Source organism: Suncus etruscus, chromosome 16 (assembly GCF_024139225.1).
Source record: "Suncus etruscus isolate mSunEtr1 chromosome 16, mSunEtr1.pri.cur, whole genome shotgun sequence".
Taxonomy (NCBI): Eukaryota; Metazoa; Chordata; class Mammalia; order Eulipotyphla; family Soricidae; genus Suncus; species Suncus etruscus.
Window position 1 is genome coordinate 69,921,607 of NC_064863.1, and position 72,089 is coordinate 69,993,695.

The window sequence follows — 72,089 nt, forward strand, 5'->3', positions numbered from 1 at the left end:
AATAAGAATCTTCCTTGGGGCCAGAGCAATAGAACAGCGGGTAGGGCACTATCTGAGTTCGGTCACCGTCATCCCAAATGGCCCCCTAAGCATGCCAGGAAGGCATCCTGAACAAAGCTAGGAATAGCCCCTGAGCATCACCAGGTGTGGTTAAAAAAGACAAAAAAAAAAAAAAAAAAAAAGAATCTTCCTAATCTGGAAAGGATTAGCATTTTTATTTGGTTGTGTGTCATATTGAGGTAATTTTCACTAGAATGTTTTAAGCCAAGAAAACACTGCATGGGACACAATATATTCTTTGAGTGCATTCCTTGTCTACTCCCCAAATCAAAAATGCATAGTCCATGGAGAACAGAATTGGACTTTTAGTAATGAAGCTAATGTGGTATATGTAGATGTTAGTTTGTAATCTTGGATACCTGAAACATATATCATGATTATTACTTTCATAAAATATCATTGTATACATAAACTAACTATATACAAATATTTTCACAAATATCTTTTGTTTGTTTGTTTGTTTTTGTTTTTGGGTCACACCCGGCAGTGCTCAGGGGTTAGTCCTGGCTCTACACTCAGAAATTGCTCCTGGCAGGCTCCAGGGACCACCTGGGATGCCGGGATTCGAACCACCGTCCTTCTGCATGCAAGGCAAACACCTTACCTCCATGCTATCTCTTTGGCCCCACAAATATCTTCTTAATTAATCTATAGCCTTTAAAATGTGTAGTTTTGTTGCATTAAATAATTAGGTGGATGATGACAAAAATAGAAAAGCAGTAGCACTATGTTCAACTTAAGTAAAGCTGATCTGTTGGTTTCCATTTGATTTTAATTACTGTCCAACTAAATCATACTTCATTCACCAAGCACTATCCAGAAACCACTGCTCTGTTTACTGCTCAGCAATAGTTACCAGGATTGACAACATAGATACCTGAAATATTTACATAGTGTTTATGCAATCTCTCTTCATTGCCCAGTAAACGAACTGGTTTTCAAGGTTTGACTCCTTGCCAGAGTTATCTAGACCTAAATTTTATAAGGCAAGAATTTACCCCAGAGTTCAAAAATTGAAAAACAGGGTGGAGGAGTTAGTGGTGATCATTTGTAGTCAAAGAAAGCTGTTTGCCTTTCTGTGGGCACATATCCAGGGGAAATTTAAAATTACTTCCTTTGGGCCAAAGAGATAGTATTGCAGGTAAGTAAACCTTACCACAACCAGCCCAAGCTCAATTGCCCATAGGACATATAATCCTCTGAGCACCACCAGGCATGTGACCCCTGTTCACAAGAGTCAGGTATAAGCCATGATCATGACTGGATGTGACCCCAAAATCAAAATACATGAACAAGTAAATAAAATAAAGATAAAATTACTCCCTCGGGGGGAAAAACAGCAACAGAAAAACCCTAGAATTCATGAAACAAATATAAAAAAATAAAATTAGCTTCCAGTGGTGTTACAGTTTCTACATCTTTGCCTGATCATTATTTTTAAGAATCATCAACATACAGAAGTAATTTTAATTTACCCTCTTAAAATTTTATGTGGCACATCTGAGCAGTTACCCTGAAAATATGTAGGGTGAAAGGCAAATGCTTGCAATCTTGCTAATGACCAGATCTTGGGTTGTTGAGGTAACAAATAAAATAACTTCTTTCCATTGAGTACATTTTAGCTTCAGATAGTGGAAGCTCCAGATATTCAGTGACCTCTTCAATCCACAGTCCCATTGCCAATTAGCTCCCCAATTGCATTTAGGGATAGGTTTTGGTATGAAAGAGAGGCAAAATCAAGCAGAAGTTTGAAAGGGGAAAAATGTAGAAAGGAATAGGAACTTAAGAGCTGAGCAGCAGGGCCGGATAGGTAACACAGAGGTAGGGTATTTGCCTTGCATGCAGCCAAACCAGGACACATGGGGGTTCAAATTCCAAGATTCCATCTGGTCCCCCAAGCCTTCTAGGAGTGACTTCCGAGCACAGAGCCAGCAGTCACCCCTGAGCTGAGCGCCGCAGGGTGTAACCCTAGAACAAAACAAAACAAACAAAATAGTTGAGCAGTGAAAGAATAGGAGGGAACCACATATTCTATAACATTTCAACTAACCCTTACTGATTAGAACTCGATGGTAAAACTTCTGGGAAAATAAAGGCAGATATTAGTGAAAATTTAAATTGAGGAACCAGAACAATACTAGAGCATGCTGCCTGCCTTCCCTGTATGCAGCCAATTCATGTTATTATATCTTGAATACCCCCCAAATGGTCCCAGAGTCAGGAATGATCTCACAGCCCAGAGCTCAAAGTCAAGAAAGGAAGGAGCCTTGAGCACTGTTATGAGTGATTCAAAAAACAAAAAAAATCATTAAAGTGGGGCAGAAGCGGTGGCACAGCATTAGGGCATTTGCCTTGCACGTGCCTGAACTAGCACAGACCATGTTCCATTCCCCAGGGTCCCAAATGGCTCCCCAAGCCAGGAGCAATCATTTCTGACCGCATAGCCAGAAATAACCCCTGAGCGTCACTGGGTGTGGCCCCAACACAAACAAACAAACAAAAAATTCATTAAACTTATGATACAACAGCTAGAACAAGAATAAATTTTACTACTTAGTGTTAAAGCTTAGAAACACAAGAAACGGGGCCGGGCGGTGGCGCTGGAGGTAAGGTGCCTGCCTTACCTGCGCTAGCCTAGGAGACGGACGGCGGTTCGATCCCCCGGCGTCCCATATGGTCCCCCAAGCCAGGAGCGACTTCTGAGCGCATAGCCAGGAGTAACCCCTGAGCGTTACCGGGTGTGGCCCAAAAACCAAAAAAAAAAAAAAAAAAAAAAAAAAGAAACACAAGAAACAATTACCTGTGGATTTTATTTTTAAAGACAAGAATCAGACAATAGGTTTCTGTGTACAAAAATGACTAATTTTTAGAATGAGATAAATCTGATGATAACAAGAAATTATCTTGGGGTCTGAAATGCATTATTAGCATGCAAGAGCCCCATATTTAATCCTGACTCATTATGGAATTCCAAGCATTGCCCTGGAGTGACCCAGTAGAAATATGCCAGGTTTAGCCACTGAGCAATACTGGGTGCAACAATAAATGAATAAATAAATAAATATAGACGCAATGATTAAGGAAGCATATTGCCTGAACTGCCTTCAAAAGGAAACCTAGTAGGACAGTGGGTAGATATTAGAGGCATGCAAGGATGCTACAGAAAACATTCTAGTCACAGGAGCAACAGCATCCAAGGAGACATTTCCATAATTCAAATCACTAGGATTCAATTACTTGTCAGTGGCCAAAAGTTTTTGCATGTTATAATTCAAGCATAGCACAAGACAATCTACCAGAATTAAAAGCATTGTTAACAGTCTGTGTGGTAGGCATGGTAGGAATAGTAAATTCTCACAACACAATAAAAAGTAGATAGTTTTGTTTTGTTCGGTTTTAATTTGTTCTAGTTTTTATTTTAACACCATGATTTACCAAATTGTTCACAATGCAGTCATTTTAGGAATTACGCTAGTGTAGCTATACCTTCCACTAGATACAATTTTTTTGCAGACACAAAAATCTTTACTTCATATTGCTCATTACAACACAAAAGAAAATGGTCCTATAAAATCTTAAATCAACATAGATCAATTTGAAATGATTGTCATATATCTCCATAGTATTATAAAAGTAAGTGTCTGGAGATTTAGAGGATTGTAGTTTGATATTAGCTGAGTCTTTTGAACTACCTTAGGAGACAGAGACAGAGACAGGGAGATTACTATGTAACTTTCCCATAAGATTTTCTGTGATACTCCTGGGCTTACACAACAGAATATGAAGGTGGCTATGTAGCTTGGAAGTTTGATAAGGCCAAGATATGGAGTTAGGCCCTTTCTGTCAGAAGGTGTCAGAAAACATGCCCTTCCATTTTGAGAAGGCCACAGTGGTCAGTCTGGACTGAAAAACCTGTGAAATATAGGCAGACATTATTCTCTTTTGAAACATGGTGGCCTACCTGGGCCATTTTTTCTGTCAGGAAGGCAAGGGATGCTGGGGTTTTCAATAGCGCAGTGAGTACATGAGGGCTCACTATATTTCATTTTAGAAGGAAACACCCAGATATTTCACTCACATAGTTTGATCTCACCTGAGAAGATTAAGCAGAGTAGAAAGTTCTAGTATAGTGGAGTATATTTGTAAAAATGGCAAAACTAATGTCACTTAGTTACATAATTTTTGGTGTAAATATTTATTATAGAGCAGAATGTAAAAGAGCATTAAGAGCTATAATTATTTTATAACATGACATTTTATTTGTAAGTGAATAAGGTATGTCAAAAATCTATGTATTTATACGGATATAATTTAAAATATTTTATTTATTAGGCATAGAAAAAGAGAAAGGAAAATAATAATGTTGCTTTTACTTGAGCTCTCTGACTAAAAGTGATATGAAATGATATAAAATATTGTTTCCATCATAAAGGAATAAATATGATTATGTTTATTGAGTCTCCTTTTATTTTAATGCCATTAAATTGTGACCCTCGGATCAATGGGATAGACTTGAGTATTCAGAGAATATTCCCCAGATATACAATCAATTAATCTTTGATAAAGAGTCAAGTATTGAAAAATGGAGCAAGGAAAGCCTCTTCAACAAGTGGTGTTGGAAAAACAACAAACTCAAACCTCCGTCTAACACCATGCACAAAGGTCAAGCCCAAATGAATTAAAGGCCTTGATATCAGACCTGGAACCATAAGGTATATAGAAGAAAACATAGGTTAAAAAAAAAAGAAAGATAATAAAAGAAACTCTGTGGCATTGAGACTAAAGGCATATTCAAGGAAAAATACCACTGTCTAAACAAGTGGAGCAGAAATAAACAAATGTGACTACATTAAACTAAAAAACTTCTCCACCTCAAAAGAAATAGTGACTAGAACACAAAGGCTGCCATAGAAAGGGAGAAACTATTCACCCAATGTCCCTCAGATAAGGGGCTAACATCTAAGATATACAAGATGCAGACAGAACTTAACAATAAAAAAAAATACAAACATCTGGGGCCAGAGCGATAGCACAGAAGTGGAGTATTTGCCTTGCATGATGCTGACATGGGAAAGGCTCGAGTTCAATCTCTGGCATCACATATGATCCCTCATGCCTGCCAGATGCAACTTCTGAGAGCAGAGCCAGGAGTAACCCCTAAGCACCAGTTTGTGTGATCAAAACTCTCCAAAATCTAAACCCATCAAAAATGGGATGAAGAAATGAACATACACTTCCTCAAAGAAGAAATACAAATGGTAAAATGACACATAAAAGAATGCTCCATATCACTAATCATCAGGGAGATGTAAATCAAAACAACGAGGTAACATCTCATGTCACAGAGACTGGCAAACATTACAAAGAACAAGAACAATCAGTGCTGACTGGGATGTGGGGAGAAAGGAACTCTCATTCACTGCTGGTGGGAATGCCATTTAGTCCGCCTTTATGGAAAATACTATGGAGATTCCTCAAAAAACTGAAAATTGAGCTATGATCCAGCTATACCACTCCTAGGGATAAACCCTAGAAATCAAAAAATACAATACAAAAATGCCCTCTATTTTCCTATGTTCATTGCTCTATTTACAATAGTCAGAATCTGGAAAGAACCCATATGCTAGACAACAGATGAGTGGCTAAAGAAACTGTGGTACATAGACACAATGGAATATGATGAAGCCATCAGTAAAAATAAAGTCATGAAATTTTTTCTATATATGGATGGTTATGGAAACTATTATGCTGAGTAAAATAAGTCATGAGGAGAGAGATAGACAGAGAATAGTCTCACTCATCTGTGGAATTTAAGAAAAATAAAATACAGAATGGCAATAGTACCCAAAGACAATAGAGATGAGTGCTGGAATGACCGGCCTATGACATGAAGCTTACCACAAAGAGTGGTGAGTGCAGTTAGAGAAATTACTTCATTATCTACTATCATGACATTGGTGGTGAGTAAGAGAAAGAGAATGCCTGTCTTAAGGGCTGGCAAGGTGGCGCTAGAGGTAAGGTGTATGCCTTGCAAGCGCTAGCCAAGGAAGGATTTTGGTTTGACCCCCTGGCATCCCATGTGGTCCCCCCCCAAGCCAGGGGCAATTTCTGAGAGCTTAGCCAGGAGTGACCCCTGAGCATCAAACAGGTTTGGCCAGAAAAACAAACAAAAAAAAAAAGAATGCCTGTCTTGAAGACAGTCAGGAGGTGGGGGAGATGGGGGGCATTGGTGGCGGGAAGTTTGCACTGGTGAAGGGATTATTTATTTTATGACTGAAACTCAAGTACAAACATACTTTTAGCCATAGTGATTAAATAAATATATAATAAAAAGTGAAAATAAATTAAAAACAGAGGTAAATAGACAAACATCATCATTGCTAATAAATGTGGCAAGTCAGGTGGGATTGATTTTGTGTAAATAATCAGTAATATCTTCACTGAATGGGGCTGGTGCAAGAGAATAGTGGAAAAAACATTTGTTTTGCCTTTAGCCAACCTGTATTCAGTCCCTAGCATCCAATATGGTCCTCAAGCACTTTCAGGAGTAATTCAGGAGGAGAGTCAGGAGTAACCTTCGGCATTGTTCAAAATGCCCAAAGACACCAGTGTGGCCCAGAAACAACAAAAACAAATGTATGGTTTAAGGTACTTGTATTGATTATGGCCAATTACAATTCAAATTTTTGCATCATATATACTCTCCAGAGCACCAACAGAAGTGATCTTTGATGACAGAGCCAGGAGTAAGCGCTGAGCACCACTTTTTGTGTCACTCACAAAACAAACAAAAAACATGAGATAGAATAAGAAAATGTGAACTTCTTAAAACCAGAAGGAATATTAATCCCTATTTATTTCAGCAACTATGAATTATATATAATATAAATATTTTTTTAAAAAATTAGCTTTAAATATCTTCATTATATTTTCTTATATTTGAGACAACTAAAATTTCTACAAATTATGTTATAATTTATATATATATATATATTTACAAGAGAAAGAAACTTATTATTACTTATTGAAAATGTTCAGATTAGGGGCCAGAGAGATAGCATGGAGGTAAAGTGTTTGCCTTTCATGCAGAAGGTAGGTAGTTTGAATCCCGACATCCCATATTGTTCCCTGAGCCTGCCAGGAGCGATTTCTGATCATAGAGCAAGGAGTAACCCCTCAGCGCTGCTGGGTGTGACCCAAAAACATAAACAAAAAAAAAAAACAAACAAAAAAATTCAGATTATGTGGGGTAGTTGAGACTTTTAGAAAGCATTTACTTTTCAAAAATATTTTATCATTCCCTACTTCCCTCTTGATCTCTCAAAAAGGGTCCCACATAAACTTACTATGCCTATGGTCCATCTCTGTTCCAAGTTCTCAAGCATACAAACCATTTAAATTGGCTCTGTTTGAGCCCAGCAGATGCAGTCTTAGGAGTATGATAAGTATATAATCACTCCAAGACTTATCTCTTACTATTATTTTTCTCTAAATATTTGACTTACCTAAAATCCAGCTTTACACTCAAAGTTAAATGAAGCCCAGTTTACCATCTCCAGCAAATTTTCCATCTCTCACTTATTTCCTACTTTGAAATGACAGCAAATTTTGAGCACAGTCCACAAAATGTAACTAAATAATATAGTACTATTTCATTTTTTGTTCCTTATCCCATGTTTACTTCGTAGGTTTATGTACTAAAATGTAAGTTATTCAAAGCCAACAAGACATTTTTCTTATGTATTTTCCTTACAACTATAATGCAGTCTTATATAACTATACAATAATACTTGTTGGTGAGAAGTTTTAATTTTTTTCATTTTTTTGCTTGTTTGGGGGGTCACATCCAGCAATGCTCAGGTCTTACTCCTGGTTCCATGCTTAGGGATTATTCATTTCTAATAGTGTTTGGGGGCAATATGGAGGTACCAAGGAGGGAACTCCTTGGGTTAATTGCATAAAAGCAAGACCAGTCTCTGCTGTATTCTCTCCTGCCCCTGATGAGAACTTTTTCAGAAAATAAATGGAAATAGAAAATTTAATACTTTCAAAGACATGTGCATATACACCTACATATGATTTTATTGTCAAAAGGAGATGTCAACTTAATTATTTACTAACATTTAAATTTTATGTTTGCTCTTATTTATAATAGTAGGACTGTATTTACTTCACTTTGTAAAATTATAATGGTCAATGTTTAAAATCCCACATGCCACTCTTTGTCAGTGGCAATGACTGGCTGCCACAACTAATATTCAATGGCATTATAGGGGCTGGAGCAATAGCACAGCAGAAGGGCATTTGCTTTGCATGCAGCTACCCAAGACGACCTTGGTTTGTTCCCCAGCATCCCATATGATCCCCTGAGCCAGGAGATTTCTGAGCACATAGCCAGGAGTAACCCCTGAGCATCACTGGTTGTGGTCCACCCCCCCCAAAAGTCAATGGCATTATAAAAGGAAAAGCATATTGTTAAACAATCACTTAATAGACAAAGCAGATACAAGATACAGACATACTACCATCATCCTAAGTCTTGAAGTACCTTTCGTTAAATAATTACAAATCCTCTTTATATCAAGTAAGTCAGATGACCAATCAAAAATTTTAATACTATAGTTTATTCCTTCAGAGAGGAGGCATCTAAAGATAACATTTTGAAATAATTCTGAAATAATTAAACATTATTTAATAAAACATTTTGATATAATAAAAAGATAAAATTCTGAAATAATTCTGAAATAATAAAACATTCTTTAATAAAACATTCTGATATAATAAAAAGATAACATTCTGAAATAATTTAACATATTCAGATCTTGATACTGTAGCTTTCATCAAAAACAAAAACACAGTGCTATAAAATATTTGAGTAATATTGACTAATAATCATAAATGTTTATACCACCAAATGTCAATGTCCATCCAACATTGACTACAAGGCCATTTTTCCAATTCTGATAGCCCATCCCATCTCCAACTGGATAAACACAGGTTTGATGTCAGAGTCTGAGATTATATTTTCAATGGACAGTTTTCTTTCTTCCTTCCCTCCATTCTTCCTTCCTTCCTTCTTTTCTTCCTTCCTTCCTCCTTTCCTTCCTCCCTCTCTTTCTTCCTTCTATCCTCCCTACCTCTCTCCCTTCTGTTCTCTTTTTGCCTTCCTCCCTTCTTCCCTTTCTTCCTCTCTCCTTTCCTTCCTTCCTCCCTACCTTTCTCTTCCTTTCTCCCTCCTTCCCTCTCTTTTTTCATTCCTTCCTTTCTTCCACCCTCCCTCCCTTTCTTCTATCTTCTCTTCCATTCTCCCTCCTTTCCTTCCTTCCTCCCTCCCTTCCTTCCTTCCTTCCTTCCTTCTTTCCTTCCTTCCTTCCTTCCTTCCTTCCTTCCTTCCTTCCTTCCTTCCTTCCTTCCTTCCTTCCTTTCTTTTTTTTTTTTTTTTTTTTTTTTTGGTTTTTGAGTCACACCCTGTGACGCTCAGGGGTTACTCCTGGCTATGCGCTCAGAAGTTGCTCCTGGCTTCTTGGGGGACCATATGGGACGCCGGGGGATCGAACCGCGGTCCGTCCTAGGCTAGCGCAGGCAAGGCAGGCACCTTACCTCCAGCGCCACCGCCCGGCCCCTTTCCTTCCTTTCTTATCTTTCTCTTTCCTTACCACACATGAGAGAAATCATCTGGTATTTGTTTTCTCTTTGTGACTTGCTTCACTTGGTATGTCGTACATACCAAAGTCATACATGTTGTAACAATTGACTACATCTTCACCTTTCCTTGCCTCTAGTTTCTGCATCTTGGAGTTAGAAAGTTATTTTCTTTGTCATGTCAGATATGAAATCATAGTGTTGTTAGAATGAAGATTAAATTTATTATTCTTGTACATTATAAAAGCTAATTGCTTTTATAATGATGCTATTAATAATCTATGTAACTAATATTTCTAGTTTATTTGAAAGCTGAATTCAAAAATTTCAAGCATGATTGTCTATTTGGCATTAACTTCAAGAAGGAGCAGATAGTTCCAGCATTAAAATTATTTCTTTACTTCTCAAAAATGTTATTTTCTTATAACTATTATCCTACAACTAGAATCACATTGTGATTCTTTATCCCTCATCTGTCAACGGACACATGAGCTGTCTCCAGATCTTGACTACTGTATCCCTGAAATAAAAATAGGCTTATATATATTTTTAAATTGGTATGTTGGTGAAAAGGAATCTAGGATTGAAGTTTATAGATTACAAGGTATTGTTTGCCTAACAAGATACGTTTTAATTTTTGTTTTTGGTTATTTTTTTGGGGTTTTTTTGTTGTTGTTTTTTGTTTTTTGTTTTTTTGGCCATATGTAATGATGCTCAGAAATAAGTCCTGGATCTGCAATCAGGAATTACTCCTGGTGGTCCCAGAGGACCTAAGAGTGTCAGGGAACAAATCCAGGTTGGTCACATGCAGAGTACTGGCCTTCTCGGCTTTTTTTTCCCCAGGCAAGAGCGTGAACAAAGTCTCCCACTATCACAAATTATGCAGCGAGTTTCTCACATTTGGGGAAATCGAAGGGTCAGCACATCTGGAGTCCAATGGACAAGCCTCACCCTGGGGAAACCACCTTCATGGTATCTCCCCTGCCAGGTAAGTATGTCTTATCAGCTTTTTAACCATTTAAATAAACACCACGGTGCTTTCCATAAACAATAAACCAGTTTGAATTTGACAAACAGTAAATTCTGGTTCCCTTTTTTTCTATATCTCTACCAAAAGTATGGTCTTGAAAATATAAGAAGATGGCATTTCCAAGTCTTTTTTGAGAGTTCTATTACTTATAATTCAATTCATCCTCACAGGAAGATAATCAAATACGGTAACATAGGTGACTTTATCTTGTTATTTTAAAAAGAATGTTGTTGCTGGCATTATTATCTGTTTCCATCCTTTGCATCATTGTCCTAAATTTATGTCAATTGAGTTTTAGTCACTTTCAGTCCAGGATTTGTTTGCTACTAGTGTTTTTCTTTCTGGTTTCTACCCTTACTTTCTAATTTAGCTCTGAAATTAGAGCAGAGCCCTAACAAGAGATTAATCTACCAACTTAACATCTTATCCTTCTACTTGTTACTTTGCCATGGATGTAACAGTTGATCATTAAAATGTAAAGATGGATATGGGTTAATTTCTTTGGATAAAGACATGCATAATAATCGATTTACTCATAATTTCACTTCTTAAGTATTTTCTGTGTTCTCTTGGCATGGACTCTTCAATGTTCCTTTACAAACCTCCATGGTCATTTTATAAAAATGGGCATAGAAGTAATATATCTCAGCATAATAAAGGCCATACACTATAAACCCACAGCTAATATCATTTTTAGTGGTGAAAAACAAAATATTTGTATTTAAAATTAGGAACAAGAAAAAGCTGTCTTCTATCACATCTATTTATTTTAGAGTTATAGGTCTTAGTCAGAGAAAATAGACAAGAAGAACAGTAATTCAAACCAGTAAAGAGGTAAAATTAACATTATTTTGAAGGTTGTATGATCATATAGAAAGCTCTAAATACCATTAACATACTATTAGAAACAATTGATGAGTAAAAAGTCAGTTGGTTGCAAAATAAAAAAATATCAATTTGTGGCACTTCTAAATACAAATACTGAATAAGACAAAGAAGAAATGTAAAAAGCCATCCTATATACAACTGTATCAAATAATTAAGAATAAATTTCAGGGTCCTGACTGGTGGCCCAAGTTGTAGGGCATTTGCCTTGCTATGTGATAACCTAGAACAAACTGTAGTTTGAGCCAGGAGAAATTTCTGAGCACATATCCAGGAGTAATCCCTGAGCATCACTGGGTGTGGCCCAAAAACCAAAAAAAAAAGGATAAATTTCAAATGAAAGACCAGTATAATGAAATGAGTAAGATAAGATTGAATCTCATGAAAAAATATACTATGAAAAAATAATAAAACTTTAGGAACTATAAAGACATACATGGGTGAGAAGAATGAATGCATTCAAATGTATATTATACCAAAAACAATATGAATTTAATGCACTCTCAATGAAATTTCCAAGAACATTTTAAAAGAAACTAGGAAAAAATGCCAAGGTTCTATGGAAATTACATCAAATACTTACAAAAAATTGAAAAAAAAATTGAACTATCATGTTATCTGACCTCAAACTATATTGTTAAGGAACAGTAGTTGGAATTGTGTAGTACTAGACTAAAGTTAGAAATATGCATCAATGGTTAGAATTAAAATTAAGAAAAAAGGAAATTACATGATTTTATATTGAATTTATAACTAAATATCTAAAAGAAGAGACTTCAGGTAGTGTTGTGCTGTGAGAAAGGGAGATAGATTTATAAACTCCTGAATGAGGTCCCGCCTATCAGAGGTCAATGCCAGGAGTGGGGAGGAAAGGTAGGGGAGCCACCATTAAGATGTTAGATCAGGAGGCAAAGTTTTCAGCTGAGGAATTCAGAGATAAGAAGGAAGGAGAATACATAAAACTCAAAGATATGGGACAGCATACAGTGAGATTCACTTTAAAGTGAAAATGTCTACACATTTCAAGAAACACAAAGAATTTTATTGTCAAAGACAGGGTGTTCCAATGCATTGACTAAGGTTTCTTCTTGAAGATCAGAAAATTGCTAATAAACACACTCCAAAAGAAATGGGAATAGGGGCTGGTGAGGTGGCGCTAAAGGTAAGGTGTATGCCTTGCAAGCGCTAGCCAAGGAAAGATCGCGACCACGGGCTATTTCTGAGCGCTTAGCGAGGAGTAACCCCTGAGCATAAAATGGGCGTGGCCCCCCCCCAAAAAAAAAGAAATGGGAATGAAGGAAGGTGTGATTGAAGTTTATCGGGATCAAACAGGGTTCATATTCTAGGGTTCAGATATACAGTTTTGTTCTTTACCTTCAATTCTTTTCATTTTAAAAATAGTTCTATTGTATATAATGTTAGCATTATAGATGTTTTATTTGCATATTTTTATTGTAATCAAAATGGATTACAAATCTTTCACAGTAATATTTTAGGTACATAGTGATATTGAATCAGGGGCCTTCCCACCACCAATGTTGTCCTTCCTCCACTCCTGTTCCCAGCATTCATCCCATATCCCCCTCTTTTATCCTCTAGGCTGCTATTATAAGTGTTTGGGACTTAGACTCAAGAGCAAGGGAAATGAGAGTAAACAATTAGGACTACATCCATCAAATTGAAATAATTTTTACAACACAATAAAGACAAAATAAAAACTCAGTCTATTGATTGGGGTAAGTGCTCATCATGTTTTTAATAATATATATATTATAATATATATAAAAAGCATATATATGAAGACTATATAGAAGATATACAGTTCAGCAATAAAAAATAATGCACTCAATATAGAAGTTACACAATTCAACAATAAAATAAATAATGCATTCAACCAAATGAGCACAAGATTGTAATAAATATTTACAGTTGACTAGTAAAAAATATGAAAAATATTTTTCATCACTTTTAGTAGCAGGGAAATACAATGAAGACCAGAATGAGATACCATCTAACATCTATAAGAATAACACATCAGGGGCCGGAGAGATAGCACAGTGGCGTTTGCCTTGCAAGCAGCCAATCCAGGACCTAAGGTGGTTAATTCGAATCCTGGCATCCCATGTGGTCCCCGGTGCCTGCCAGGGGCTATTTCTGAGCAGATAGCCAGGAGTAACCTCTGAGTACTGCCAGGTGTGGCCCAAAAACCAAAAATAATAATAATAATAATAATAATAATAATAATAATAATAATAATAATAACACATCAGGGGCTGGCGAGGCAGTGCTAGAGCTAAGGTGTCTGCCTTGAAAGCACTAGCCAAGGAAGGACCGCAGTTGGATCCTCAGCATCCCATATGGTCCCCCCAAGGCAGGGGCAATTTCTGACCGCTTAGCTAGGAGTAAGGAGGTAAGACATTTGCCTTTCATGCAGAAGATTGGTGGTTCAAATCCCAGCATCTCATATGGTCCCCTGTGCCTGCCAGGGGTGATTCTGAGCATGGAGACAGGTTGACCACTGAGCCCTGCCAGGTATGATCCAAAAACAAAACAAAACAAAACAAACAAAAATAGAATGACACATCAAAAGCATCAACAAGTGTTTGAGTAGCTGTGAAGAAAAAGGAAACTCATGGAGACTACTAGTGGGAAAGGAAAATGCAGAATCATTCTGGAATATGCTAGTGAAGAGACTTCTATATGATCTAGTACTCCCCTTTGGGTTATCTGTAAAATAATGCAAAAGTATTAGCACAAAATTCTACATTCACCCAATGTTTATATTGGATTTAGAACAGTTAAAATGTAGAAACAATTCAGGTGTGTAAAACAAAATAAATACATTATATTTATACAATTTATTATTTGAGTACTTTAATAGACTTTTTTATATCTGCAACAAAATATACTGCACTCAAGGTGATTATATAAAGCAAAATAATTCATAAAAATGATAAATCTTGGATTATTACACCAGCATTTATTATTAAGGATAAACAGGTGAAACAAAATAAATTATACTGGATGTATACATAGATATAGATGCATATAGATATAGATGTATATACATAATATACAAATTATATTGGATGTATGTATAGATATATATATCCAATATAATTTATTTTATTATATATATTTATATATAGTGGATGTTGACAATAGAATAAAAAATATTTCCTCAAGAAAGTGATGGGTGGGGGTCAGAGAGAACACAGTGATCAGGATGCTTGCCTTGTATATAGTTGACCCAGTTACAATCCCCATAACCCAATGACGCTGGGGGTTTACTCCTGGCTGTTGCATTAAGCCCTTTGGATAGGCTTGGATGGTGGTGGTGATGATGGAGGCCTTTCTCCTTCAGCCCAGGGCCACGTGTTTCCAACCCTGGCAGGTCTGCAGTTTCAGGTAGTGGCAAGAAAATCATCCACTGACAGGTTCCAGAAACTAACATCTTTATTTGCCCTGGCCAACATGTGTGGCCTACCATAACCATTTATGCATGCTATCCATGCTATCCATCCTTAGCTTGCCCTGCATCTTACCTTCTTTCAGCCATCTCTCCTCCTGCAGCTCCTCCAACTCCATCTGTGCAAATCCCCCTTTTGCGCCTGAGGCCAAACCTTTTGTAACCTTCCCAAGACCCCTCCCAGAAATGGGAGGGTCTTTCTTGTAGGTAAGCTTACACAAAGAATGAGGGTTGTGGTTTCACTGGCTATGCACTCAGAAATTGGGACCATATGGGACGCCGGGGTGGGGATGGGGGGTTGAAATGCGGTCTGTCCTAAGCTAGTATGCTCAAGGCAGATGCCTTATGCTTATGCCACCCCTCCAGCCCCTAGAGTGCTTTTTTTTTAATGTGTGAGTCCTCGACTTTGACTTCTACCACCAAAAATATAAAGAAAAAATTTAAAATTTAAATAAAATAGGCAACTGCCAAATCATTTAAAAAATACTTTGCTTAATTTAGGCACCATGATCTGAAAAGCTATCAATGATGAAATTTTAGGTATGTAGTGTTCCAATTCCAGTCGCACTACTAATATTAGCTCCTATCCACCAATATTCTGAGGTTCAATCTTCCACTCTCCCATCCATGATCTCACTTCCTTAACTGACACATTTTTTTGTTTGTTCATTTGTTTGTTTGTTTTTGGACCACACCTGGTGATGTTCAGTGGTTACTCCTAGCTCTGTTATCAGGAGTCACTCCTGGGTGAGCTTGAGGCATCACATGAGATACCAGATATTGAACCCAGGTTGGCCACAATCAAGGCAATTGCCTTACCTACTGTACTATTTCTCCAGCCCAACAGGTGCATTTTTAGGTCTAAGTATTTTAGTTTCTGTCCAATGTGTATGGCTAAGTTGTCTCTAGTGGTTCAAATACATACAGATACCTCACAACTCCTGGAGATTGCCCTATAACATGAAATCGTTTCTTCTTCTCTGGCCTTTCATTTCTGTCTGTGATATTTTACTTCTCAACTTGGCATTTATTCATGACAAAGAATAAAGATTCTAGGAGTACTGTGACAGTCTTGGAAAGAGAAGGTAGCTTAAAGAACTGAGAGAACTGAAAGGAGAAGGAAGAAATAAATCACAGTAAAAACTCAAATGGCCTATTGCGGTGTGTAATTGGGTCTCTATTATTAATTACAAAAGCCATTATGTTTTGTAGGCCAAGCACATCACACACATGATCTCATTTAATACTCAGAGCCCCCCCCCCTCCAGCATGTGTTTTTATCTGAAGAATAGTTCTGGGGTGGCTAAAGGCAACATGCAAACCACAATGGATTTAGAAGTGACTTAGGAGAGAGAATGTAGTCTGCATTTGGGATAAATTTGTCAAAAAAAAAAGTTGAGTCCCTCCTAAAGGCTATTCAGTCTGCCAATCCCTTTAGAACAGATTTCTAATTTTATCCAAACAAAACTCTGAAAAGGAGGTGTTGCTATTCATCTTCAAAGAAGAAACTGGGGTTTGGAAACCAATGTGAACCCTGGGCTTGTCTAATATAAACACCCTCAAAGGCATTAATGTGTGCTACTGAACTAAGCCAGATGTGATGCTAAGAACATGTACCTGGATTGAAATTGTAGTTGCAATATTTCTGTGGAGATCAAGATTCTGAGCTAATCGAATCAGAGAAATAGTATAGTAGTTAGGTTCTTGTCACTCTCACAGCTGAAATGGATTTGATCCCAGGCACCACATATATTTCCCTAGCACTACCAGAGTGTCCACTGAGTACAGAGCCAATAAAAAGCCCTAAGTAAGCCTGATGTGGTCCCCCAAACAAAATGATCCAGGACAAAGGCCACACACTTCTTCAGTTTGACTTTCGTTGGTTCCAACATCTATAAATGGCCTTTTGCTTCGTTTTCTTCCTCTGTGGAAGCGATTTCCACTGAAACTAAAGATAATACAGATAATACAAAGGATCAATGTGTGCCCAGGATTTAAGCATACGGAGCAGAGAGAAATTTTAGCTAATCATTTGATCATCCATTTTACAGGCAACAAAAGATGACTTTAGGGAGAAGTTCAGAATTACCAGGTCTTGGAGCCTGCTCTGGATTCTGACCTCTCCCAGAATCCTGAGGGTGGCTTCCCTGAACTAACATCCAAACTTCAAAAGGTGGTTTGAGAGGGTGTTAGCTTTTGTTTTTCCAGTATGATTGACTCCCACTGTTGTTGTTTAAAACCCCTAGGAGACATGCAAACTGAAGTAGGCATCCAGAATGCACAAGAATGAAGGAGAGCCAATCTTGGAGAGGCTGGAAGCACAGGTGTTAGCTCTGCCACGGGGAAAGACACTAGGATAATCTCTTCTTGGTTTTGTTTGGCTTCAGAAGTGGCCAGGAAGTTGATGAGTCTCTGCCCTCCTTCTGGCAGGGACTCAGTGTCCATGTTTCAGACGAGGATTTTTTTCTTCATTACCCCATCCCTCTTGAGTCTCCTTCGAGATTTCCTTTCTCCCCAGGTGCCCCCATACCTACTTCCTTGTCTATTCTTTCCCCTGCTGGTTTGATGGTCACGTCCCTCTGTGCTTCTCTCCAGACTAGAACCAGGCTGACAGTGAGAAGGGGCCTGGTATAGAGCGAGACTGACTTTGAACTGCACAGACCAGCTAGAGAACTCTCTCTCTCTCTCCCTCTCTCTTTCCCTCTCTCTCCTCTCTTCCTCTCTCTGTCTCTGTCTCTGCCTCTCTCTCCCTCTCTCTTTCCCTCTCTCTCCTCTCTCTTCCTTTCTCTGTCTGTCTCTGTCTCTCTGTTCTGTCTGTCTCTGTCTGTCTGTCTTTCTCTCCTCTCTCTTGTCTCTCTGTCTTTCCTCTCTCTCTCCCGCTCTCTTTCCCTCTCTCTCCTCTCTTCCTCTCTCTGTCTCTGTCTCTCTGTCTCTCTCTGTCTCTCCCTCTCTCTCCCTCTTTCCCTCTCTCTCCTCTCTCTTCCTGTCTCTGTCTCTGTTCTGTCTGTCTGTCTTTCTCTCCTCTGTCGCTCTTTCTCTCCTCTCTCTGTCTCTCTGTCTTTCTCTCCTCTCTCTCCCGCTCTTTCCCTCTCTCTCCTCTCTTACTCTCTCTGTCTCTGTCTGTCTGTCTCTGTCTCTGTTCTGTCTGTCTCTGTCTCTCTGTCTTTCTCTACTCTCTTTGTCTCTCTGTCTTTCTCTCCTCTCTCTCCCTCTTTCCCTCTCTCTCCTCTCTTCCTCTCTCTGTCTCTGTTCTGTCTGTCTCTGTCTCTCTGTCTTTCTCTCTCTCTGTCTTTCTCTTCTTCTTCTTCTTCTTCTTCTTCTTCTTCTTCTTCTTCTTCTTCTTCTTCTTCTTCTTCTTCTTCTTCTTCTTCTTCTTCTTCTTCTTCTTCTTCTTCTTCTTCTTCTTCTTCTCTCTCTCCTCTCCTCTCCTCTCCTCTCCTCTCCCCTCCCCTCTCCTCTCCTCTCCTCTCCTCTCCTCTCCTCTCCTCTCCTCTCCTCTCCTCTCCTCTCCTCTCCCCTCCTCTCTCTCTCTCTCTCTCTCTCTCTCTCTCTCTCTCTCTCTCTCTCTCTCTCTCTCTCTCTCTCTCTCTCTCTCTCTCTCTCTCTCTCTCTCTCTCTCTCTCTCTCTCTCTCTCTCTCTCTCTCTCCCTCTCTCCGCTCTCTCTCTCTCCCTCTCCACACGCACACGCACGCACGCACACACATACACACACATCCACAATTCAAAACTCCGAACGACCGCAGCGCGGCGGCTCGCTCGGAAAAAAAGCGAGCGAGCGAGCGAGCGAGCGAGAGAGCGAGAGAGCCAGCGAGCGCCCTCCGGACTGCGGCGCGCACCCTCGCGCAGTCCCAGCCCCCGAAACAGCGCTAAGTCCAGCCAGCCGTTCCAGGCCCGACACTTGGGGACGACTGTTGGCCAACAGAGAGGAGAGAGAGAGGGAGGGCTCGGGATCAGACGCTGGAGCACCGGGGCCAAGACCCTCCGAGCTGAGCTCCTGCTGGGCGCCAGAAGAGCGGACCAGAAGCCGGGAGAGCCGAGCGCCCGAAGAGCCCACCTGCTGGTGGGGACGCGAGCGCTGCACCGTCCGCGCACCGGATCCCCGGGGCTCCCTCCTGCCAACTACTTCGGAGTCCGATCTCCGCTTCTGCCGCTGCCGCTCGCGCTCCGGGGTCCCCCCCAGCCCCTGCTGCCGGGGAGCGGACCCACGGCGTCGCCGGGACCTCGCCATGGCCAGACCCCGCCGGCTGCTCGATCTGTGCCTGGGCTGCGTGTGCCTGCTCTTGGCGCGGGGAGAAGCGCCCCGGCCGCGCGCCCCGGAGCCCGGCCCGGCAGTGGCCCGCGCCCTCCCCGCGGCTCTGGGCGCCGAACCGGGGCTCCAGCAGCATGACAAGGTGTCGGAGCACATGCTGCGGCTCTATGACAGGTACCGGGGCACGGGCAGCGTGGAGGCGACGCGGACTGCGGGTGTCTCTGAGCGGAGCTCGCGGGCCCCGCGCTCCCAGCAGCTGCGCCAAGGCAACACGGTCCGCAGTTTCCGAGCGGGAGCAGCAGGTGAGTGGGGTCCACTTGGAGGGATCCCAGCTCAGGCTTCCCCCCGGGAACCCCCAAACCCCCAGCACCCCCAGGACACACACACACACACACACACACACACACACACACACACACACACACACACACACACACATGCGCGCGCGCACACACAGCCACCTTCATACCCGCCCCATATTCCATCAATGGATTTCCTTGGACACCTTCGCCCGCACGCATTTCTCCGCAAGTAAGACCAGTTGCTGAAGACCAAGAGAGGGGAGAGAGAAGAGGAGCAAAAGGCTCAGGAGAGCCAGGAATATAGGCTGGTTACAGGTTACAGAAACTGCTTGGAGATGGAGAGCTGGGGACTCCACCCTACCTAAGCAAGCCCCATGGAGTTTCCCTGCCCTGGGGGGGACTCAGCACCTCCGAGTACCTCGTCCCTGGTGTTTCTTTTTTTTTTTTTTTTTTTTTTTTTTTTTGGTTTTTGGGCCACACCCTGTGATGCTCAGGGGTTACTCCTGGCTATGCGCTCAGAAGTTGCTCCTGGCTTCTTGGGGGACCATATGGGACGCCGGGGGATCGAACCGTGGTCCGTCCTAGGCTAGCGCAGGCACCTTACCTCCAGCGCCACCGCCCGGCCCCATCCCTGGTGTTTCTTAAGTCAGCCAGCGGAAATTCCCTTGGACTGAGCTGGATAGCCTTGTTTACCCAGATGCGATTTTTCTGCCAAGCTCGGGGCACCGGAGAGAAAAGTCGGGCTTGAACTGCTTTTCCCTTTGCACCCCCCAGTTTAACTCACAAATGCTGTGTTTACTAAATCTAACACTTTTTTTCTATATGATAATCCCTAGGTGGCAAATATACAAACTAAGCCAGGTGTTTGGGTTCCTTAAAGCCCATCTGGCAAATCGGAGGGGCCCTGTTATGCCATATTTCCAGAAAGGAGGTGATGTGGGGGAAAAGAAAGGGGTAAGCAAGGATTCACAGCCATGGATGTAAACATCTCCTGGAATTTGCTTATGAAAATCTGCTCATCTGTGTTTCAACACACAGGTCACTGCAGACTGCAAATCATGATTAAGGCAGCTTCTCCTGGCCCCTGTGGTGAAGTGAATAACTTATGCTTGCTTCTCTTGTACTAACAGCTGAGGGAAGGTTTTTTAAACATTGATTTGGTTCATAAGCTTTGTGGATGCACCGTGCTTTTTGTTCACTATTTCATGAAAAAGGGAAACTGTAACTGCAAAGCCTTGTCTCGGAATCTTTGAACAAAGAATCTTCAAGTAAGGGGACTGTGCCTCAGAACCTACCAATTCTGTCGGAATAACTAGAAAGTAATCTCCCAGAACTAATATATATATATATATATATATATATATATATATATAAAATCCCAGGGTAAAAAAAAAAGATGGGGGATGGGGAGAATTTGACACTGTAAATACACGTGAGCTTGGGTGCATGATAATATTTGCCATAAATGTGAATTCTGCTTTAGCTGTAGTCTGAGCTGAGCCAGATTTCATTTTCTTCTGAAAATAAGGAGCATACTCTGTAAGGAAGGAGTTGGCCTCTGCATGGAAAATATAAATGTTTGGTGTCTTGGCCAATGGAGGAAGTTGACCAGGGCAGCCCACCACAATAGCAAATACCCCTACTTTAATGATACTCTGAGGGTTGAGCACAATATTGAGCCCTGAAGGAGCTTTGGTAATTGGAAAAGTTGAATAGATAAAACAGGTGTTTTAATGAACCTATTCAAATCATGAATATCTTAATATTAATGTTCTTGGTAGTAGTTGAGGCAAAAAAGAAATGAACCTTTCATTTTTAGTTTGAATTACAGGGTTTGAAAGCATAATATGAGTTTGATTTTGTTTATTAGTATAGTTTCTGATTGTTCTGATCTGATTGGCCATAAAAAGGAGATGAGTAAGGATTTGACAAACATGGGCACCACAAATGTTTTAATTCCAATCTATCCCATGTATGTTAAGTTATTTTTAGAGTGTCCTTTGTTATCCTCTTATAGTTTTATACCATCAACTGATAAACTCTGATACCCAGGCCAACAATTCAATTAAAATTGCAGTTTGAAGCATATACACAAGGTAGTGTGCTCTGATAAGAAAGGTAATCTCTTTTACATCCTAGAGACTGTCTTAGTGACTTATACATCAAACTTAGACATTGGTTTTTGTGGAAGCTTACGATCATGTTATCACATTAAAGACTCCTGCAGAAGTGGTTCTTATTGGACCTCTTTCAACAGTGTTTAGTTACTGACACAATTAGAAGACCTTATTATCAGGCAGTTCTGACACTTCTCAAGGGAGGTGCTAAGACACTCATGTTGGTCCCTCCCCTTTATCTATATCAGCATTCCCACCACATTCCTCAACTTAGGACAAATGTATGTTCTGATATAGGTAAAAAGAGACTGCATTAATAAATCCTAAATGTGCTGGGTTTCACAACTCATGGATTTCTCTGAACTAACAATTATAATTTCTCTGAACTAACAATTATAATGCAGGGTCAGGTAGTGTGCTTATATATGGAGTGACTGCTGAGCCGGCAGACTTTCCCAGTGCTTATTCAGGCTGAATTATAGCCTATTTGCTCCTTGGAACATACCTGATTAAAATTATTTATTGTTCTATACCTAGAATATCTCTGGTTGGAATTTAGCTGCTGTGGTCTCCCTCTGATTACTTTCTACTTAAACCATTACTTGATGGTGGGTGGCATTCATCCTAAATACACTTTTCTGCTAACCCTTTTCTCCTCCCTCAATGCTATGCAGGTGGTGTGCCAAACCATATTTTGGACCGCTTATAACTCTTTTTGTGAAGTGTAAGATTTTACATAAAGATAGACTTTATCTTTCCCTGTGTCAAAGGCAATATACACAATTATTGATGACAGAGACTTTCAACTTTATCAAAGCACAGCCTCTTGAAAGAAGATGAGAGAGACGTGGAATCGGAATCAGCCTTTATTTTCATATTAGTTAAAATTGTCTTTGGGTACTATGTAATGAAAGAAGAGTTATAAGGAGGTTTTCTCCTGGTTTGATTATTTATGATACATACTTTATGTTCATTAATTTCTCATTATTCCCATAGTCACATAATCTTATTTTACTTAATTATATATTTAGTTTCTTCAGGACAAATGATTAAAGCAAGCATTCTTATTAGGACACTATTATTATTTTAATATGTAACACATGAATATAACAAGATAACTGCAGTGGATGTCACCTCATTAAAAACAACTTGCATGATTTCATTGATAAAAGAAAATCAAAGACAAATCTAGACCCAACTTAATTTTTCTTTCAGTTAGAAGACAATCTTCCCTATTTGTAATCAAAATTTACTTGGCCAAAGTTTCTTAAATATAAAGAACTATAGTTTCACATTTTTCTGGAATGCAGGCTAAAATATAAGCCTTTGGAAAGGACATAGTTGAGGCTAAAGAGTAATTCTAATGGTACTATTTTTGTAAAAAGCTATAGGGCAGTGGGAAAGCATCATTTTTGATGGGTTTGATTGCAAATGGCTACGATATTATGAAAATATAATTACCTTGAAATGACTGTCACCTAAAGCATGGCTTGAAATTGAAAAATATTTACATCATTTTGTTCAAGGTCAAAAAATAATACCTTTGGATATGGCATATTGGATGTGCAGCTGGTCTGAATTACACATCACTTTGAAGACATGATAATTCTTTCTGAAGATTTTACTGTAGTAGGCAAGACTACTTTATAATCACTGATATTTAAAAAATACAATAGATCTAAAAATTCCATGCTACCATGATTTTTTAAATTATTCATGCTATTGAAAGAGACAGATTGAATACTATAAAACCTATTGAAATTGTACTTTTTTTTACATGAACACACCTTCAGGCTCAGAACTGAAAAGAACATAAAGGTCAATAAAGTCTAAGTAATAAGTTTGACTGGGGAATACTTGTACATTAAAAATATTCCCACAAATAGAATAAATTTCAAGAATTAATTATGATTTACAATTCATTGGGATTTTATTAATACTTAATTGATTCAATTCAAATTTTATAAAAATTAGATAGTGATATTAATATTAAATCTGCATTTAAAAATTTGGGATTTTGAAGTTCTGTTTTATAAAAAGCCTTAAAGAAAACAATTCTCAGGGAAAATAGCTCAATAGTCTAACACTTGTATATGTTAGACTTCTGGTTTATCTCCTAGAACTGCAAAGAAATGAACCCAACCACTTTTTGGGAAAAATAAAAAAATGGGCACCATTATGTATTCTCTAGATATTTACATACTGAGCTTACCTGAAAAATTAGTGTTTTAAATATCAGATCTAACTCTTTAGGAGAAAATTTCATTAAAAGGAGTTTTTGGAAAGATGTTAACTATTAACTGAAGTTACATAAAATGGGGTTCCATGGGCAAGTAAGTTTGGAAATGATGCCTTTCTTTGCTGTCAAACTTTGCATAGACTTTTTTTTTTCATTAAGAGTGGTTACTTTCTCCCCAAGAAAGTATGTCAGGCAATTGTGGTTCTTGGAACATGTAGGGAACACGAGTTCTGAACCTTCCTAATTTAGCGGCAACAATAGGAAAACAAATGGTACACAAAATTAAAGTAAATATAACACTTGAGAGCTACCTCATTTATTTTTTAGTACTCATTGATGATGTTCACTTATATTATTACTTTTTTGTTCAACTGATATCTTGCCACCATCCTACTTTTTTGTTTTCATATCTTAGTAGAGTTTTTCTGCCATTTAGTTTTCTCTTTTTTCAATATATATGTTTTTTAATTCTTTCTATTAAATTGTAGTATCTTACAACTATTATGATTCTTTAAAAAGAAAGCATTTGTGGCAAAAATTTAAGAAAATCATCCATATTACCTTCTATATGTTTTATCATCATTAAAACTTGAAAAAAAACATTAAGTTAAAAAAATCTATCAAATCCTTTATTTAAGCCCCAATTGTGTTTTTAAGATATAATAACAAAATTTTACCAAAAAACTCTCAGAGAAGCCTGTGAGATCTAGGATGTAATGTCTGCAAACAGCAAAGAGACTCCTGGGTCGCTGTGAGGCTTTAGACTTGTACAAATCCTTCATCTTCACCTTGGAGACAGTTCTAAATAAAAAATCCCAGAGAAAATTATCCATCATTTTTGAATATACTGTCCATTGACTATTGAAGATTTTTGTATTGCATCATCAGAACTCTTTTTTCTTCTGATAGTTTTCCATCCATTCAATGTGTATATCTTAATAAATACCATCACAATAACTTTAGTTCAGTAGTTGTAGTCATAAAAGTTTGGCATCAGAGAGTTTCAATTTGAACTTTCCTATGCTAAGTTTGAATTCAGTATGAAATTTTATGATTATGTTATAAGCCTGTGAAAATAGAATTTTGTAATGGAAATATTGACATAGCATAAATCAAATGATGTGCTTATATCCAGATAGTTTCTACTTTAGTTTTGATGATATTGTAACTGAAGAGTCTTCATATATGAATAAACTTGGAAATAGAGGAAATTGCTGGTCTATAAATATGTTTGCGGTTCTATTTCCTAGCATGATGGTATATAAAGCAGTAATACATTTTAGAGGTTATTTGGGGTCATAGCTGGTGGTGCTTGGAACCTACTCTTGGCTCATTGCTCAGGGAACCATTCAGTGCTAGGAATGAGATATAGGTCTCTGGCATGCAAATCATACACCCAGTCTGAAAATCTATCTCCCTGGGCCAACAATGATATTTTTAAAGGAATAGTGTCTCCTTATTTATCTTAAATAGAGTCTTAAAACCAAATGGCAGTAGTTCTTTGTCTTCTTCAGTAATCACATTTCTTTATGATTTATCCTATCTTGGTAATAAGACATAATAAATACAGTGTACTAGTTTAATCTGGGCACATCTACACAAAATATAAATAATTTGATTCTACTATATTACCAGCTTTCATAGGTTCTAAATGTGATTCTATTAAATATTACTTTTTATAAAATAATTGCATCCAGTTGTTATAAAAAAAATCAAGATTTTTTGGTTCAATTCTCTCATTTTGCAATTAAAACAAATGATACCCAACATAATTTTATTTGGATTTCCTTCCAATAATATTATAATTTGATTGGACAAAAGTAATCTAATTTATTTGAATAATTATTATAATTGAGAATAATTGCTTCTTTTTAGGAATTGGTTAAGTGGCCTAAAGATAAGAAAAGACTGTGATGAGTTTCTATTTTTTTCTTATTATTTGGGGCTAAGAAGGGACTAAATGCAAATCTCTTTTTTCGTTTCAGAGACAAACCTGTCTATGGTCATGGCATGTTCATGACTCTGAAAAGGGAATCACTCCTAGTTCTGGGAACCAAATTTAGTACTTGACATCCAGAAATTGGGCCCAAGGCAATTGTATGCAAAGCATACATTTATCTTACCCACTGTACTATTTCTCTGATATAAATGTATGTATAAAAATTTGTGACAGTGATCCTTATCATGTTCAAGAAGTTGAACTCAAAGCTCTTGTTTCCAGAAGTTAAAATTGGAGAATTTATTAATATACTAGTGCAGATCCTCTTAGTACTGTTTGTGGTCCTTTCCATGGACAAATGGCTTTATTGATATAATGATAAACTTACTTCATATTACTGTTTTTCTGACTATATTTGCACAGGAGACAGTTTCAAAGTCAGTTAATCAAGACATTTAACCCTTCTTTAAGATTCAGAGATTTGAATTAATCAGTTTTATAGGAATGACAAATGGAGCAGTCTCTATAAAGCAAGTCTTTGGATATCAAAAAAAAAAAAAAAGAACCCCATTGCATTCATCTTTGTATTTTGAGAATTTAGAATAGTTTGCCATATATAAGATAAAGTAATCTTTAAGTTGAGCAGAATTTGATATGCAAGAGACTAGATAGAAAAGTTATTTTTTTAAGACTTATCAGCCAAAGTATCCTTTGATAATAAACTTGCCATGAAGAAAAGTCCCACAAGGCATTTTCCAATGTGTATTTTGGGAATACTAGTAATATTATTCCACTTCATGTACAACTATTCTATTGGTGTTTCTCTTCTGATAAGCTGGAGAAAACACCAGACAGTACTTAGAGCCATGAAGAACTTTTACTGACTCTGGGCACTTGAAATTATTTGATCTTTTTTTCCTTATTGGTGTTAAGTAGGAAACACTTTTGAGTTTGGTGAGCTTACAAAGTTGTTCATTCAACAAATCTAACAAATACTTTTCAGGACATAAATACTCCAGAATGTGCAAAGCATTAGGAGTTTAAAGATTTATAGGCCATGGGTTTGCCCTCTGAGAGCTCACAGTCTAGGAATGCCCCTGGGTGGAGGTTATGGAGTAGATAAACTGATTAATGAACATTTTGCTATTCTAGAAAAACATACATTATATCATCTTTGGCCATGTTTTACTTTAGTCCCATAGAGAATGGTTGTTTTGAGATCCCATAAAACTCAATCATTTGACAGGGACTGCAAGAAAAACAGAATTCTATGACTGTGTTCTATTTATGCCTTTGCCTGAAAACTAAAGGTGGCACAGAAAAATTGCAGCTTTGACTCAGTAAACTGCAGCAAACACTCAGCAAGTGACTACCAGTATATATGGCTCTGTCCTAGGCACTGTTGGCATGGCTAATGGTTGTAAAATTTATGTGGAGAAACAGGTTGGGGATGGGGGAGTTGTTCTGAGTTACATATTTTCTGTGTGACTAAAATGTTTTCCCTGCTTCCTGGGGATTTAACTAATCATCAAGATTTCTGTTAGCCTATTTGTTTTAAAATTAGACTTTACATAGAAAGTTTTCCATTGTGTGTTCTAATTCCCTTTGAAAAAATTCTGTGTGGGCCAACATGAAGGTGAACTTCCACTTAAGACTCTGCGCTCCGCCTTAGCATCTCCTTGAGAGGAGCTGAATACTGCAATAGGACTGCTGGACTAAGCCATTTCCTCAGTGAGTCCTTGGTTTGTTAGGTGTGGGTGTTTTGTTTCAGATGGAAATAGAAACAAATACCTTTTTATGTAATAATCAAAGTCTTACAAGAAATCCACATAGATATAGATGCCTACACAAAAACAATCAATTGCAAATAGCTGGTTAAATCCCATGGTCCTTCAACTTTTGTAGTTATACAGTAGACTGGACTATGTTTATTCATAAAACTAGCACTTACCTATCAGTACCACATAATGAGTTAAAGCAAGGGGCTGAAAAGCCAGATATAATTACTTTAAGAGTTTGTCTTTAAGCAGTTTATGCTCTTGGGAAGGAAAAGCGAAATGATGGAAATGGTAATAGAGGCAGGGTTCCAACCAGAGGAGTGATTTTTCAAGACAAGTTTTCATCAAGAGGCAGTGCCTCTGCTTTGCTTTAAAATACAAATCTGACTCAAAGAGAACACTAGGCAGTGGATGAAGGCACTCTAGAGAGAAGTTGCACCAAGTGTGGTCTTAAGAGGTAATATTTGCATGTTCAAAAAATTACCTGACTTCTGAACCCCTTTCAATTCTCAATATGATGACTCTAGAAAATTCTAATAGGATTGTAGCAAATCCTAAATAAACTCCAATAAATGTATTCCAGGCAATAAAATCCCTTCTTGTGCCAGTGCCAGTGAATAGTAAGAACATAGCACCACCTATTGGTAGTGATATTTTGACTTCAAAAACATTTCCTTGCAAAAAGATGGAAATAAAACCTGAGGAGTTCTTGGAAGAGCACCATTCATATGCTTTATACTATGAATAACTTCTCTGTAATTATGTAAAGTATCCAGAGACTATTAAGAGGAGAGCCAGGAGGACCAGTTCATAGTAGGAAGCTTGCCACAAATAGTGACACAGGTGCAGTTAGGACAGAGAGGGGGCCACAATGACAACGATAGTTGGAACCAGTCACTTTGTACAAGAACTGGGTGTTGACGGGAGATAAAGCAGTATGCAGAGAACCCCTTTACTAACAATACTGCAAACACCAGTGTCTAAAAGAAAAAAAAAGGAAGGGGGGGTTAAAAGACATGCCCCAGGGGCATGCAAATAGAAGAGAGGAAGGGAAACAAAACCAGGGACATTGGTGGAAGTAAATGTTCATAGATGATGGTTAGTGTACATTGCAAGACTGAAACTAAATTAGGAACAACTTTGTAATCACAATGTTTGAATAAAAAATAATAGGAAAAAGGGGAAAAGGCCAGTTTCACTATCAGGATAGACACTTAGAAAGTCATTATTTATATAGACCTGGATAATGCCTTCATTCAATTTTCACTACTAGATCTGATCTCATCTTTGACCTTGGGGAGTGGGAAAAGGGAATGGTAGCTCCTCTGCAGTCCCTAATGCAATTGTAAACAATTCTTATACCATTTTATAAACATTTTAGTTTTTATTTTCTAGTCCGTATATTCTCTTTATTGACCTCAAATGTATTAGTTAACTAAACCCTTCAATAGAGCTTGGTAGTTTTCCTAGTATCAGTACATTACTTTAAAATAAGAACACCCATTATTAAATTGTCTTGCCAGAAGTTAGTTAATAAAAATCTAAGTTGTGTTATTGTGGCTAGAGAGATAGCACAATGGTATGGCGTTTGCCTTGCACACAGCCGACCCAGGACATATGGTGGTTCAAATTCTGGCATCCCATATGGTTCCCCATGCCTGCCACAAGTGATTTCTGAGTACAGAGTCAGGAATAACTCCTGAGCATTGCCAGATGTGACGCCCCCCAAAAAACACAATAAATAAATAAATAAATAAATAAATAAATAAAATCCATTATTTTGTAACTTAATAAACTTTCTTCTTTTTTCAATATTTGTTCCCATTAATCAGAAATTATACTTCAGGCTTCTAATGTAATAATTCCACATAAGCCAACACTAGAATATTTATGAAAATTATAAAAAGTGACCTTTAATATTTTAATAATATTTTCAACATACCTATCTGTATGTATAAATAAACTTCTATTATAAGTCATGGGGAGAAAATCTAATATGAAACTTCTATTGTAGTAGGTTAAGACCCACATTTCACAGGATCCATTATTATAATATATTAAAAGATAAGAAATTGACAATGCTATCATATATTTCTACTCCCAGGAAAATGTGCATTTCACCTTATTTATTCCTTTATACTCATTACTACATATAGTTATAGAATTACTGTTTTTCTCCATTGTGAATATTTTATATTTGCTGGTTGTTTTGTACTGTTGGCATAGAAATTAAAGAGATTTATTTATTTATTTTTAATTTTATTAATACTATTGTGAATTAAAAGTCTCTCATAGCCAGAGAGATAGCACAGCAGTAGGGCATTTGCCTTGCATGCAGAAGGACGATGGTTTGAATCCCAGCATCCCATATGGTCCCCCTGAGCCTGCAGGGGGCGATTTCTGAGCATAGAGCCAGGAGTAGCCACTGAGCACTGCTGGGTGTGACCCCAAACAAATAAAATTTAAAAAAATAATAAAAGTCTTTCATAGTTGTATTTCAGGCATATAGAGGCAGTGTGTTAGAGCCATTACCACCACCAATGTTGACCTCCCTCTATCATAGTTCCCAGCATGCACCCCATACCTCTATCCTTAGCCCCCTGAACTACTAGTGTAACAGGTCCATTTTGTGTAGAACTGATGGCATAGATATTCAGTAAGGGAAGGAAATTTTAAGTATTGGTTGAGAGGTTGAAGCATTCATAATAGAATGACAGTGATTTGAAGATTATGGTTTAGGAATTGAAATGAGGGGACCAAGGATATAATATAGGGGGTTAAGGCTCTTGCCTTGCATGTGGCTGACTTAAGGTCAATCCTTGGCATTTATGTGTTTGCTTAATCCTGTCCAGGAATAATTCTTGAGCACAGGACCAGGAATAAGCCATGAGCCCAGCCAAATGTGCTTTCCCAGACTCTCCTCAATCACTCCTCTTGTTATTGTTGTTGCTGTTGTTTTCAGTGTTTTGTGCTTTGTTTTGTTTTTATCTCAGGATTGTGGTTATTATGTGGTGGTTGTCTTTATTGTTGTGGTGCGTTTTGGATTTTTTTGTTTGATTTTTCTTTTCGTATTGTTGATGTGTCTCTCTTCTTTTTACCTTTCTTTCCTCAAATTAATATTTATAGCCTCTAGAAAGACTCTGCCCATTTTTTGCTTGTTTGATTTTTACCCACATTTTATTTTTCTCTTTTCCTCAAACAGAACCACATAAGTTGAACCATCTTGTTCCGCCTCTCAAATTGAGGGGGAAACAATGGAGGGTACCAAGACCAAACAGTTGTATGATCACTAAGTAGTAGTAAAATTGATCAGACTCAAACACCAAACCCAATCCAAGGACAACAGATCGATACCCAAGCTACAACAAGCTAGACATAGAGGAGACCACTTATACTAGCAGCCCCCCTGGGTGGGGGGTAAGGGAGAGGAATATGGAATGTATGCTGGGAACAGGCATGGAGGGAGGATAACTTAGGTGGTGGGAATTCCCCTGATTCAATGTCAATATGTACCTAAAATATTACTGTGAAATATATGTAATCCACTTTGGTCAAAATAAAAATTATTATTAAAAAATCACCCCCACAAAAAGTGAAATGAAAGATGAAAAGGGAATATAGAAGAGGCAGAGCTAGTACAACCCTTAGCCTGGGTAGCATGGCAAAGGCATCAAGTACTAAGGTAAGGACTAAGTGAACAACAAACCACTCCTTTCCTAAACTTTAGCAATTGATTTGCTAAGTTAATTTAGGACAGCTTTACATTTCCAATACTAGCAATATTGCTGATACAGAATCTGTCATTGTATAGAATGTGTTCTTTCTGTCCTCTCTCCAAGATTCTCCTAATCTTACAAATCTATTTCAAAGGTTATCTGTAGTGTGTGTCCCTTTCAGGGGCAAAGTAGCTTCTCCCACCTTTGACAGCAGTTGGTATCATCATGGTTGGCCTTCTTAATTATTTCATATAATGATTTCTCTCTGCATGCCTGTGGAAGTATAGCCATTTGTGTAATCAGAAGAATCATCCAAGGACCCAGCCACTAGAAGTTCATAAGTGTTAAGGTCAAGAATTTGTTTTTCTTATGTTCATTCTTTTCTTTTATTATAATGAATACATATGTATAAGACACATATAGCACAACCAAATGCCTGCATTAACTGTTTTAAAGCATTGTTGCTTTTAGCTGCTTTTAAACTGCCCATTTAATTCTACCTTTAAGTCAGTTATTGGACTTCGATTTGATTACAGATTGAATCAATTAGCTACAGATGGAGGGAAATGTTTTAGTTACCCACATTTTCTTTATCTAAGCTGCCGTTCATAAAGGAAAGAATGCTGCATCCCTAAAGAAAAAAATGTTGTTTGTGTTAGGGCCACACCCAGTGGTCTGGCTCTCTGTTTACAGATTACCCCTGGTCCATATGGGGTTCCAAAAATTTGATCCAAGTTGACCACGTGCAAGAAAGGTCCATACCTACTGCAATATTGCTCTGACCCCAAAGAAATTTTTTTTCAAATTTACATTTTTGTTTTGACATTCATTTATGGGAAGATGCTAATTCTTTCTTTCATGTCACAAAATTTTCTTTTGAGCTATACTATGATAATATTAGTGGTTATTCTAGACCACTGTCTACAATAGACAAATGAAAATTTAATTTGAGCCACAATATTAACCACATATATAAATTTAAAACATTAAGTGAACACATTGAAAACTATGAAAAGCAATAAGTAATAATAATTTATATCTTATATGTTATCCAATATAATCATTTCAGCCTACAATCAAAACAAAATATAATTGTATAATACTTATATTACTTTAATATTTCAAAATTCAGTGTTTGCTTTATGCTTATAGTATATCTCAATTAAAACTTAAGTAGCATATAGGTTCTGAATAGCAACCATTCCCTAAGTCTTTTATATGTATTTTAGAAGTGACCTTTAAAGTAATTCTCTTAACAGTGATGCATTGGAGACTATTGGGCTCATTTGACAAATGATAAACTGATATTTAAGGGGCTTCAGTTATTTACTCAAGGCCAGCTATTGGGTGCAAAGGAACTGATAGGGCTTCTATTATATGTCTTTGACTACAATATAATGCACTGTATTTAAATGAACATCATAGAATAATACAAAAGATTCTGAAATACTTTTGAGAGTGTATTATTAAAGATACATAAAGAGGTGAGTAACAGGTCACAAAGTGTCAGAAACTATATTTAAACAAAGGAAATAATTTGAGGCAGAAGGTTGTGGGGGAGAAATACAATTGGTTTAGTTGTTAAGATTGATATCCACAGGGCCGGGCGGTGGCGCTAAAGGTAAGGTGCCTGCCTTGCCTGCACTAGCCTTGGACGGACCGCGGTTCGCTCCCCCGGTGTCCCATATGGTCCCCCAAGCCAGGAGCAACTTCTGAGCACATAGCCAGGAGTAACCCCTGAGCGTTACCGGGTGTGCCCCCCCCCAAAAAAAAAAGACTGATATATCCACACCCCTGGGAGTCCACCTCTGCTTGGCAACCATTTAATTACCACATACTTTAAACACAGTGACTTCTCTTCCTTCCTTTTTAATTGTCCATATGCTGCAAGAAGTTTGGTAAAAGTGTATGTTTATAGTGACTGGTCTGAATTAAGGCTAGAGTGTCTGAGCAACCCTGATGCCATGGCTTTGTTATAAAGGTCTGTAAATTATTATCCTCGTGTCATGGATTATATAAATGTGCACAAATGGCAGTTTCCTCCTTTTCCTTCGCACAGTGTTAAAAATGAGTAAAACATGTTTCCTATTGCACTTCCCTTGTGCTTGGGGACTAAATGAACTCATTTTCAGTTTCCACATCTTTATGAAAATTTTTGTTTTTAACTGAAGTATGTTTTTGATCAAGAACATAATTTCTTGATTGCATGTGTTTCTGAAGCAAATATGTATGTAAAACAAGTGCACAGAAAAGGTTCAAGGTCTGGCAACTGATTCTAATGAATGAGAATTCTTCAATGTAACCTCGGGCTTACCATGAACTTATTAGATGATTTCAAAGAAGGAAACAATATGTGTTCTTGCTAACCAACTCTTGTTTGGTTATTTTCTAATTTCTGAATTTGAAGAACCGGAAATAAATGGAATAGTTTCAATAATTTTGTTAAGCTGTGAAGAAACCATTCAACTTTTACATTTCTGGAACGTTGTAAATTTTAGATAAAATTCACCAAAAGCATTAAATATTTATAACATTTTTGAATATTTGGCTAATTTTTCAGCTGTATTACTGGAATATTGACGGAAATGTCTTTGTCACGCACCTTCATCCTCCATCCTAAACTTTGTGAGGCAGGTAGTATAGGACATATAACCCCTCCAATAAGGTCAATTTTAGCTTTGATAATATTGATTCATATTTAATGAACACTTATTGAATACTTTATCAATGGATCTCTGTCTTATAATAATTTATACTTCAGAGACATTACTGATAGTTCATTTAATTCTCATGACAGGAAATATTATTTTTATTGATTGACAATACTAGCTTTCCCAGGTCAAACAGTTTTTAAGTGGCTGAGCCAGGACTTGAATAAAAGTAGATTCAGCTTTACAACTGTTTGTTACCTATAAATTATGCGCTATCTATAAGAAAAATAAAATTTCTACAAGAACAAAACATACTTCAATAGTCCTTTTTAAAAAAGTTTATTAAAGTGCCATGATTTAAACAGTTTTTTTTAACTTTTGTTCTTGTGGTGGTTTTGGTCTCACCCACCATCACTCAGGACTTACATCTGACTCTGCACTCAGAAATTACTGGTAGCAGGCTCTGGGGACATTATGGGATACCAGGGATTGAATTTGGGTTGACTTCATGCAAAGCAACTGCCCTACCCACTGTGCTATCACACCAGGCCCCTAAATTGTTCTCTTATGGCTGAGTTTTAGACATGCAATGTTCTAACGCTGATTCCACTATCAGAATCAACTTCTCTCCGCCAGTGTCCCCAGATTCTCTTAGCCCCTCCGCCTAGACATGCCTCTTTAGTAGGCACATTTTTAGGTTTGGCTGTTGTTTGGATTTCATGTTTCCATTGTTCTTGGTTTTGTGGTTTGTGATTCCTACTTCTTTACATAACTGATGATATAAGGCCCTTGATCCCTGTCCCCCTTTGCTTATCTTCCACTTTTTCTTACTTTCTCATGGGTGACCCAGACAATCACTCTTTTATACATTATATTTTCTTGTTTATTTTCAAATAGTTCTTGGTAGTATTATAGTTAAAAGTCAAAACGCTCAGCCCTCAGACAACTATGTTTACTATTGTGTATGACTTTCACACATTCATGGTGCTTTAGTAAAGGAAAAAGCAAATTAAGAAAACCAGCAGTAGTTGCAATTAAACTTTTTCCAACTTTTAGAGTAACTCCTCATATATTTTATTTTTTTTCTTTATTTGAGATGAATTCACATTACTATGTAAAAAAAACCAGCTAAATGGAATTTAATACTTGTCAATGCTGTGCAACTGCTAAAATCTTCTCTCGTTCCAACATATTTTCATCATTTCAAAAAAAAGAATACTCTACTAAGAAGATTTTCCATTCCTTTACATCTTCAGAATTTGCCAAACACTAATCTTCTAAATGGGTCTGTGGATTTGCTCTCAATATTTTCAATAAATGTAATCAGTTTATTATCTTTTGTGTTCTTTTTTATTTTACAATACATTTTCAAGTTTAAGTAGATTGTTACATATTACTTGTGGCTGAATAATTTTACAATATATAAACTATTATAATTTATTTATCTATTCATCCATTAAGGACATTTGAATTAATCTACATTTGGTTCTTGTGTACAATGCTACTGCAAATATGTATGTACATAAGTCTGTTTTTCAATTCTTTAAATTAGGTACCTAAGAGTGGAATTGTAAAATCATATATTTAACTTTACATTCCAGCCAGAAATGTAAACAGCTTCCAATTTTTTCAATCCCTGGTTAACATGTATTTTGCAGGTTTTCTAAAAAATCATTTTAGACAGTTTATTGTGATTGACATTCTTTTCACTAATAATTAAATTGTATTGAATTTTTTTTTGTTTGAGGAATAACATATTCAATGCTGAGGGGTTAATCCTGGCTTTGCATTCAGAAATTCCTTCTGAAAATGCTCAGGGGACCATATAGAATGCTGGAGAATCAAACCAGGGTCAGCCACATGCAAGCAATCACCTTATCCACTGTATTAACACTCAGCCTTAATATTGATAAATTTTAATGTTCCTTTAGGTAGTCTCTTGAAGAAATGTCTAGTTGATTACTTTGCTCAATTTTTAATGGTTTGTTTGTTCTTTTTGTTGTTGACTTGTAAAAGTTATATATAGATTTCATGTAACACATACTATCACATAGATGATTTGAGAATATTTTCTTCAACTGCTAGATTGTGCAGACCTTCTTGATAATGTCCTTTGATGCACAATAGCTTTTAGTTTTAATAAATGTGATTCATATATTTTACCAAATTATTTTCTTAAAAATTCATTTTTCACTTTAGTTTTTGTGCCACTTCTGGCAGTGATCTGGGTTTACTCCTACTTTTGTCTTAGGGCTTAGTGGGGCTCAAAAAATCAAAGAGTGCTAGGCATCAAACCCTATGCAAGCATTTTACCTGCCGCACAATTTCTCCAGCCCTTCTATTTTTTCTTTCACTGCTCATACTTTCAGGATCTTATCTGAGAATATATTTTTCAAAGCCAGGTACATTAAGAGATTATTTCTATGTTTTTGCTAAGAGTTTTCTGATTTTAGCACTATCATATTTAATAATTAATACATTTTCAGAAAAAAATTATCTTTCCTTGAAGTAGGATTGGCTTATAAGAATGCAACTATTCATATACATTAGGGGTATGATTTTGTCACACCACACTAATCAGCAAAAGGCTTATATCCAACCACCACAATTTATTGCATCCTCTTAGAAACCTCAGTTATTTTATGAGATCAAGTCTTTGTTTTCACTGAACACTATTTTATTTCTTTACAAAGAACTTATGAGCAAGTTTAGACATTTTTTCTTCTGACATCTTTAATTTAGAATGACCCTATTCAGTTCCATTCATTTTATAGAAAATGAAAAGATTTTATCTTATGGTAGCTAAGAATATTCTATCTATGTAAAAACATACGGTATGTATTTATGCAAAATGTATCTTTTAAATATGCACATATTTATATGCCCTTTGAGTTAATTTTTGTATATTAATTTAGGAACCCTGTTATTCTTATTTACTCTTTTGTTTTCCTTCCTAGGAGCAATTGAAATCAAGGGACTTCATATATTTAACCTGACTTCTCTAACCAAATCTGAAAACATTTTATCTGCCACACTATATTTCTATGTTGGAGAACTAATAAACAACAGCCAGACTTGTCCCAAACCCCGAGGATGCTCACATCCTCTGAGAAAACACATCCAAATTGATATTTCTGCATGGATTCTCAAGTCCAACAGAAACCAAAGCCAACTCCTAGGTCATCTTTCAGTAGATAGAGCCAAACCTCACCGAGATTTTGTTTCCTGGCTATCTAAAGACATCACTCAACTTTTGAGGAAAGCCAAGGAAGATGAAGAGTTTCTCATAGGATTTAACATTACCTCAAAAGGACATCATATGCCAAAGAAGATGCTACCCTTTCCTGAACCTTATATCTTGGTGTATGCCAATGATGCTGCCATTTCTGAGCTGGAGAGTGTTGTCTCAAGCTTACAGGGGCACAGAAATTTTCCCAGTGGAGGCATGCCCCAAATGGGTAGCCATATCAGAGCAGCCCTTTCTATTGAACGGAGGAAGAAGCGCTCTACTGGGGTCCTGCTGCCCCTGCAGAACAATGAGCTTCCTGGGGCAGAATATCAATATAAGGAGGGTGGAGTCTGGGAAGAACGAAAACCTTACAAGACTCTTCAGACACAGCCCCCTGAGAAGAGTAAGAGCAAAAAGAAACAGAGAAAGGGACCTCACCAGAATGGCCAGACACTTCAATTTGATGAGCATACTCTAAAGAAGGCAAGAAGAAAGCAATGGATTGAACCTCGCAATTGTGCCAGGAGATACCTGAAAGTAGACTTTGCAGATATTGGCTGGAGTGAATGGATAATCTCCCCCAAGTCTTTTGATGCCTATTATTGCTCTGGAGCATGCCAGTTCCCCATGCCAAAGGTAACCAATGAATGTTGTCTGTCCCATATTTTCTACTTCCATAGACTTAAAGTAGTATTAACAAAAACCCACCTGGACCTTTATTTATTACTTTCTAAAGTATAATAACAATATAGCTATGTTTGATTCCTCTTTAATGGTTGTTAAAATAATATGACAAAAATGTATGCAATATTTGTCTTGTATTGCTTCCAAACAATATTTATATTCAGTTATTAAACCTTGTGTGTTTTTATAACTGTCCAGAGTAAGCAATCCCCAACCCAATATTTGAAAGAATATTTAAGAAATGAATGGATGTCATGGGAGCAAATGCAGGGAATAATTTGGTTGATGCTTTGATACATATATGCTTCTTGTGAAATAAATTTTTCTCACAGGGTTCAGGATGAAGGTTGGAACAGGTAAAGTTGCCTTGTGGAATACACTAGTTACTTAATTCATTTGCTTCTCTGATGAACATCTCAGAGGAAGAACTAAAATAAATACAATGTTGAAAAATTTTTCTAAGACCCATTTCAACAACTATTTCAACAACTTAGTGCTTACCAGTATCTCATATCGGTAGGAATTATATTTTACCTTGCCTATACTAACAAAGTGTTTTCTGATGTCTCCATAGTCCCCATAACTATCTTGCACAGAAAATCCAAATAACTGCTTTTTGTTTGAGTTTATAGCCTTATTAAAGATAGTGAGGGCCACTGCCTTCAGTTAACCCTTCTCCTTTACTATCATTCAATCCCTAGATTCAAGTGCTCTAGAAATAAAGTTCAGAGGAAAAAAGCTTTTACCCAAATGTAAAAGAAATAAAATTTTGATACACATGATAGAGAAAAATATCATTTGATTCAAAGAGTGACCATTTTCTGCTTATAGATCTTTAAAATAATATGCTCATGTAATCTGTTTTGTTGTTTTGTTTTGGGGCCACACCCGGTGACCCTCAGGGGTTAGTCCTGGCTATGTGCTCAGAAATTAATCCAGCTTAAGGGGATCATATGGAATGTTGGGAATCTAACTGAGGTCCATCCTGGGTCAGTTGCATGCAAGGCAAATGACCTACCATTGAGCTATCCCTCTGGCCCCTTCATTATTTTCTTTTTAGATTTTGGGCCACACCCAGTGGCACTTATGGGTTACTACTGGCTCTGCACTTAGAAATTTTTCCTGGCAGGCTCAGCTCCCTATCTGGCATGCTGGGTATCAAATCAGGTCAGCTGTGTGCAAGGCAAATACCCTTCCTTACACTGCTATAACAATGGCCCCTATGTTTTAATGTTATGGTCATTTTCATTCAAATACTTGCATAAAGCATAGAGCCCACTGAATAAGGCCTAGATCTTACTAAACAAACTTAAGATTTATAAAAAAAATATTTTCTCTATTTAAATGTAACAATAAGACAAAATTTTAATATTTTTGAGTTCTTTTTTTCCTACATATTTTTCCAGATTCCAAATTTTATAAATCAAACACAGTGTAAGAAATGCATACACTTAGAATGGCATCGGAACTCCAGGGAGACATACCTAATAGGAGGAAGTGCGAAGTTTTCTCTGTGAGCTAAATACTTTTTTTGCCAAGTTGAAACCCAACTATAATTATATTTGTAATCAAGGTGTTTAAATAAAGATATTAATCAAAAATAAAATAAATAAATGCATATATTTACAGTTATATGAACAATATATTTTTACAGCCATGGGAAGACAAACCTGACTACATTTAGTTATTATTTCTAGCAAGGTTCAGGGGTACTATATGGAGTACCAGGAATTAAACTTGTGTCAGTAGCATGCATAAAAAGTGCCTTACTATCATTCTAGCACAACAAATTTATTTTGTCTATTTATTTATAAAGGCCATTTTACTACTTAAAAAAGACTTCTTTATCCAACTTAAAAACACACATCTAAGATGCCAGGAAGTCATTGGCAGTTTTGAGTCTTTATTATCCAGTATACCTTGCTTTGTGGCATCAACGGGGAGAATTTATTCAAAACCCAATTGAATCAAACTCTTTGTAAACCCAGAAAACTGAAAGATTGATTTCACTAAATCTTTAAGTCTTCCAAAATTTTATCTTACTCTTAAATTATAATTTCTTCTCATAGCTCAGGTCCTCCAGACCTTAAGACCCAGGGATTCATGATGTTGTAATAATACCAAGTTGTTGAATTAATTAATTAACGATGGGGCTGGATGGCGATGGATGGAGGCCTTTGTGCTTAGGCCCCAGCCACGTGGCTTCATCCCCCATCCAGCCGGCGAGTTCCAGGCCCAGGTGAAACGCGAAATCACTCACTCACACGCAGGCTTCAGGAAGAATCATCTTTATTTAGGCCCTAGCCACCACATGTGTGTGGCCTATCTCATAACCTTTCAAGCATACAGCCCTGCGTCTTATCCTCTTTCAGCCATCTCCCTCAGAGAGCCCAGCAGGGCCAAAAGGCAAAAGCCCCTAATACCCCTCGCTTCCGGGTTTATCTACCTATTCCAAGACCCTCCCAGGAATGGGCCGGGCTTAGCAGGTAAGGTCACACCTATTATCCAGTTCCCAAGACCCCTCCCAGAAATGGGTGGGTCTCAGATAAGTACCCTACATTTCCTCCTTTTTTGAAATATAAAAAGAGCCTTTTGTAATTTTGACTCCACCTTTAGCCAAAGGTGGGTTAATATTTTCATGCAGCAGTGAAAATTAATATACCAGCCCTTTTCAAAAACATATTTTTGCAAAATATACTTTACACGTGTAACCTAAAATTCTATTAATGCTTTTTTACCAAGCATTATTCCGGAACTTTTATGTTCCTATACTTTTAAACTATATTGGGGGAACTTTATTGTTCCTATACCATATTCACTGTTTTCTTGGGTCCAGGATTCAGGTCAAAGTTCGGAGCGCCATTTGTTGAATTAAATAAATATCGATGGGGCTGGATGGCGATGGATGGAGGCCTTTGTGCTTAGGCCCCAGCCACGTGGCTTCATCCCCCATCCAGCCGGCGAGTTCCAGGCCCAGGTGAAACGCGAAATCACTCACTCACACGCAGGCTTCAGGAAGAATCATCTTTATTTAGGCCCTAGCCACCACATGTGTGTGGCCTATCTCATAACCTTTCAAGCATACAGCCCTGCGTCTTATCCTCTTTCAGCCATCTCCCTCAGAGAGCCCAGCAGGGCCAAAAGGCAAAAGCCCCTAATCCCCCTCGCTTCCGGGTTTATCTACCTATTCCAAGACCCCTCCCAGGAATGGGCCGGGCTTAGCAGGTAAGGTCACACCTATTATCCGGTTCCCAAGACCCCTCCCAGAAATGGGTGGGTCTCAGATAAGTACCCTACACCAAGTGGCTAAGCATTTTAACTTCTACTCTGAAGAACAAGCCTTCATGCTTGTTCAGTTATCTCAACTTTCCTTTTCTTTTTTTTTTAAGTTAGCTTTTGTTGTTGGAAATATCACTGTTGCTCACTATATTTTATTGTGGCTCTCAGTGATTTAAAAAAAAATAGAAAACTCTGAAGAAATAATACAGTGGGTAAGACATGTATGTGTCTTATAATACAGTGGGTAATATATATATATAATATAATATGTATGTGTCTTATAATACAGTGGGTAATATAATACAATATCTTATAATATAGTGGGTAAGATATGGCTTATATATTCTACCAAGGTTTGATTCTGAACATCCTGTATGGTCTACCAAGCACCACCAGGACTAATTTCTGAGTACAGAGTCAGTTGTAACCCCTGAGCATGATCCTGTATTAACCAAAAACTTTTAAAAAGAGAGAAAAAAGAAAATTCATGAAAAACCTTGGAAAACAGACACAAAGATCAGTAAGAAGTGTGATAGTTCAATAGAAGAATAAAATGTCCACATTTGAATCACAGATGGGCTTCTTAATCTTACTGTGCTTGCAAATTGATTGGAGCTCTTACTAGCATAGAGAGGTCCTGGGGGTTGGACATAAGATTTACTGTCTAACAACCTCCTAACTATTATTAATACCACTAATTCATAAATTACATTTATAAAAACAGTCAAAAGTCAAGTCATCTTTACTTAATCTTAGTTTTATTAACAATAGTTTTAGACAAAAACACCTTGTTCATGGTATGCATAAAATACTTCTTGCCATTGGTAAAGGCCATTCTTATGACGGAGAATAGAAAAATAAATGTAGGATGATTGGATAAAAGTCTCACATAAAAAAAGAGATCAAGAGAATAAAATATGTAGTACAAAACTTTTTTGCAAATGTTTCTAGTCCCCTTTTGAACATCACAAAGGCTAAAATAGGATTATCTCTGTGGATTCAACAACCATAATCTCGTCAAGTAACCTTTCTTTGGAGAGTAATACAATAGGAAAGCATCAGTTGCAGCAGCTGAACTGATCATAATATTTATCAAAACTTGGAATGGCATGGAACTACAGGGAGACATACATAACAGGAAGAAGTGTGGAGTTTTCTCTGTGAGCTAGAGATTTCTTTTTGCCAAGTTGAGAGTGGAAGTTTGGCTGTTACATCGAGTTCTCCGTCTTTCATCACCTTGTGTGGATCTGCTTAACTTTTAAAGGTTTTTGAGTGGTTCCCTTTAAACTTTCTAGTTTATGTCTTTCGAGTGGTACAGTGGCCAAAAATATGGGGAACATGAAGCAATATGAAAATTCTATAGTAAGGATAATTAATAATCATCACTGCTATTAACAAATACTGCACCTAACACGGTAATTAGAGTGAACTATCTCAATAAAAATAAATTCTGAACAACAGAGCAAAAGATGATCTCTGACCAGATCAGTACAATTACACAGAGTAATTTTGCACAAAAAAAAAACTTTCAAACTGTAGATATACATTTTGCCCCAGAGAAAAGTTCTCCCAGGCCGCACTCCTTCTTGGCCCTGCTTTCCTTCTTCTGGCCTCCTTGGCAAAGACTGCTCTATATGGTAGAGTGCTTCAGTCTGCAAAAGTTGACAACCTGTTCTGTAATTCAGAACAGCTGTTTTCTGCCTTTCCCAAATTCCAGGCTTTGCCCTTTCACTGATTCCAATTAGATAGTTTCTGGGCTATCACACCCATGTGGGCTGGACTGGAAGAGTGTAGAGCAAAGCCCCATGGCCCAGGTCAGGAATGAAAGCTCTTAGCTCATGACATACTCTCCCCTGCTAATGCATTTGTAATCAAATTCAACTTGAGGACATCATCTGCAGCTTGGCAGGTGCACGTCTGACCACTGCAGATTTTATGCACAGACACAGAAGTTGGAGTTTTTCTGATTGCTAGCCTCTAAACTTAATCTGTTGTCCCAGGGAGAGACCTCTGGAATTCTGCCATAAAATAAAAAAATACCCATACAGCTAAAGCCAAGTCATATGCATTTGCCTCGCCTCACCACCCTAGCAAATATGGAAACCAGAGATTTCAAATGAAAATGACTGAGCTATTGTTGCTGAAAGAGATCCAAGAAAACCAACAAGGATTAGAGGAATGAAGTTATTTTTTCATGGAATGGTGCAAAGGCTATGAATAGCAAAGACACCAAATTAGGCACCAAAGAGTTCTAAACACTGAACCAAATGTCCCAAATAAAGGTGAAATTCTTTCTCCATGGGCTGAAAATGATACATATTTAATTTTGCAACTTTTATCTCTGAACTTTCTGATTCCATCTTCTGGTTACAGAAGTGGATGCTAAAATTTCTTGAACAAATTTTACAATCTAAATCAAAATTTAAATTGATGCACTGAGTTTCCTAAACAAGACTGTTCCATAACTAATATGAAAAGCATGTTTTAACTTCTTTGCGAAATGGACTGATGAGGAAATAACTTGGTTTTATCCTGGTTGTTAGTTTAGTTTTCTTAAGACATAAGAAATATTGTCATAAGTATTATGTTTTGAACTTGAAAACAAAGATCACAGGCTGAGAATAGGCCTCAAACTAGCAAATTACTGCATGAATCTTTTCTGCATGACATAATTATTTCTTGCAATGTCAGCTTGATCAGAGGATTCCATAGTTCAAAAGGAAGGGGGGGAGACTCTCTGGAAAGATGAGAGGTTCCTGATAAGATGCACCAATCCAGAATCAAGGTCTGTGCCTGAATTCCAGTCAGCCCACTAGAGACTGCCCCAGTTTCTGAAGCTATCATTTGTGAATTACAGCTCTTTCAAAAAAGACAGGAATTTTCCTAGGAAACACCCATGAATATTTTCCATATCTATGCTGGGTCATTTGTACAGAACCTTTTGTTTTATTCTTTTTTTTAGAAAGAAGTAAAATGAAGGGTTTGCTATTTTATAAAATATTTCATCCATTCAATGCATTTAATTAGTTTCTACAGCAATTTCCCAAAGTGAGCCATACTACTTTCTCACAATTGTTGGGGCTGGAACATTTTAGGGTAACCTCCGATATAATTAGGAAATACTCTGCATGTTTAGAGAAAGTGGATTTCCAAGGGGCTGCTGAGTAATTTTTTTTTGTGTGTGTGAAAAGGTATGGGGCAGTGCCAGCTAAGTTTGGGAACCTGATCGAGAGTAGGCACTGTGTAGGCACTGAGAAGTAGCTGTGCATAGCAGTATTTATAAATGAAGAACTCATTTTCTTAAGTAACTCCACAGCACATAAAATTAAAGCACTATAAGAATCCTGAAAGTAGGACCGGAGAAATAGCATGGAGGTAAGGCCTTTCATGCAGAAGGACAGTGGTTCGAATCCCGGCATCCCATATGGTCCCCCGTGCCTTCCAGGAGCAATTTCTGAGCACTACCGGTGTGACCCAAAAACCAAATAAAAAAAAAAAAAAAGAATCATGAAAGCATTAATAAAAAAAAATGTTGGGGAAATCTATGGTTTAAAAAATTTCTTGCAGTTTGATCAAAAACTATTTGGATGCTTGATTCTTAAGAACAACTTGAAAGCAATAAGAAAAAAGTAGAGTTTCATTACTACCAATAGTGGCAAAGTAACCTTCATGGCTATTAACCTTTACTAAATAATATAGAATCCATCATGGGGCAATTACCTAGATGTTATTGATTTTGCAGGGCACCTGGCATATAAAATAGAAAAACATATTGATTTATCTTCTTTAAGGGGACAATGCCTCATTTGAAAAGCTAATTAGTTGAAAGTTACCTACTCTTACAACAAATACCTCTGGTTTCTAGAACAATAAATTTTTTTTGGGGGGGTCACACCCAGCAGCACTCAGAAGTTGCTCCTGGCTCTTGGCTCAGGAATAGCTCCTGGCAGGCTCTGGGGACCATCTGGGGTGTCGGGATTTGAACCACTGACCTTCTACAGGCAAGGCAAATGCCTTACACCCATGCTATCTCTCCGGCCCTAGAACAATGAATTTTTTAAAAAGGTAACCTATCATAAGTTTAGTTTTAAGTAATTTATACATACTCACAAATACAAATTTCCTCTTTACCAAAGAAAGAATCCCATTTTTGTAATAGTATGCCAAGAATCATTTACTTCTCCCTTAGCTTTGTGTGTGCCCTTCTTCCTTTAACTACTTCCAGTCTTTTACACTAGGTATTTTAGGAGTATGAAATTAAAATACCAATTCACTGGGGCAGAGGTGCCTCTGAGCCATGAGAAACATAGTTCCATATCCTGAAATAAAAACGCCAGAGCTTTGGCTGAAATCCCACTACTGAATTGACATGTGATCTCTGGCAAGTTACCAAATTTCTGTTTCCAAATGTGTTTAAAACAAAACTGGTTTCACCTGCTTAAAAGAGACTTTGGGGAGAAATGATGGAAAGTGTGGCATCTCTCGAAACTGTCCTTACCACTCTGGCAATCCCTAAATATTCTGGGCTTGGAAAATTGACTGTCAATGAGAGCTGAGCTGTGTGGCATTCCCTAAATAAAACCACATGTTTCGCCTAGACATTAATGGTCCCATTTGGCATTTTCTAGCAACAGATTTTGCTCTGGCTTGTTTGGTCAAACTTCTGATATTCAGGAGACAACCTTATACCCCCTAGGTTATTCCCAAAGGACAAGGTTCACTCGTAGAATACTTCCAATTCTATTAAACTTGAATCTAAACACTCAGAGTAACAGTGACCCCCAGTGGCCAATATTGTGTTCCTGTTAAACCCTAGCTACTTACTATTAAAGAGAGTTAAGTGCAGTGAAGTGATCGCCATCCAGTTCTTTCTGGTAGCAATTATTCAATCAATCCATTCTCATTGGCACACTAAATTGTATTTAGATTACAAAATAGAAATATCACTATTGAGTTGTCAATGATGTATCTATGTTAAGTACTTACTTGTTAGCTGTATTTATGATTGCTAGAGGATCAAGAACAAATGTTATGAATTGCAACTGAAACATTCAAGGATCATTTTCAAGAGTATTTTAGTTTATATTAAACCCCAGTGTGAGGACTACATTGTTTTTAATTAGCTCATTCTTTTTTGAGATAACTGAAGCAAGACCCTCACTCTTACACTTACTGTTTGACATATCATTTCAATTTTTTAAATCTATTTCTTTACTAATGCAAATTGGGAAAGGTATTTTACAAGGATAAGAGATATTGTGTATAGAATGTTTGGTATCTGTAGGCACTTGATAAGTGGCAAATGGTAAGCATGTAAGTGGTGGTGGTACCGGGGGTTGCACCGAATATGTAATGAGGTCTATTACTACATGCTTCTTATAACATGAGCTTTATTATTGAAATGAATTCTTGTCTGTATGCATTTTAGTGAGGCATAAATAAAATACCGCTTTTCTACAATAGGAACACAGTTCCATCTAATATACTTGTTCTCCCATTTCTTTTTTAGTCTTTGAAGCCATCAAATCATGCCACCATCCAAAGTATAGTAAGAGCTGTGGGAGTCGTTCCTGGAATTCCAGAGCCTTGCTGTGTCCCAGAAAAGATGTCGTCACTCAGTATCTTATTCTTTGATGAAAATAAGAATGTGGTACTTAAAGTCTATCCTAACATGACAGTAGAGTCTTGTGCTTGCAGATAACCTGGCAGAGAATTGATTTGAAAGTTTTAATCAGTCATTAGTTTATTTTTATGGACTTTATTTTTTGCACAGCCAATGCATTTTATTTCAAGAAACAATCAAAAGTCCATGAGCAAAAAGACTGATCATTTCCACCAAGCAGAACTGAACCGTACTTGTTTCTCAATGTAACTAAATCAAATTTAAGTCAATAGGAATGTTCATTTTAATCACACAGAAAACAGTTTTGCTATTAGAAATTTACTGATTTATTTTTTAGAATTTTATTAGAAATCAATTGGAAAGGCTACAGGCTTATCATTTATCTTTACTCTTCATAGAGCCATTTTGTACTTTAAAGTAGACTAACTGATTCCTAAAAATTATCTCAGCAAGTCCTAAATAATCTGATCAGCATTAATGTTTCTCTTAAAATGTGTGAGTCTTGTTTATCAAGGTCTCTGCCCCCAGCTTGCCATGGAGTTAATAGCTGAGTAAAAAGAATGTATTCTGTGTCTTAGTGTACGTGTGAACATACATTTCCAGGTTCCTGTTCTGTTAGTAGGAAGGTTTGCTTAATGTGGTTTTATAATTTAGTCTACACGTAATTCTTTTTTTATGTCATGTTCTGGCAAACACTATTCAATTATGAGAAGTTTACCAAAAATGATAGAGTGTTTCAGAGAGTTACCACTTGGCTCAGACATTAAATAGAAATACAGTTGTTTTCATTTCACTGCCTCCCAGAAAGGAATCCAGCAATCCAGAAATCTGGGTTTTCAAAAACCCAGATGTAGTTCTTATTCCATACCTCTTCTTCACAAGAACACTTAGAGCTCAAAAATCATTTCTTATCTATCATATTCTTCTTTCTATGACTTTACTTCTTTTGAAGTAATCAATAGATATCAAGCCTCAAGAACTAATGGCATTTTGGAAGCATCTTTGAATATCCTATTTAGTAATAATTGCAGGTTTATTATTAGTCTTTATTACATCTAGGCTCGGGATCTTAACATACATCAAGACTTTGGTTCAGTGATAGAATAAGTCTTCAGCAATTTTAGCACCTAAAATTATTCTCCAAAAAAGAAAATCAACTATAGATGCTTTAGAGCTTTCCCATCATTTCCAAGTGTCATAAATATCTCCAATACATTTTCACTGAATATGTTTTAAAAAATCATTCCACCCATATTTTTACATGTATGACATAAATTTTGCAGACTATAAATAGTTGCTATTTTATCTGTGGTATATCCTCATCCTTTTTTAATCTCGGCTGTTTAAAGACAAGTAAACCATTTTATAGGAATATCAGAAGACACAAGGTTTTGTTCTGTCTCAATATAGCTGTTCAAGATTTAATAAATATTTATTGAGCGTCTATTTTGCAAAAGACACTGTGTGTCTTTAATGCCCTTATTGATAAAATGAGGCTAGCTGATTGAATTGGGTCATTCAATACTCAAACTTTGAGTTTAAATTATTAGCCATTTTGTACACAACTCTTGAGCCAATAATATTTATAAACTCAAACCCTATAGGTACCTCTGTTCATAAATACCTTGTTCTTCGGCATTTGTTTATTGCTTCCCTTTGGTTTAAGTGGCATCTTTTTGTATTATTAAAATCCATTTATAGGGGCCGGGCGGTGGCGCTGGAGGTAAGGTGCCTGCCTTGCCTGCGCTAGCCTAGGAGACGGACCGCAGTTCGATCCCCCGGCGTCCCATATGGTCCCCCAAGCCAGGAGCGACTTCTGAGCGCATAGCCAGGAGTAACCCTGAGTGTCACAGGTGTGGCCCAAAAACCAAAAAAAAAAAAAAAAAAAAAAAAATCCATTTATAAATTCCATAAAAAGAATTTGGCACTTTGGAAGTAAGCAAAAGTTTTTATGAGTATGTATTAATTCCAAAATGGAATATAACAGCTCCAAATAATGAATTAAGTTTTGAAATTACTGTGATATCTAAGAATTCATTTTTTGTTCAGGTAACAAAAGTTACAGATTCAAATTAAAATGTGTGATACAAGCACATTTAAATAAATGTTATAAAATTTTTAAATGCAGGGATGCAGAGACATTACTAAAGTTAAAACACTTGCTTTGCTTATGGTCAAACCCAGGAATAATTTCTGGCACCACTTAAAGTCCCTTGAGTACCCTAGAATTGACCCCTGAATATAGATAGAGCCAGGAGAAACTCTGAGAATTGCCAGGTATGGTGCACAAACAAAACAAACAAAATATGAATGCAAAAATGTATTATTGACTCAGTATTTGGCCATTTCAATATAAAAATACTTATTTTTCATTCGTATATTTGTTGAAATTCTTGATATTTCTAGCAATAATCACTAGCAATTCCCAGTATTAATTGCCAACTTCTATCCAGATATTTGTATGTTATCTTTCTTAATTTTAATTGATACCCACTTAATGCAATCTTACAATATCCAAACATCCTCCAAATAATTAAATTTTCCCAATATTGTCTAGGAATTAATTTTAAATTACAATGGCAAAATTTAGTTAATTAAATGGCAAAGACTCATTAAAAACAATGACAGCAGTTACAAAATAAAGACAAATTTTGAGCAGTCTTAGTAATCAAAATTGCTTTATTTGATGCTAGGGATAAAACCAGGGCATTCATCATATGTGTATGTTCTATTGCTAAGCTGCTTCCTTGGCCCTTTCAAAATAGTTGTTAACTGGCAGTTATTTTTGGCTGACCTTAGACTTATAGTTTTACGATTGCATTGAAGACAGAGTATGATCTAAATGGATAACATATTCCCAATATATAAAGAAAACTTGCTCTTCAGTTGTGGAGGCTGATGTAAATAAGTGAAAAGTCTACTTAATTAAAATTTTACAATATATAGTTTGCAAATTGAATCACTTTCTAGATATTAGAATTGAGATGATTACAGAAATCAAGAGTGAAGAAAAGTTATGTCTAGAAGTGCCATTTCTAAACCCTCTATGTTTTTCTTGTTTTATATCTCTTCTCTCTTTCTATTTGTAAAACCATCCCTTGAGCCCTTTACTAGAGATGACCTATAATAGTCATTTAAGAAAAAATTTTTTAAAATAACTGTTGTTTGAATTTAAATTCAGGGGATACTGATATCAATATAGTATTTTCAAATTATTTTTTGTAATTTGTGTAAATAATATACACTTTACAGGATTGGGGTTGTAGAATTAAAGCTGGACGACTAGCTTCCCCAGACTCCTGTATTATGTCAGATAAAATTTATATATTCGGAGCCGGCGAGGTGGTGCTAGAGGTAAGGTGTCTGCCTTGCAAGCGCTAGCCAAGGAAAGGACCACGGTTTGATCCCCCGGTGTCCCATTGGGTCCCCCCAAGCCAGGGGCAATTTCTGAGTGCGTAGCCAGGAATAACCCCTGAACATCAAACGGGTGTGGCCCGAAAAACCAAAAAAAAAAATTTATATATTCACCTAGTTATATATTAAATGATAATCATTTATTCATTAAGATAAAATTTTTACTTTAATATCTGTTTAAATGTCTCTTATTTCCCAGACAATATTTTGTAGACAATTATGTAAATACTATTATCAGTAAGACATAACAATTTTTAATATAGTTATATTATTTAGTTTAGACCTTTTACTACTTTTCTTCTCTAGAGTAACAAATAACTCAAAATTACATATTGACTTCCTATTGAAGGTTGCATTACAGAAAAAGCTATGTATACCTGATGTGTAAGATTAAATATAAGCTTTAGTAAGGAATCTTGAGTAAGTCTGACTTTCTGTATAGTGCTTTGTATTTGAAAATTCTGTTTTAATGTAGTTCTGAGGTGATTAAATAATCGCTCTTTTCTGAAAGCCTAGCTTTCCTTCAGCTTTCAACACTAGTGTCTGTAAATGTTTTAGTAGAGAATTTAATGCTTGTACAGTTCAATGGCAATTTAAATATATATTATATATTATGTATATGGAAAAACCTTAAAGATGCTTTTAATTTATTTAATGACTACTGCCTTCCTATAATGGTGATAATTTTCATTCTTAGGTGGTCAGAAAAAAAAACTTTTTACCATAGTTATTACATGCAAAATAAAATTTGGTTCTTCAATCAAATTTACTAACAGAGGCCTATTGCAGTGAAACTGTGAAGGACACTTCAGAACTAATATATGAGCTATGTCGAATTTGTATCATTTTCTTCAGTATTAGAGAGCTTTTCACTATAAAATGAAAATAAAGAATGCTTAATTGAACATTTCCCAATTCTTTTATATTCATCTTTAAAAAAGAGTATATTTTCAAAACTTTCAACATGCTGCATTTGAAAACAGCTAATAAAACATAGAGACAAATCCAGACACTTTCAGGTAGCATAAATAAAACATTATTTTCAATAACATAATATTGAAATAACAAAACAAGTACTATTGAACAATATTGAAATGTATCAACAGTAGAGAAATTCTTATGTCTCCCAAACTGGAAAACTCAACTTGAAAAGTTTCTTCTTAAAAAAAATACAAAACTTAATTTTTTGGAAGGGGATGGGATATTCCTGTATTCCCTGCTTAATAAGAAACTCCTTAATTTTCTTCTTGACATTTTTTTCTTTAACTCACTATTTTCACAATAACTTTCAACAGTCATTGTTACCACATGCTAGACATTTTAAAATAACAATTGTATAAATTTAATTACTCTGATGATGTATTTGACCTAGACTCTTGCTTAAAGAAAAAGATGACCGAAGATTAAGAGATAAGATATTCCTTCATTTTTAATGCATGTGATCTTTTTCTTTTAGATACAGTCAATTATAACACTCAATGAAAAACACAACATTTTGAAACTAAAGTCAAGATATTTTGGAGATCATCTTGAGAAAATTACTTAATTTCTGTGACTCATTAACATCACCTATATCATGTGATAATAAACTTACAACCTCATATGGTTGATCCACTATTTAATGAAATAAGATATGTAAATTACTTTGTCAGGTACCTAATCACAGAATAATTTTAGTTACTACTAATTACTACCTTTTCGTATTCTTCTATTTTACAAATGATATAAAGGCTTTATATTTATATATTTATATTGTGCTTTATGCATTAATTTGTGTATCATTTCATTGTGCCCTCCTCTTAAAAGCTTGTTGATTTCTTGACCCATAGCAAGATGAACTTTCAACAGAAGCTTGTTATTTACCATAAAACTTTAATAAGAAATGATGATGAGGGCAGTAACTGTCATTTATCAAACATGTATAGCCTTAAAACCCAGTATTTAGAGAAAGATAATAAATGAGGCAAAAAGGGTTTTGCCTTATAGATTAAGGAGCACAACTGCTGTATTTCCTAATTACATTTGAGATTCTGTTTCTACTCCTCTCCCAATTTCTGTTTCTCCTACATGCCTCCCTTCATCTCCTCTCTTCTCTCTTCTTCCCCTTTATCTCCTTTCCCTCATATATTTCCTTTACCTGGATTATATGAAATATTTCCATGAGAATAATAAAAAGTTTATCATTACTTAAATAAATTTGATACTATGTCTGTAAACTGTAACCCAAAGAAACTTGATTAAAAAATATTGAGTGTGAGCGGGGAAGGCAGGGGTGGAGAAAAAATATTGTGTGTGGTCATAGTCCTATGATAAACTAGAGGAAACTTTTGTATTTTGAATATTTGTACTATTATGCAGAGCATAAGAATTTACAAATATAACAGTTTTATGTTTGTATACTGACACTACCAGTTACGAAGAATGTAGGATATATTATTATAACACGAGGGTTATCAATTCTGTAATTAATGAAGACCTTCAAGAGTCACTGTTGAAATAGGCTCCCCTGATTTCCATAAGAATGGAGTGTTTTAAAATACTTTTTAGTATTGGATTAGTATCTATTTTGAGATAAGGTGGAGTTTAGAGTTAAGAATTATAATTTGAAGCACACATGCACATCACCCTATCAGTTATATAGAATCTGTGAATTATTCCTAATGTCCAGTCTTTATTAATAAAGATATGCTTAAGATATAGAATAGCATTTTTCAACCCAGGGCCATATGATTGTCAATGGGGCCCTGGGATATACCAGATAAAAAACTGGAAGTTCTGCATGCATGACATGTGGGTTAGCTGGTAAGGGGTAGGAGAGCAAAGGAAAGAAACAAGACTAAAAAGGATTTGCTGTCAGAAAAAGGATGATAAACATTAACATATAGTATGAATGTCTAAAATGTTCAGCGTCACAAAACTGAAGATTATTCATATGTGAACATGGTCAATAAAACAAAAAATAGACTGTATATGGAAAAAAGCACAGCACTGTATACATTTGAGTTTGTACATACAAAATTTAAGAACTGCATTTTCTTGATTCACTTCTGTTTACACATATGGACCAAGTGCTCTCATTTCAGGAGGGTTTTAATATGGTATGAGGTTACAATATTTTATTAGTCTATATTCTTCTCATTCCAATTTTATGCCCTGATGTGGGTAAGTTGTTGCACAACTTTCCTAAAGCTGTGTGATTTCCTAAATTCTTTTATCTACTGATGATAGTAAAGTTCCTTTAGTTAGAAAAGGTCACCAAAGTTTTAAGTTTCTTTCTGCTCTGAGATATTAGAGTATATGATTTAAACATCCTTATTAAATGCCAACTCATAGACATTTTAGGAATGATATTGTCTAGAAAAAATAAACCAACTAATATAATTATGAAAGAGAAATTGGTAGAGAAAAAAGGATTAGGGAAAAGGTCCGATCTCCTCTCAATTTAGAAGAACACAGATTCTAGTTGACTTGTATTATATAATAATGTTTGAGAGATTTTTCTACCATCCAAACTAGAATTACATTTTAAACTTTCTTTCCTTAATTCAATATTTTAAAAACTTTAATAGATTTATCTATGAATAATTGGAAAGAGAATAGAGCATTAAATGAGGACTTTAGGCTTAAGTTAGATTTCACTTTCTAATCATAATTCGATCCCTCACTAACTGTGCAACCTTGGCAAAATATCTCACCCTTCTACTTCCTCATGAGGAAAAGAACAAAATACAGAATCTATCTTAAAGAGTAGATTATCATCCACAAAGCACTTACAAATGTCAGTAAGCAAAGTAAATATTCTGTAATATCTTTTGATATGCAAACTATACCTCACAGTGAGCCCTTATTTAACCTAAGAAATACTGGTGCCATTTTAATTAAGAAGAATAATTGACATAACCAAGAAAAGAGCAGAGCTTAACTGGTCTTGCTTTCATTGTTCTCTAATTTGCTTTGTAAAAATGATGAAGTTAGTAGAATAAATATTTACTTAGATTTGGGACAAAACACAAACGTATAAGTTGTACTGTGAACTAAGTTGCCCTGTGAACTAAGACCCTGCAGAATAAAATATGTGTTTTAAATAGATAATTTGGAAAGAGGAATGTCAAAGAGGGGCTTAACTGTCATCTCAGTTTGCATTCTTCACATAATCAATCAAGTGGTGTTTCTCCTTAAAAGAAAAGAAAAGACAGCAGAAAAAAAAATGAGGCTACATCAAATAAAAAAAGCCTCTGCATAGCAAAAGAAACACTGGCTAAAATGAAAAGCTACCCTACTAATTGAGAGAAAATATTTCCCCACAACATGTCAGATAAAGGATTAATAATCCAAATCCAAAATATACAAGATATATCATAAAGATCCACATCAATTAATTCAATAAATACATTAAAATAGGGAGAGAAAATGAGCAGATTTCTCAGATGATAGACAGATGACCAGTAGGCATATGAAGAACTGTTTATCTTTTATTATCAGGGAAATCCAAATCAAGTTGACAATGAGATATCACCTCACACCAGTGATAATTGAGTTTATCAGAAAGGATGAGAACACTTGTGGGTAGAAATATGGTGAAAAAGAAATTGTCCTTTAATGCTGGTGAAAATGTTGTCTAGTTTAGGCCTTATAAAAAATATTATGAAGAGTCCTCAAAAAAAATAAAAATAAAGTTCTCATATGACCCAGTGATTTCTACTACTTTGTATCTACCCCCACACAATGCAGAACTGTTTATTTGAAAAGATATTGCACACTTAAACTTATTGTGGTACTTAGTACAATAACCAGGTTCTGGAAACAACCCAAAGAGAGAAGAACAACACAATGAGAAAAAAGTAAAATGAAAAAAAATAGGTCTATACAAAATAAAATATAATTTAGTCAAAAGAAATAATTGGCATTATACTATTTGTTGTAACATGGAAGATCTTGAGTTAAATCAGTAGGGCAAGAACAAACACCAGAGTTTCTCACTATTCTGGGGTGTATAGAATAAAATATTTAAGAAATGGTAGGTAGAAAAGATGGGGAAATGCTGGCTCTAGATTACAGAACAAAAATTTCAAGGGAAAAGAGAAGTCGAGTGGAAAGCAAAAGAAGCAATCTAAGAGCAACATGAGGTTACATGTCAGGGATCTTCGGTCCATCTAGGCTTAAATCTTGACATAGCCCAATGGAGAAACATGGACTAATAGGTGAATAACCATTGTAATTCATTAAATTATAACTCCTCAGCATGTTGGACAAAACTATGAGAGAAGCAGGGTAATTTCACCTTATCTTCTGTTTTAAAGTGGGGTGACAATAGAGTTCCATTTATGAAAAAGTAGAAAATCAAGCAAATTCCCTAAATGTGAAGTTACTATAATGAACAGTCCAAGTGATAGTGAAGAAAATTAATAGTAGTGCTTTCCTTCTCCATTTTTTTTTGTTCTGTACCCATACACAATCATATACATAATCACACCCGCAGACACCCCACTCAAACCGCTCCCCTGTTACTGAAACAGGGTGAAAAATATGGTTACAGTCCAACCCCTTAGTTCAAGATATAAGCCAACTACATTTTCAAATTGGAAGCATGAACAAACTGCCATCAGATTACAGTCAAAACCAATCCCCACCTCCTGGAACTCACGCCAGATGTGAAATCAGCCGTCAGTCAGTCCAGAGGTGAGGCAATTATGCTCAAGAATCATGTGCCAGAGCTTGTCTCAAAATGAACTTACATAAGAGAAGCATGTTGGTGTTTATAGAACTTCAGTCTGCTTTCTGGAAATTTTCCATCACTATAAACACTGAAATTCAGACACACAAACATACAGGGACTCTTAACACCGAGTCCAGCATACGCAATTTTATTAAGTCATTTTATTTGTTAGAAATAGGAAAAAATGAAACATAATACCAAACGTTTGTCATTTTAAAGGCACAGAGAAGTATACGGAAATGGAATCCATACATGTGTCAATAAAAAAAATTAAAAAAAAGCTCACATTATTAACAATGTCAACATTTTTTTTTATTTTAGAAGTAGTTGCATACCTGGCTAGGAGAAGTGGATAAAGAGATAATTGAGCATTTTTGAGCTGCACTTTTAACTTTTTTGGAGTTAAACTCACTTTGTTACAACTACAAGTTATACTAAGAAAGTTTAGTTTAGAAAAGGTTAGCAAATTTACAAAGATAAATTACTCAATTTGAAAGATTGGTCTAGGAATACTTTAAAGATAATAGCTGCCTCTAATGTTATCAACAGTTACCATTTTCTCTAGCAGTGCTTTAGTTGATTAAAATTTTTTTTCTAACTAGTCATATAACTAAGATCTAGAAGTCACCATCAAACTGATTATTATGGGGACTGGAGAGATATATTATAGTGAGCAGAGTGCCTTGCACTTGACCTACCTGAGATCAGTCCCCTATGCTCTGAGCCTCCAAGAGTGATTAGATAGCACAAATCCAGGAGTAAGTACTAAAAACTGTCAATATGGCACCCAAACCAAAAACAAACAAAAATAAACTAATTATCATGGTAGTAAGACACTTCTATACACTAAGCTTTGGACTACTTAACTACATGTGAAAGTGACCATAGGTTTTGACATCAAGAGAGAAATCAGCTATACCAAACCTTCTTTCTTTCTGGAAGACAGTTTTCACTGGCATCTGGTGTGGGGAGGCCCCATGACAAAGGCCTCTTCCCAAGCCTAGGGGGTGCAGGGGCTCAGGCAACCCAGCCATCTTCCCTCTCCTTCCTGGACTCCAGGGCCTTCCTTTGGTGCCCGTCAGTGGGCCAGCTAGATGGGTGCCAGAGAGGAGTCTAAAAGGGACCCCAGGCCTTCTGAAACCCCCACCCTGCACTAGAGGGGTGGTATGGAGCCAGCCACTGGCAACATTTTTTTCTCACCGTTGGATTAATGTACGTTTGTAACATGCAGAATGGCCCACCACCCTACTATCTCATTTATAATCCTTGTCTCCCTCACCCTCCACCACCAATACTCCACATTTAAGACTTTTTACCCTCAGTTCTTGTCTCCTCAAGAAGCAGAAAATTATCCCCACACAAAGCCAGCTGCCAAACAGCACCTTAAGTGATAAAATAGACTCTCAACCTGAGAAGATTCCAGTACACTCTTGCTATTGATCTACTCTCAAAGGCCTCTTTTCCTTCTCCTTCCTTGATTGTGGACCTTTTGCTAAGAAACTCGGTTTCTGGGGGCCGGGCGGTGGCGCTAGAGGTAAGGTGCCTGCCTTGCCTGTGCTAGCCTAGGACAGACCGCGGTTCGATCCCCCGGCGTCCCATATGGTCCCCCAAGCCAGGAGCGACTTCTGAGCACATAGCCAGGATTAACCCCTGAGCGTCACCAGGTGTGGCCCAAAAACTAAAAAAAAAAAAAAAAAAAAAAAAAAAAAAAAGAAACTCGGTTTCTGAGAAATCTCTCCTCAAGAATTTTTTCTAATATGGGACTATTGTGAGCCGTTTATCAGACTGCACAGGCCAAATCACAGACCAAAATGGTGCAACGGACTTAACATCCACCCCCAACGACTTCAAAAGACATAAAAAGAACATGTATATATCCTTTGAATATCTTTTTTATTATAATTTTAATTTTAGTCATATGGCTTACATATCATTCACAGCAATATTTTAGGTACATATTAACATTGAATCAGGGGAATTCCCACCACCGAATTGTCCTCCCTCCACCTCCGCTCCTGTCCTGCCTCTCATAGCCTCCACCCTCACCCCTGGGGCTCTAGAATGAGTGGTCCGCTCCATGCCTAGCTTACTACTTAGTGATCTTTCAACTGTTTGGTCATGGTACCTCCATTATATTCCCCTCTAATTGGGAGGCGGGACTAGATAGTTAAGGTTATGTGGTTTTGTTTGAAGAAGAGAAAAGTAATAAAATGGGGTAAAAATCAAATATGCCAAACATGGCCAGAGTCATTCTAGAGGTTCTCATCCTCGGTTTGAGAGACGAAGGGGAAAAATGAAGGTGGAACACCACATCAGTATAAAAAGAAGTACCAAATAAAATATTCAGTGAGTGCTACAGCAATAAAGATAGGCATCACATACTTGCCATGGACTTGAGATAAAAAACATGACAGAGCACAAAACGGAAGAAGAGAAAAGAAAAAAGAAATAAAAAAAATGGAGACAACCAATTCAATATCCACACCAAATCAAAGAAATAGACAAAAGCTAGATAGATAAAAAAATATTTTGTGCTTTCTCTCTCTCTCTGTCTCTGTCTCTCTGTCTCTGTCTCTCTCTCTCTCTTTTCCCCTCCTGCATAGGCACAATAAACATTGGATTCATTTGAAAAAGAATTCCCTTGGTCTGAGAAATACAGGGTTTCTCCACCCTTGAAGTATATTGTCATGGGTTTAACTATAGACTCCTTTCTAGTTCATTTATTCTCCCGTTGGTGCTTTTGTGGTGTATGGGAGACTTCTGCTCCATCCTGGGTGGTAAAATCAGGTCTCTGCACTTGTCAAGGATGGAATTTATGGTGAAGTCTTTTTTTGTGGTTCTAGAACTTCTGTTCCCTTACTGTCATTATAGTTCATTTTCTGAGATTGGTGGTCTTGGTCCTTGCACTCACTGATCCTAGATTGGAGCCTGGGATAGCATCTTTCGTTATGTTACCAGAAGACCCATACAGTTGCTACTATCTGTCATACCTCTAAAATTAGAGATCATGGTTGTTGTGAAGGTCATAGGTCAAATCCTAGACTAGGGTTTTTTCCTTGGTCCCAGGATACATACTGCTCGGTCATGGTTCTAACAACCAGTCATCTGTAGATCGCAATCTTGGCTTTTGCACAGACCAACGGGTGACAAGTCTTATGATTTTGTCTCATCGTTAGGTAGTGAGGTAGGATAACCTGCTCTTAGGTCAAGTTGTTCCCAATTTCCTCATTGTCAGGATAGCCTATTAGTGCTGGGCCATGTTGGTGTTTGAGCAGTATTAAGGATGTCCCAGGTGGGATTTGTTTCCTGTAGCTGTTATGAAGAACTGTGTCATTTCTATGCCTGGGATCCAGGGTTCCATGCTGGACAGTCAGCATCTAATCACTTGGGGTCTAAGTTTGGTCCACATGACATATATTCAAGGTGGGAGATGCCCCTGTGTTGTAAAAAAGTATGAGTTATTATCCCAAGTAGATAAGAGCCCGTTTTTAAACATAACCTTACCCCTTTCTTAGTGTGCCTTTGCAGGAAGAGATGGTGCTACATTACATTGCCATTGCATTTGGGGTGGAAAGAGAAGAAAACAGAAGCAAGTCACACACCTAAAAAAAGATAAAAATATAGGTAAAATATATGTGCTCCTGTATATATAAAGAAAAAAATTTTTTAATAAAAGTTAAAAAAACAAAATAAAAAAAGTAATAAAGGAACAAAGTGATGCAGGAGACTACCTTATATTTGGGGAAAAGCAGGTAAAGAGGTAGTGTTATACAGGGCTTATACTTATGATGGAACTATAGGTTTCCCCATTGTCTTTTGAGATTTTCTTGTGGGGCGTGGTTTCCCAGGTGCCTTTGCATCACATACCCTGACCTTCTTGAGATTGACAAAAGATTTGTAGCAGGAAGGTCTTGGGTAGAGTTCTTGCATTGGGGGTCCGTTAGAGCTAAGTCCGGTATCAAGCAGCAATCTGAGTTGGAAAGAGTTCATAAGAAGGGCCACACTGCATGAGTCAGCAAGGGTGTTGGTTGTCTTTTCTTGCGGGGGATGAGTTGTGGGTTTGGGTGGGTGTCCCTTCGCTTCAGTGCTGAATACTGGTTCATTGGGGTAGGGTGTCAGCCTTGATGCCTAATAGATTAAGAACTGAGGGTGAAGAGTTTTAATAAGGTGGGAAATATGGATGGGATTGAGGGGTGAAGGGATAGTCAGATTTCTAACCGGGGCAGTGGTGGAAGTATATCAAAGGGGCAGAAAAAGAAAAGAGAGCAGATAAGATTGAAAAAAAAAGGAAGAGAAAAAAAGTAGTGAGAAGAGACAAGGAAAGAGCAAACGAATGTTAGTTTGCTTGAATGTGTTCGATGAGTAGGCCCTGTAGTATAACTCTGTAGGTCACATTTGCTGCTTTGGTGATCTGACTGGTCAAGTACTTCAGGTCCTAAAAGAAGGTATAACCTAGAAATAAAGGGTATGTTAAAGAGTTTTATTGACGCATCTTCATATCACAAGCTGGGTGTGGTATCTCATGTGACTGAGTCCTGAGCTGTCAACTTAGGTTTTCACCCTTTGTATCCAAGAACGCCTGTGAACAGAAAAGCTGAGAGGTTATTTTAAATATAGTAAGATTAAGGCATTAAATAATATTTTGAAATGCTTCCATTGGGGTCAATGATTTCCCATGGTAATCTTTACCTGTAATCCTGTATAGGATTCCTAAGAGATTATTGTGGGCCTTTGTAGTAAAGGGCTGAGTACATACCTGTTCTCTCTACGCTGCTGTTTTTGCTGTTGCTAGTTTCTTTATGGTATAATGTGTAGTCAAGAGTTTCTGTTGTTCCTCTTTCATGTGATTTGGGCACTACTCCCCAGTGTATGTTGACTGTTAGAGTGTTTGGAGTTTCTACCCAGTTGAATCCTGTTATTTGATCATTGAGTATTAGTTGTATATACGGTGTATTTTCTAGGTGCTTCAGAATAGTACTATCATCCTGTGTTTATCTTTCATCTTCTGGCTTACTTCGTTTAACATAATATGTTTTAGGTCCATCCACATTGCTGCAAATTATATGGTTGTATTATTTCTGACTGCCATGTATTATTCCATTGTGTATAGATGCCACATATTAATGATCCACTCATCTCTTGTTGGACATCGAGGAAGGTTCCAGGACTTGGCTATTATACTGAGTGCTGAGATAAATAGTGAGGTACACACATACTTTGGAATGAATGACCTTCCAACTTGGGGGTAGATACCTAGGTGAGCATTGCTGGGTCAAATGGCAGCTCAATTCTGAGTTCTTTGAGTATTCTCCAGACTATTCTCCATAGGTGTTGGACTAGGGGGCAATCCCACCAGCAGTGGATGAGAGTGCCTTTCATACCACATCCCCGCCAACAGACTGTTCCCATTATTTTTGATGTGAGCCATTCTCACTGGTGTAAGGTGGTACCTCATTGTTGTTTTGACTTGGATTTCTCTGATGATGAGTGAAGGTGAGCATGCTTTCATGTGTTTGTTGGCCATCTTTCAGTCTTCCTCAGAGAAGTGTCTATTCATTTTGTCTCCCCATTTTTATGGCTTTATTTGTTTTTGGGGGGCTCAGATTTCTGAGTGCTTTGTGTATTCTGTTTATCAGCCCTTTATCTAATATGTTGAGTGAACAAATTTTTTCCCATTCAGATAACTGTCTTCTTGTGTTAAGTAGGGTTTCTTTTGCCATGCAGAAACTTTTAAGTTTAATGTAGTCCCATTTATTTATGTTTGACACTAAAGTTTTTGCCATTGGTGCGCCATCCTCGAAGACATTTTTGATATATAGGTATTCGAGTGTTCTACCTATTTTATTCTCAATAAACTTTATAGATTCGGGTCTGATTTCGAGGTCTTTGATCCATTTTGAGTTGACTTTTGTATAAGGAGTGAGGTATGAGTCAATTTTCAATTTCTTACATGTGGTTTTCCAGTTGTACCAACACTATATGTTGAAGAGACTTTATTTGTTCCATTTCAAGTTCTTGGCTCTTTTGTCAAATATTAGTTGACTGTATATCTGGGGGTTTATGTCTGGAAATTCTGTTCTAACCCACTGGTCTCAGGTCTTTTTTTGTTCCAGTACCATGCTGTTTAGATCACTATGGCTTTATAGTATAATTTCAGGTTAGGTAAAGAGATGCCACCCAGCTTCTTGTTTTTCAATATTTGTTTGTCTATCCTGGGTCTTTTGTAGTTCCAGATAAATTTTATGATTGATTGTTCTAATACTTTAAAGAATAATGTCTGAATTTGGATCAGGATTGCATTAAATCTATATAGTAGTTTGGTTAGAATAGTCATTTTGACTATGTTGATTCTACATACCCATGAGCGTGGGATGTTCTTCCATTTTCTTAGATCCTCTTCAATATCATTTTGGAGTGTTTTCCCTGGTATAGGTCCTTCACTTCCCTTGTAAGGTTGATTCCTATGTACCTTATATTTTTTATACTATTTTAAATGGAGTTGTATTTTTAATCTCTCTCTTCTCAGCTTTGTTATTTCTATAGAGAAACGCTACTATCTTTTTTGTATTGACTTTGTAGCCAGCCACTTTGCTATATTGGTTAATTGTTTCTAGGAGTTTTACAGTGGACTCTTTAGGGTTTTCGATGTATATCATCATATCATCCTCAAAAAGAGATAGTTTGAGTTCCTCTTTCCCAATTTGGATTCCTTTGATTTCTGTCTCTTTTCGGATTGCTATTGCTAGGACTCCTAAGATTTTATTGAATAGGATGGTGAGAGTGGACAGCCTTGCCTAGTTCCTGACTTTAGTGGAAATGCTTCTAGTTTTTCGCCATTAAGGATAATCTTGCCTGTGGGCTTTTCATAGATAGCTGTAACTATCTTGAGGAAGGTTCCTTCTAACCCTATTTTGCTGAGTGTTTTCAACATGAAAGGGTGTTGGATTTTGTCAAACGCCTTCTCTGCATCGACTGATATGATCATGTGGTTTTTGTCTTTCTTGTTGTTGATGTGATGTATGATGTTGATTGATTTGTGTATGTTGAACCAACCTTGCATTCCTGGGATGAAGCCCACTTGGTCATGATGTTTGATCTTTTAGATAAAGTGCTGGATTCGGTTTGCTAAATTTTTGTTGAGAATATTTGCATCTGTGTTCATTAGTGAAATTAGTCTGTAGTTTTCTTTCTTGGTGGTGTCCTGGCCATCTTTGGAAATGAGTGTGATATTAGCCTCATAAAAGAATTTGGGGAAGATTCCTCTTTTTTCAATGGTTTGGAAGAGTCTGTGGAAAAGTGGTAGTAACTCTTTTCAGAATGTTTGATAGAATTCGCCTGTAAATTCATCTAGACCTGGACTTTTGTTGTTAGGAAGTTTCTTAAGTACATCTTCAATTTCCTCTGAAGTGATTGGTCTGTTTAGGCTTTCTAGATCTTCCTTATCCAGTCTCGGATGATGGTATTTTTCCAGGAATCTGTTGGTTTCTACTGGGTTCTCTAACCTAACTGAGTATAGTTGTTCATAATATGATCTCATGATATGTTGTATTTCTTGAGGTTCTGTTGTAATCTCTCCCCTTTCATTTGTGATCCTATTGATTTGGGTGTTTTCCCTCTTTTTTTGGTGAGTTTTGCCAGTGGTTTGTCTATTTTGTTTATTTTTTCAAAAAACCAACTCCTGGTCTCATTGATATTTTGTATTGTTTTTTAGTTTCTATGTTGTTTATTTCTGCTCTTGTTTTAATTATTTCTTGCCTTCTGGTTGTGGTTGGATTTCTTTGCTGCTGTTATTCAAATTATTTGAGTTGATCCTTTAAACTGTTGATTTTGTCATTTTTCTGTTTCTTGACATAGGCCTGGATTGCTGTGAGTTTCCCCTTAATTACTTTTGCTATGTCCCACAACTTTTTACAAGTTGTCTCTTCATTATCATTTGCCTCAAGGAATCTTTTTATTTCTTCTTTGATTTGCTCTTTGATCCAGCTGTTATTGAGCAGTATGTGGTTTAATCTCCAGGTATTAGTTTTTCTTCATTGCTTCTTCTTGTAGTCAATTTTGACCTCTGTTGCATAGTGATCTGATAGGGTGCTTCTAATGATCCTTACATTTGTGGTCTTAAAAAGGTTCAATTTGTATCCTAGGACATGGTCTATTCTGAAGAAAGTTCCATGTGGGCTTGAGAAGAATGTGTATTCAGTTTTCTGGGGATGGAGGGTACTATATAAGTCTATTAGCCCTAGATATTCTAATTTTTCATTTAGGGCTCTTATTTCTTTGTTATTTTTCTGTTTGGTGGATCTATCCAGTGGTGATAGTGGAGTATTGAGATCTCCTATTATTATCACATTTTCCCTCATGAGTTTCTCCAGATTTGCGAGCAGTTGCCTCACATATTTTGCTGGCTTTACATTAGGTGCATAAATATTGACCAGGGTTAGTACCACTTGATCTAGTGTTCCCCGATCAGTAAGTAGTGACCCTCTTTGTCTCTGATCACTTTCTTGAGGTTGAATGCAATTTGGTCTGATATAAGGATGGCTGTCCCTGCTCTTTTTTGTTTTCCATTAACCTAAATAATTAATTTTCATCCTTTCATTCTAAGCCTGTGCTTGTCCTGTAGTTGTAGGTGTGTTTCTTGCAGGCAGCAGAAGTCAGGTTAATGTTTTCTAATCCAGTTCTCTACTATGTGTCTATGTGTCTCTTAATGGGAGAGTTTAGTCCATTAACATTTAGGAAGATTATTGACAGAGACGACTGTTTTGCAGTTGTGTTGAATAGGGTGGTCATTGTTACAATCGGGGGTTTGGATTTTGTAAATTGTCTCTGAGTAGGTCGCTTAGGATTCACTTTGTTTGCGTAAATAATGCAAGTTTGTTTTTGTTTGAGAATGTTTTTAGGCTACACTCCCATATGAATTAGAGTTTTTCTGGGTATTGGACCCTAGGTTGGAAATGTATTTCATTCAGGCATTTATATATGTCATTCCACTGTCTTCTTTCTTGAATTATTTCAAATGGGAGATCTGGTTTGATTCTTATGTCCCTTCCTTTGCATTTGAGGGTTTTTTTTTCTCCCTTAATTCTTTAAGGAGATCATCTTTCTCTGTTTTTTGCCATTTGGATTACTATATGTCTTGGTGTTGGTTTATTAGGGTCTATTTTATTAGGGACTCTCTTCACTTCCTGGAATTGCACTGTATCTTCTTTCCAGAGGGTGGCAAAGTTTTCTTTTATTATTTCCCTGACTACTTGTTCTTCCTCTTTTTCTATTTCTTCCCCTTCTGGTATACCCACGATTCTTAGGTTATTTCTTTTGTTCTTGTTCATTAGATACTGGACTTTTCATTCCAGTGCTTTCCCTTTTATTTCCTTGCTGGTTTCTTGGTCGTTTTTTTTGTTTGTTTGTTTGTTTGTTTTTTGTTTGTTTGTTTGTTTTGCAGTTTTTCTTCCAGTTCTTCAATGTGCTTCTCCAACTGTGTGATCCTGCTTGTATGGCTTGTTATGTTGTCTTTTAACTCCTATAATTCCCTTTGTATGAAATCTCTCATATTCTTTAACAGTTCTTTAATTTGGCTGATTTGTTCCTCCATGGATTTCTTGTATTCGGTGGCTAGCGTTTCCTTCATTCCCTTAATCATTGCCTCCATTTCGTTCTTCATGGCTGATTTTAGGTCTCTTTCCGATGGTTCTCTGCATTTTGGAGGACTTGGGAACTTGCTAGGGTTTCTCTCCATATCTGCAGATGTTAGGGTTTTCCTTAATTTACCCATATTTCTTTGCATTTATTGGTGTGGCTTGGAGTGCTGTGCCTTTGGAATTTAGCCTGCTTTTGCCCCCTGTGGCTTTGGGATGGGTCCCCACCCTGAGCATGGTTCTAGAGGGGCCTGTTTGGTGAGCTTGCTGAGATTTGGCTCCTCTTGTGCTCTTTAGTGGGGTCTGGTCTGTTCTTCCCTTTTGTTGTCAGCTAGTGCAGTTCTGCTCCTGGCCTCTATGGTGGAGGGCATTGTTGAGCCTAGCTCCCTGTCCTCCCTCCTTTCCCTGGGGGTCAATGGAGCTCCACCCCTCCGGGGCTCAGCCAAGAAAATTCCTTCAGCCAGACCCATCTGGCAGCCTCACTCCACCCCTGGGAGTCCCAGGTCCACTCTGGAGCTCAGGGGGCAGGCTGCTCTAGGATATCCCAAGGTCCAGGGAATATACCCAAGCTATAGGTTCTAGCCCTTCCCAGTGGTGCTGAGTGGGTCTGGCACAGGGTCCTCAGGGTGCCGTGTGGGGAGGTGGCCGGGTAGAACACTCACCCAGTCGGGAGTTGAGTCAGGGGTCCCTGGGGTCAGTTGTGGAACTGAGGCGGAGCATGGGGGTCTGGCACCCATGTGGGGAAGTGGCCGAGTGGCAGGCGCACTCATCCTGCCTGCAGCCAGGTCGGGGTCCCTGGGGTCAGGCGCCGAGGTGCCCACTTCCATTTCAATATCTTATATGTATTCCCTTAGCAGCTATAACCCTTATTGAATATTCTCTTATATAGTGACAAGTTCCCCCACTGTTTTGTTTTGTTTTCTTTATAATCTGTTCAGTAAGGAATTCTGGTAGAAGAGTTCCTTGGTAGAGCTTATGTTAGAACCAAGTTACGAAGTTTGTTGGAGTTGTTCCCTCAACCCCCATATGCACCAAAAATACCTGTGGCATTGTTGTGCATAGTCATATTAAAATGGGAAAATATTATATACAAACAAGTTCTTATTTATTAGAGATATTAACCCACAAATCTTGTAATGAAGTGGGGCCTTACACCCTGAATATTGTCATAATGACCTGGCTCAGGACTTAGAACAGGCATTGTCCATTTGTCCCTGAACCAGGGATACCATCTACAAAACAACTACAGCAAAACAACCCGGAAGCAATCCTCTACGTGGAAAGACCCTAAAGCTCCCCTGGCATCGACTTATTCCAAAGAGGGTTCTTTTGACACTCAGAAGACTTAACAGCAACAACGACCTACTTTCAGGGCAGGGCTCTCTACATTGCCTTCTAATTGTGAAGTGAAACTAGAGGATGCTCCACATCATCCTGACTTCACTGTAGGATATGCACCGAATCCAGGATCTTTAACTACAGAAACCTGACATCAACAATAGTGATTGTGTGAAAAAATATTTTACTAGGACCACAGACAATTACTCAGGGTAACGTTAGACCACCTAGTATGCCTGGAGCCCAGAGCTGGCCTTATGCAAGAAAACTTTAGGGGGTCAGGTCTTCTTGTACTTAGGCCAAGGCTTTTACTTTTCATTTCCCCCACATTTTGCTGGGTCTGCTCAAACAACAATTACCACTTTAACACCATTTTTTTACTGTATTTATTAACTCTTATCCTTAAAAAAGAAGAAGAACTTACTAAACATTCAGCCAGGGCTTTAATGAGTTCATCAGTGATTCAATAATTTTCAAATATATACTTGCTACTGAACTTTTTCTTATTTTCTTTCTCTTTCATCTCTTTAGATTTTCTTTCTACTTTTTAAATAACTTTGCCTGTGTTCTTCCTGAAACAAATATATCATGATCAATTGTGTCAAATATGTGATGTATTTTATTTAAATAAATATAAAAAGAGAGAAAAATCACTTAAGCATTATTTTGATATAACTCACTATGTCAAATTTTGTTTATATTTCACAATCTTAAAGGAAATGTACACTTTGTTATTCTTTATCAAGTCTCTTGCAACTTTCTGAAATAAAGGTGAGTTTTAGATCAAGTGATTATCAGTTAGGATGAAAAAATGGAACCAGTGAAAAAAAGAATGATTAAAACTACACTTTGAACTTATATGATCTATACCTATATATTGACTTAAAAGTATATTTTAGGTTTATTGAACTAATGACAAAATAGTTAAGTCCTAAATGTTTATATCATATTAGAAGTAGTAATCTCACTTAAAAGTGTCTATTTTGAATTATGGAGCAATTAAAAGTGATACCATGATCACCATAAGAGGTCCTGAATGAAATGTATTCATTGAAATACATTGCTGAAAGTAGTGACACTGCTAAATGAGGAGCCTATATAAATTACTATAAGCTACTTTTCAGTGGTTTCAATGATTTTGCATTTAAGTTTTGGCCTAGGTTATAAAATATAGTACCCAATAACGCTAAATAATCTATTCCTAGAAAACATCCTTAGCTGATAGCAGTTAGGAGGTCTTGAAAACCACTAATGCCATATTACTGATTAATATCATTCCTGGGCTGGAGTGATAGGGCATATGCCTTGTATGCAGTCAACCTGGGTTCAATATCCATCACCCCATAAATCCCACCAGGCCTACCATGCATAATCTCTGAGCACACTGACAGGAGTAAGACCTGAGCACTTCTGTGTGTGTGTGACCCAATACCAAAAAGAGAACATATAATTTAACTTAAATAAAATTTAAAATTCAGTTCATTTGTCCATAAAAATCTTGTTTCAAGTGTTCAACAACCATATGTGACTAATATCAAACCTCTTTCATGGAGAAAACATAATATTTCCAGCATCACAGTAAATTCTCTGGGACCATATAGGTCTAAAGTATAATAGAAAGTAGTTTTATTCAAAGAAACTTAACTGTTTAGGTCCTTCATCTAATCAAGGTGAACAATCAAATAGAAATATAATCTGCCAATATATAGACTTCAACAAGTAATAAAAGATGTACCATCCTGATGGTAGAAACAGTACAATAGGGTAGGTTATTTGCCTTTCATGAGTCTGACCTGGGTTTGATTCTCAGCACCTTTGAGAACTGCCAGGAATGATCCCTGAGAATATTCTAAAGTAAGTTCTGAGAACTGCCAAGTATGACCAAAAATAAAGCAAAACAAAAGCATGCTCAAGGCTGAATTTGTTTCAGTTCTCACAAAATGTAAATTAGCCCACCCCATCTTTGCAATTACATCTTAATAATTCTCTGACCTAAAATCTGCTTCAGATCATTTTTCCTGGCACTAGTTTCATATTTAGTCAGTCTCACTTATAATACAAATGTTAATTACCATAATACACAGCTGTGCTAGTCTTCTTAGCATTACATTCATTACATGCTATTGACAGCTCCCAACACTTCTTTTCTATAACTTATACTACATTGTATGATCACATCAAATCTGGCCATAGTTATTTCTAGTTCATTCGGTCCATTTTGAAGAAACTGTTCTTTTGCTCTTTCTGACAATTACAAGTAGCTGATAGTTAAGATAGATACTAGATAACAAGTTAACTACTCTCATACTTTATTCATTTTAACCATTATCTTTATTTAATTTTTCAATAAATGTTCAATAATTCTTCAGCTGAAAAGTGGCATACTTTATTGCATTTCATAGTTTTATTTTAAAGTCATAATATTAAAAATATACATTAATGTGTTACAAAAGATGAATTGTTCTCCAAAATTTCTCATAAGTCCGAGTCAATTTTCTATTTAAATAACAAATAGTGTTTATATATGTATATATAATATGAATAATTAACAAATAGTGTCAGTAAGACAGTATAGGAGTTAAGACTATTGCCTTCCATGTTGCCAATCTCCTGTTATTTGATCCCCACATGTGATTTGGTCCCTAAAGCACTTAAATAATTTAATTTAAAACATAGCTATGCTAAGGCTAAAATAAAAAAATTATAGGTAAACACTAGACAAAAGCAATCAATTTCAGGTTTTCTAGCCATAAGTCCCTATAATATTGGATATTAGCAAAGAAAAAAACACACTTTTAGAGATAAAATATTCAGTGTCTAAAATCTACAGGATTTGTTTGCTAAAGTCTTGAGTTCCTTTCAGAGTTTGTTTACATTTTCATTTTTAGGATGTATAATTCTGTTTCTAATGGGCATGGTAATGTTTCTGGACTTCACAGAATAAAGTCACAGGATCTTTTCTGTAAAGTATATCTTAGTTATATTTTGGAAATATTTAGTTATCTCTACTATTTTTCTCAGTATTTCATCTACAAATATGAAGGAATAAGTGACATGAGTTACAAATAGGCAATCAAGAAAATGAAAATATAATAACTTACAGCTATAAGAAATGTGAAGGCTAAGAAGTAACTTCTATTAAAAAGGCAATACATGAGTATGTTTATTTACTTAGAAAAGTAAATGAACTTTAGTCTATGAGAAAATTCAAAATACTGGATGAAGAGTAAAGATTTATAAACACTTGGTTTGTTGGTTTGTTTTATTTTTAATTATATATAGTCACCATAAACTTATAACCTATTTATGAGTAGTTTCAAAAATACAGTTTTTCAATACTAATTCTTTCATCTGTGTCCACCTCCCTTTTCTAATAGCTCCCCATCTCCAATTGCCTGCCAGCCTGCTTCTACAAGAGGTGCTTTATTATTTTACATACAGATATAAATTTTTTGTTGTGGTTTTCAGTACAATTACTGAATAGAGTTTCCTACATACCATTTCACCACCTTTCAACTCTGCCGCCTCCTCTTATTTGAAAGATTCATTCCACCATATGTATTCTTCTTTGCCTCTCCTATACCCCAGATCCCTCAAATGGCATGTTTCTGACTGAATACCAATTCACAAGTCCTTTTTTTAAATCTATTTATTTATTTATTTTTTGCTTTTTTGGGCCACACCCAGAGATGCTCAGGTGTTACTCCTGGCTATGGGCTCAGAAATTGTTCCTGGCATGGGAAACCATATGAGACCCTGAGGGATCTCATTGTAGTCTGTCCTAGGTTAGCACATACAAGGCAAATGCCCCACCACTTGTGCCACCATTCCAGCCTCAATTCACAAATTCTTTGTTTTCATTGTCTTTGGGTATTTGTTATGCCACCAGTATGTTTGTTTATATCCTTTAGATGAGAGATTTTTTTGTGTTGGTCTATCTCCTGACTAACTTCACCCAGCATGATACTCTCTAGGTCAGGGTTCCTCAAACTTTGAAGACAGAGAGACAGCTCACCTTCCCTCAGATCATTGGAGGGCTGGACTATAGTTGGAAAAATAAAACTATGAACAAATTCCTATGCACAGTGCACATATCTTATATTGAAATAAAAATAAAGGAACAAATACAATATTTAAAATGAGAACAACAAAGTTAAGTCAACAAACTTACCAGTATTTCAATGGGAACTATTCGTCTGCTTTTGGTGGGATATAGTTTGAGAACACTTGACTAACACTGAGGAGGAGTTGAGAGAGATAAAGAGAAAAAGGGAATTTGGAGAGTGTGGCTCAGATCCCACACATGTGCAATGCAGGCCTAAGAAGAGTCAGCTGTTAAGCAGGAAAGGCAGTGGTGGCAAAAAATACCCAGCAGGGAAGATAAATGTCCCTGGTGGGCCGCATATGTTTTACAGACTATAGTTTGAGGACCGTTCTCTAGGTCTTTCCATGCAGAACTTTTCTTTGAAAATTCTTTATTATCCAGAATAGTAAAGATTTGTCTTTGTCGATATGGAGATTCCTCCAAAACCTGGAAATTGAGCTCCCATACGATCCAGCTATACCACTCCTAGGAATATACCCTAGGAACACAAAAATACAATATAAAAACCCCTTCCTTACACCTATATTCATTGCAGCACTATTTACCATAGCAAGACTCTGGAAACAACCAAGATGCCCTTCAACAGATGAATGACTAAAGAAACTGTGGTACTTATACACAATGGAATATTATGCAGCTGTCAGGAGAGATGAAGTCATGAAATTTTCCTATATATGGATGTACATGGAATCTATTATGCTGAGTGAAATAAGTCAGAGAGAGAGAAAAACGCAGAATGGTCTCACTCATCTATGGGTTTTAAGAAAAATGAAAGACATTCTTGCAATAATAATTTTCAGACACAAAAGAGAAAAGAGCTGGAAGTTCCAGCTCACCTCAGGAAGCTCACCACAAAGAGTGATGAGTTTAGTTAGAGAAATAACTACATTTTGAACTGTCCTAATAATGAGAATGTATGAGGGAAATGGAAAGCCTGTCTAGAGTGCAGGCGGGGGTCGGGTGTGGAGGAGGGAAATTTGGGACATTGGTG

The 72,089-nt window shown here is 36.9% G+C and overlaps 1 protein-coding gene, 1 non-coding gene and 1 pseudogene across 2 annotated transcripts; 2 read left to right on the top strand and 1 right to left on the bottom strand.

The window, feature by feature from the left end:
• Positions 1 to 10,542: 10,542 nt before the first annotated feature.
• On the bottom strand, positions 10,543 to 10,698 carry LOC126032805 (U1 spliceosomal RNA). Its single transcript, XR_007503998.1, has one exon. It is a non-coding gene; the product is annotated as a U1 spliceosomal RNA (small nuclear RNA).
• Positions 10,699 to 12,510: 1,812 nt separating this feature from the next.
• On the top strand, positions 12,511 to 12,963 carry LOC126032200 (small ubiquitin-related modifier 1-like; annotated as a pseudogene).
• A 6,350-nt stretch (positions 12,964 to 19,313) lies between these two features.
• BMP3 (bone morphogenetic protein 3) lies at positions 19,314 to 46,971 on the top strand. The gene is made up of 3 exons (XM_049790264.1): positions 19,314 to 19,638; positions 37,036 to 37,943; positions 46,780 to 46,971. Exons 1-3 carry the CDS (start codon positions 19,314 to 19,316, stop codon positions 46,969 to 46,971), a joined length of 1,425 nt encoding a protein of 474 aa, XP_049646221.1.
• Positions 46,972 to 72,089: the final 25,118 nt, after the last annotated feature.

Coding starts and splice junctions, on each gene's coding strand:
- BMP3 (XM_049790264.1), top strand. CDS start 19,314: ATGGCCAGACCCCGCCGGCTGCTCGATCTGTGCCTGGGCTGCGTGTGC. Junction 19,639..37,035: donor TTTCCGAGCGGGAGCAGCAG/GTGAGTGGGGTC, acceptor TTTCCTTCCTAG/GAGCAATTGAAATCAAGGGA. Junction 37,944..46,779: donor GCCAGTTCCCCATGCCAAAG/GTAACCAATGAA, acceptor TTTCTTTTTTAG/TCTTTGAAGCCATCAAATCA.